Raw genomic sequence first — 72,089 nt, 5'->3', positions numbered from 1 at the left:
ATGTACCTTCTTGGCCGAAAATTAATCCTCTCATGGACCCATGGTAAGGTCGGAGCTCCAAATGTCGGTAAGATAGATGCCCGCTCTCATTCAAAATGGTTGTCCAGACAGGGTATTTATAATCGACAAATACATATTCTTTTAGCGAAAATTGTTGATTTATAATGCGGATCGAATGATTGAACTTTTATTTTATTTGGTCCGTCTTTTATCTAATATTATACGATTTGCAAATCCGTATAAAGCACGTATATATTTAAAGAAATACGCATATTAACATATTGTGGCTAAAAAAGTAACCGGCAATAAAAACACCAGTATCCTTGTATAAACGTTTGGCACGAAATGACTTCAAAACTTCTATTTCCACTACCTGGAAGTCACAGGGCAAAGTTGAATTTATGTCGCAATTCTGTGCAGGGATTTCGGTTTAGCGGCTAAAACATTTGACCGGGTCACTCTAATTGTCACTTGTTGCGGTTTAGGTTATAATCGGACTGGGCGCGCTATTTTTAAATTGCCAAATACATAGGCTTACCCAAAAGTCGAAGCTCGAATATTTAGCTCCTCAAATGGCTCTTAATTAACCTTAAAGCCACTTCAGCGGGACAGAACAGAAGAGTCCTAAAAATATAATTGCCGGTTTTTTTCGACGTTCTACGAACTGTCAAAAGACTCAAAACGAAGAGATGAAAATAGCACACGCAATTGTAACGACTTCGACATTTGAATGCACGTTTAAACTAGCACCGCACATTCGTGGTAATATAAACAGATTTTAGCACACACGGAAAACATAACGTGTTCTGAACGTTTTCTAAAAATAGCAATTCAGTCATTACTACTAGAAAGTTTGAAAATTAGCTTGGCGTTACCACGGCTTTAAGCAAGCTTGTTCATGCGTCAAAATATTATAGTTACGTCAAAAATATGTAATCTTTCCTTGAAAAACGTAGCGGTATAAAGATTTTATATCGTTGAAATTTCACCGAAAGTTATCGAAGTAGTGTATGATTTTGGTATGTCTTTTTTCGTGGCACAAATAATTATAAAGTCGATTCCAGCCAATACTTATTAGAGAGCGCAAACTTCAAGTCAAGCAACTGACTTATAAAACTGAAACGTTAAAATATATAAAATTGTAATCTTGTCCGTGTACGAGCAATACCAAAACCCAACATATAGCAAGAAAATTTATTTTTTTAAATTAGAATAACTCAACTTTATCTAATAAACTCTTACCAAAACACTTAATTTCAAACCAAGTTATTTGACATTTGAGTGACTCAAGTCCAAGGTAAGTCATTTATCATTTTGTTGGCCCGGAAGACTAAAATCAAGTCAAGGCATTCAAAAACAGTGACCGAATATGCTATCTTGTTAATACGCTATTTCTTTGACTTTTAAATCGTTTATTGTTATTTTTATCAAAGTAAGATCGATAAAACTTTCTATTAAAGTTAAAAAACACAACACCATTATTTAAGAAAGGTAAAAACACTACACCATAACAGATAACGGTGCAGGGTTATTAAGCTCTACTTGATAGTTACAAACACTCATGCTAAAATATTTCAGTAGCCTGAATGAAATACTTTTTTAGGCAATCCCCATACCGCTTAACTTTTGCCGCGTGAAAGTATATGTGTCTGGAAACTCAGCAAAATCCTTTCTGTAACGACTACGTGATAGGACCTAAAATATTGCTTAATTCAAATCATCTTCTTAATCGAGCGATTTACATCAACTGACATAGCACCACCAACGATGAGGCTTTTTATCCCAATCCGTGTTCCCCGTACTATTATTATAACATCGACAAAAACACAAAAACCTTCTACGCCATTTAGAGGCCGTATTTCGTGGCCGCTTTTTTATCTAGCTGGCTCTATTGCCAAATCCTTGTCTTTCCTTTTTTTTGCTACTTTTAAAGTCTATAATAGCAAAACTGTTTGTAAACGGTGTAAAAAAACAAGTAAGGTGACAATTTGAAACGATAGCAGCAACAAAAAGGAAACAGGCCATATTTTGTTTGGCCTCATAAACAGGCCACGCATAGGTAGGAAGAAGAGTTCTAACGCCTACGAAAAGAAAGAGTTGTCCCGATTAGAGCACGTGTTGAACATGTCAGACGCGTGGCAAAGTCGGATTATCCGTGATGTTGAATAAGATTTTAGGTCATGGAGAGGTTCCCCTTGTTGATTCTCGCGCGATCGAAAACTTCACTGCTGTCGCTCGTTGGGTCGCGTGACAACACAAGCGCGTTTGACGGCGATATAGAAAATAGGGGAGTGTCTTTTAATGCGCGTCGAACATCTGACCGCTGTAAGAAATCTGCGGCATTACGCCGGATTAAAGTTTTTGTGCGCGGATGCAATCGTCCTGTTGGGCAATTCTTGTTGGGCGGGCGATCTTAAAAGCACACTTTTAAATTACGAACGCCTGAATATTAAATAACCATGCTTGATTTGACTTTTACCGGTGATTCTGCACTTCTGGCTGTCCAGCAAAGATCAATCTAAATTTTAACAAAAACAAAAAGCAAATTTTAAAAACATTTTGCACATTTTTTTCTGGTGACATAGTCTATGATCTACAACATATCAATTTCAGATTAATAGAAAAGAGAAGAAGTTCTATACTCACACGCATTTTAAGGTTGTAAATTAAAAGACCTTTTCCAAAAAAGGTAATAATTCATTTTGAGAAATGCTGACATGTTGTTAATGAAAGACACACACGTATATGCCTACAACCGATGTGACCTAGCCCTCCTGGGGCTCCAGTTTCACGATGTTATAATAAAATAAAACATCGTGTCAGCAGCAAACGTTCACTACAAATTAAACTTTTTTAAACAGCAATTTCATTTTACCATTTTGATAGAATTCTTTTAAAATTTTAACAAGAAGGATAATTTTAACAAATTATCTAATATGTTTCTTTTGAAAGCCTATAACGGCTCGAGGTTGTGAAAGATAGGAATGAATATCGAAGGCAATACAGAAGAAGTTAAGCGTTTATTATGTTTTTCTTCATTTGTTGTTTCTCTCTGTTGATTTAGTGTAATAAAACTTGCCCTTAAAGCAAACCCAACTTTTTTGGTTCAAATATACACACATCTAACGAGAACAAAACTTCCTGGACGAAAAACAACAATACTTTGATAGAAGTTATTAGGATAATCGAGGCGGAGCTACGTCTATATTTTAATTGCTTCTTTTTTTACCGTGAATTAATGAGTCACTGTTCTCCGAAAATTTGGCAATTAGGTATTATTCTGTCTTTGAGAAGTAATATGTTCCGTGTTCAAAACTAAGTTTATGTTCGAACGTTGCTATATTCGTTTGCTGTCGATATATTAGCCAAAACTTGCAACAAATCATATCAACTTGCAACAAATTAAATAACTACAAATCATACAAACTTTTGATTTGCGAACAACATTTTTTGTTTTATTTTATATGTTGTGCAATTCGTAATTTCGTTTGAGCGGGTTTTATGTTTTGGATCTTTAATCCCAATTTAATTCTAAAAGGTCAAATCGAAAATCCGTCGAACTTGTAATAAAGTTTGCCGTTGTCGACGGAATGACGTCGCAAATTCTGGCTGTCCATCATTTGAAGTGATGATATGTTAAAGCACAGAACGGATCAAGTTTTGATTAATACGACAAAGATGGAATCGCGTGACATATAATCCAAAAAAGTTTGAATCCTTGACCGCAAAAATTTCAATATATACTGTAATCATTGGCAACATAACCGTATCCGTCACTGACCTTTATTTAAGATTAATTCTATCAAACTGGGAGTGTTTTAAGCAGGATAAAAGTCAAAGATTTTATTTTAGCTAGTCGGACTTTATATGAACTGCTTATTTACCAACCTGACTAGCGGTAGGATGAATTGTTGCGAAGGTAGAAACATTGCACAACCCTGTATACCTGCGCTGTAGAAGTACAGAGTTTCCGTGACAATGAAACATAATAGGTGAATAGGGAGATCATTTACTGACCTAAAATTGAAAAATTTTGACCTATAAGAGACAAAATGTTGACCTTATTTGGAAAACATTAATTTAAACAACGCATTTTTGTTTGAAGTACTGCTTTTGGCGTCGTCGGTCAGTTGTTTTTAATCTTTTACTGACGAACGGTGGAACACAAATCAGTTAAGTGCTAGCTTAACCTAATGTTATAAACCAATATTGTGGGCTTAACTCTGTTGGCTCGCGTATAACGTATATTGCTTAAATGAAATATATATTTCAGTCAAAATGTTTGGATCTAATTGAAAACTTAATTTGAAATAATAAACTAAACGACAATTTCACAACCCTCACTACAGTTTTAGTTAATTTTCTAAACGATTTTGACTTGAAATATAGTTTTATCTTTTTGTCAAGTAAAAAAAATCGTCCTAATAATAAAAGCATAAAAACCACTACGCCACCTTCTAACTAATCTAAATAGTTGTCTTTTTTGTTTGATATACGACCTTTCCATATACATTTTATTTATTGTACAGAAAACCTAATTAAACAAGCATATCACCTATTGATATGATGGAAAATTTTGTTCAATATAAAAAGTTTAATAAGTCAATCCATATACATAAGAGACACATTTTAGAAAGCGCGAAAAGGTGATAACGTTTAGATATTGTTAATTTTAATGTTTAAATCTTCTTTGTAATTCACTGACTATTTATAACTTGTAGTTTCACTAGAAGTGGACTTTCTGCACAAAAAAATGTATACAATTCCGTGCAGCAAACCAACAAGTTGAATAGAAACAACCAAAAATCGAAAATATTTAATAGCTTTTGGGAATAAACATATTTTAATATGTACTACTAAAATATTTAGGTTTCCCATGAAAAGTATATTGCGCACATTGAGTAAAAAGTATTTTTTTTAGGCTTTGCCATGGCCTTGTAAAAAAGTCTTTTTTTGGGATTGTAAAAAAGTTGCTCTTTCTGTCATTATTTGGCCCTTCGTGTGTAGTAGTTTTCACCGCAGAATTGTGCAGGTTGACCCTTAATTTCCTAATTGAACGGTGTGTTGTACCTGATAATAGGCGGCCTCGTATTAGGTACGGTATGTGGAATATCAAATTTTAACGCCAACGGAACAGGTCCAGACGACCGCACTCTTGTTTACGTAACAACTAAACGGCACGTTCCGGCTTTTACCGCTACTAATCCGCCTTGTTTTTCTGCGCGCCCTCTTAAACTCCGCTTGCCTTATTGTTTGACAATACTGAAGTTATTCGAAAATGTTAACCAAGTTTGTTTTTGACCCAACGGTTTGCTAACATGTTTGTCTATTTGACTTTTTATATCCTGTAGTACAGTTCTTGCTACATAAACTCCTACTAACATTTAACTTATAAAAGGTGGGTACTTTTCCTGTTTTTTTATAAACAGGACTTTTCTTGTTATCTACACGCTTTTGTAGAATTGATTAGCAACTAAGACAAGGATTATATCAGTTTTGGCATCAGCACATCACAATTGTATATTTAAATGCAAGCTTTGCTAGTAGAGTCAAGGTTACGATCCCCAGATTACATTCTAACAATTATTTTTCCATAAATTTATGGCGTCTACATTTTGGAATAAATGATCCGCAAAACCACCAGCAACTCCTAACGTTTAGCTTTCTAGCGATTCGGCTCATTTTTCGTTTGTTTGTGTAGAAATTACCCTAATAGCATTTAAAAAGTTCTAAGCTCGATTTGATTATGATCACTACTTTTAATTATTGCTGGCTTATGCTTCCTTAAAAGTTTCTTTTTTTGGTCACTGTTATACTAAAATGCCCGATTTTGAGAAGGGCGTCATCACCCGTGAATAATTTTTATATTAATATGTCAAATGGGGGGTTTATTAGTGAGCCATATACGGAAAGGTAATCTAAACACAAATATAAAATTTAATTGTGTCTCTTCCACTTTCGTCCGGATTGCGTTTATTTAAATATTAGGCTACCCTTTTAAGTATCGTGAAAAAACGAATCGCCTTGTTTCTAGAAAATAGATACGTAGTTCGAAGGACAGACATCGATCCGATATCATCGGTAATTCCAAGTCTAAGTCATCCATGGCATTTAGCTTAACTTGAATCAAATTGATCGCATGTCCAGGCTGCTTTATGCATGTGAAAATAAAAAAAAAACAATTCGCAACTTATGACTCATAAAATAAATCTGTTTATCTATGCAAATTTGGAAAGCTTTTTGAGGTTGCCTAACAGTAGGCTTGCCATTATTTAGAAACGTAAATCCGGGACGCATATTGAAAACTGCAAATCAACTTAATGTAGACCTAATACAAACAAATTTAATGCAAATAATTTAATTAACGGGGTTGCGGTTGTTTTATATTTTGTCAGGGGGTATTTTCAAGCGCCCTATTTTTATGGGTGGTTTGTCTAAGTAATTCAAATTGTAACCGAAAGTAATGTTTTGTTTCTGTATTGTGAATAAAATGAGTCGGGTAAATACTTTCTACAATTAAAGTAGGGTGCGGCCCTCGTGAAAGCTGCAACAATATTAGGCCGTACATTGACAAAGGCGCTGTGTCCGTAACAAATTCGTATTCCCCGGACCAAATCATTCTCAAGCATAAGAACAAGCTGGCCTCTTAAAACTATTACATATTATGTTGCACTCTGCGTCATCTGCTTGAGCCGCGTGTTATTGCCGATGATTTAAAAAGGTAATTTAAAACTGAAGATTGGTTACGATTAAAACCGCCGGGTTAAATGCGATGTTTTGCGAACTCCACCTAAATTTTGCGCGGTAACATACTTCAAGAAGTTCTTAAACCTAAAAGTAATGAATTTTAATTAGGGCAATATACCTAATTTGATTTTTATTTCCACGCAGGTAATTGTTATTAAAGGTTTTTATACAATGCAACAAAGTATGTAACCAAATATCAATTTTGGAAGAAACAAATTCAATTCTTCGTCTTATGCAGAGATTAAATTACTATCTTTACACAGTTTTTTTTTTCATACAATGCAACAACGTGGTAACCAAAAGGCAATTTTGGAACCACTCACAAACGTAAAACCTTTAAGCAGATGCGTAATGCTTGTACCATATTGCGTCCAAAGTAAGTAAAATCTCGATGGAAACTGAAAATTAGTTACTATTAAAACCGCCACATTAAATGCGAAATTTTGCGAACTCTAACTAAATTTTGCGCGGTAACAGACATCAATAAGTTTAAGTCTTAAGTTGGAAACATTAAAACTTATTTGTATTAAGGCAATCAGTATGTTATGACTTCAATTTAATTTGTAATGCTGAAACCCGCGACATTTATCGGTCCAGAATTACTAACAAACGTTAAACTTTAAGTTGTAACAGCAATTGTTTAGACTTGCGTAATATTGAAGCAAATAATACCGGCATCAAACTGCGTCATACGTGAATAAAATGAAAATAAAAACTGCTTAACGGTGACCGGTTTGGGACGGCGATAGCTTACCTTCCTCAAAAAGACATCTCCCAGCACTCGCCGGATAATATCCATTTACATTTCTTTACTCACCACAAACAAGAAAGGAACTAGCCCCAGGAAGGGCACCCCAGAAAAATATTTCTTAATACCCGCTGGAAAATAATTAATATGTTAAAAAAATTTGCTTGACAGCCTTACCAACCAAAAAAAAAAAGAAAGAAGTGCTAAATGGCTAACTCAAAATTTTTTACATTTATTTTTAATTTCGTAAATCTTAAATGGAAAAATTCGGGACAAATTGGTTAACCGGGCGGGACACCGGGACTGTCCCGGCTAAACTGGGACGTATGGCAAGCCTACCTAACCGCCTCATGGTCGAAAAGGGCCAGCGGATGTCTGACTGTTTCTTGCTGCGTGGTAGCAAATACCGAGAAGATTATCCGACATGTCGGCGTGTTGAGTGTGTCCAACTGACCTTTATCAAAGCTCTTGCAATGGCGATCTTATTCTCGCTCTAATAGATCGGCATCGCCTTAACTTTCGATTTTAATTTATTGCTGAGCGGATCACAGCTTGTACCCATAACAACATTCCTTTTCGATGACAGAAAACTAATCCCCGAAATAAATTACAAAAAGAGTCCCAACATCGCGATGACCGAAATTCCGTCTTGCAGGCTGACCAAGATATATTTCTATGCGTCATCTGTTGCAAATACAACTAGTTTGATTGGACGTTGAGATTTAATCTCAGGACGCGCCCTTTGCAAGGTCGTTGTTCATTCGCAGAGAGCACGGTGGCAAACGATTCTTGACATTTGTAACGTGAGTAACGTTTCTGTCGGCAAAATAGTGAGCCACGTCGCTGACATTCATCGCAGTATGTTTGGATAGCACTTTTCTCAAAAAATAAAATATTTTAGGGAACACACAGTAACACCCAAAAATCGACAATACCTGAAGCAGAACAATCTATAAAACCATAGTAATAAGACCAATTACATAATTAAACCAAATACGTAATAATATCCAGCAGAGAATAAGAACTGAATCGTCTGAATAATACATAAACCTGTTTTAACAGTTGGACAAAATATATAAAACGTACTTTAATGTATTACAATTTTGCTCATTCGGCTCTCATACGTGACAAAAAGGATTTCTAAAGCGGAATTATTAAGAGCAACGACAATAAAGTCAAGTGCGCATTCCCCCTTGTACGCTATGTAGTTATGAATTAAACCGAGCTGTACTTTCTTTCCGCATAGCTCATTGCAGACTTGGACAACTAGATTTATTTTAGCTTTTTAAGATTAGATTAGAATTAAAATTAGAGCATTTTAGTTTTTACAAATTAGATTAGAATTAGAATTAGATCGTTTTCAGTTTTCAGTTTTCTCAAATTAGAGTAGAATTAGAATTAGCGAATTCCTAAAAAATCAAATTTCAACTGGAATTTGAACTAGAATCACATTTATTTTTTTACGGCCAATTTAATTTAATCGCAATTTCTTCTTATATGAACGTGAATGGTAAAAATGTGTGTGTTATTTTTTATACGTTTTTATGCATTTTAGACTGTAAAAATTACATACAAGTCGTTCCAACCAAAGAGTTTTAATTGAAATTCTGTTTTTTAACTGAGAGACTAAAAATGCCGTTGGACAAAGTAGCATTTTTTTGTAAAATCTAAATTAGATTAGAATTAGAATTAGAATTAGAGCACACAAGTAATTCACAAATTAGAGTAGAATTAGAATTAGCCGCATAATTCAATGAATTAGAAAACTAGAATTATCTAGTTGTCCAAGTCTGGCTCATTGGGCGTTTATTGGAAACATGTATGACTTCAAATATTCTCAACGCATTTAATCTTATCCCATATAAATTTAAATTTCTAAAATATTCGATTAGTAAAAAGACTAAAGTTTTTAGATCAGTGGTTCCCAACATCAGGGTTGTCTGAGGGGTCGCTATTTGCTATTTGTTAAACGAAAATTGACAAGAAAAATCAACATTGGAATTGCAAATTTAGCAGTAGAAAGGGTAACCTAACAATGGGAACACAGCATAAGACCTAAAAAGTAACAATACCAAAAGCTGAAAAATCGATCATAACATAAAAGACCAACACATAGTAAAGCCAAAACCGGAGTAATATCGACAACAAAATAAGATCTAAATCGTTTAAATAAGTCATAAAACCGCTGGAATAAGTGGTAAACTCATCGGAATAATACTGGACAAAATAACGCCTGAAACTGTAGGGAGGGGATATGGGACTGTCAGGGGCCATCGGTTTGGTATAGGCCGTTTTCGTGTCGACGTTTGGGCGCCCAATAGTTTGAATAGCGCCGTTAGGGCGCTGCTGTTTCAGCATTAGATATTTTGACTATGGTTGAGGTTATTGGTGGGGTTAGAAATTGGGTTAGGGTTTAAATTATTAGGGGAGTTAGTGATGTACTTAGGGATGGATTTGGGGCAGAAATGTGTTGCTTAAAGGCCTGATTCGGGCCATTTAGTTGTTATTCCGTCGGTTTTTTGGATTTATTCCGATTTATACGTCTATTGGGTGTTAGTCCTATGTTGGTCTTATTCCGAACCGTGTTTTATTCCGACGTTGATGTTGTTCTATTTCGGTCTTATGACTTGAGTCCCTAACAATTGTGTTAATGACATTTGCTAAAGAACCTGTCGTGTTTATGACGTTACCATTACCCTTGTTTTAGTTCAGGGAACAACCTTTTAGCCGAATGGGCCGCATTGCGAATTTAAAAATTTCGATGGGCTGCAAATTCCACATAAGTTACGTCATATCGTGACGTCATAAAACAACTTATCTAATAAACACCCGCACTTCCAGAGTGAACTCGTGCGCAAATATACAAGTGAATCTCGGCCTAATCGCGCGAAACGCGAAAAATTAAGTTTACATGCCATATCATGCCAAAAGATATTGAATTAGGTCTACATCAAATACTGCGCGTTTTACACATTTTGATGATAGTCGAAACAATTGTTTTAAAAAAAGGCTACTGAAAGTAAGAATAAGTGGTGGGCCGCACGTAAACATCCGGCGAGCCGCATTGCGGCCCGCGGTGACATACCTGTTTTCGTTATTGGGCGATGCTTAACTCTAGCCAGACTTTTCTAATATTGCAATTTAAAGTATATAAGACCTGTTTTCTATAAATCTTTAAAACCAAGTGTAAAATCATTCATAGACATTTAAATTCTCGGTAACAACATTTCGTACACTTAGAACTTAGAGAACTTAGAGAAAACGAGATAACAGTCTATAAAACTATTGCCTGGGTTGCGGTTGTTGTATATTTTGTCAAGGGGTGGTTTTCAGGGCCTTAATCTTAACGGTGGTTTGTCAAAGTAATTGGGTAATTATAAATAGGGTTATTTACCCGGCTAATTCGTGTAAAATTATATATTACACTTTGGTTTGTTGGTTTTAGGAGATTAAGTTGTACTTTCATTTGACTTGTTTGTGCAAGCAAAAACAGATAGGCCTATATAACTTTACAAATGCAAATGGAGTAGTTAGGGATACATTTTCGCTATGTTTTTTGTTTTTGTTTCTGTTTAACCAACCCCACCCCGTGAAAATCTCCTTTAATAGAAAAATACATAATCGAAAACTTTTCCTTGGCTTGTTTCTGCTAGCAAAAACAGATTGAGCAGAAAATTTCCATACTTTTTAGTAGCATGAATTTGCTGATAAGAAGGGGCAGTTTGCTAACGAATACAATTTGAGTAACGGTCTTTAAAAAAATATTTTTATCCCATTTAAAAAAAATAATAAAAAATTGCACCTCTTTTAAAAATATATCTCCCAGCACCCGCCGGATAATAGCCTCAATGTTTGGTATGAACAGTACTGAATTGCAATAGGCTTTAGGGAAAAGCAAATCCGATTACACTGCGGCACACCGGTTGCGTCTAGGGCGTTGGTTTAAAACTTTTTTAGAACCGAGAACAAAACTTAATCGTGTATTTCTAATCTGCTTATCTACCTTGTTGTCTTTACAAAACACATCAAAAGCTTCTGGTAAACGCCAGGCTTGCACAACTAAAAATGAAAAAAGGGGCCGTAAAAGCGAAAGAAAAATTTAGCGGACTGCACACTGATGTATGACGTTACAAAATTACGTCTATACCTTGACGATATAAAACAACAAATCTTTAAAACGGCTGCTGTTGCTCTCGAGCAAACTCGTGCGCAAGCAAATATGCGCAGCAGTTGAAACCCAGCCGCCGCAACATGCCATCGTACGCATACCGCTTTTGAGCAATATGTTTCCTTAAAACCCCAAAAAACATTTGAAAACGATACAAATCTTTAAAAAAAATAATAAACATAGTGAAAATTGGTACACGATATAGTTTGAGGTCATGTTTTTACAACCTTATTGTGTTGTGTCCCCTACAACCGCATATTCCGTGTATAAGCGTGACAAAAACACTCCATAAGGTAATCCACTCAATGCGACTCATTGCTAATCATTACAGTTTCCGCGTGCCACAAGCAGTTTACCCCTTATTATGCGGATCAAAGGGTGAATTTACAACAACTGCATTCAGAAAATCAACCCTAATAATGTTTCGTATTTAATGTCTAAATTGTCTTTCGAGACACCAATCAGGATAATTAACTTATACAGTGCGAAAAGTTGTTGAGGGAAATAATGCTTGTATATTTTCAAGGTTTTTTATGCATTTCGTGCATACGGATTATCCTCCAGGATTACGATTTAGTTGGCCTGTCTCAGGGTTGAGACCAGTAGTAAAGTGGTTAAAGCTACTCATCTTGGAATAGGGTTTTCTGAAATTATTTTAAAACTATAACACTTTAGGCTATTGCATATAACGTAAGTTTAAAAAATAAAAAGAGTGTTAGGCTACATCAGGGGTCGGCAACCTTTCGTATGTAGTGTGCCAGTTTATGAATAATGTCAAAATATCAATGACTCGCGTGCCAATAATATTTCTATGTTTTAGTTTTGCACTGGCAGGTTACGTCACAATGCTGCAAGTATTGTGCCCAACTGTTTAAAAATGGGCTACAACTCATTTAATTCTTAAACTATAAGACCAGTTGTATGTGAAAAAAACAACTTCAATAGAACCACGTATAACACGTATTATAATCAAAAAGAAAGCATCAAATTGCTCATTTAATTGAAGTTTCCTTTTTTGCTTTTAATTTGCATACTTTTGTCGTAATTTCATTTTAGGTTGATTTTGATTTTTGAAGGTCGACCGGTCCGTAAAATTTGTTTTGAAATTTTAGCCGCCCGTAAGCTAAAACGGTTGAGAACCACTGCTCTACAGTTCAATTTGTATTACTTTAGACTACAAATGCCGTTATTAGCATCGTATTCCTTTGAAATTTTACCAATTTAAAACAAATTAACGCAATTTGTTACGCGTTGCTCGCAATTCCACTGGGCTTTAGCAACATATTGCGCACTTGTTCGCTCGAAAACAACAGATATTTTTTAGAATAAGTGTATTCTAGCGTAACGTTGTAACGTGGTCCTAAAAATACCCAACCTGAACAAAAATCCTTGACCCCCCTGTTTTCGTAGTGGTTTTATGTAATGGGCCGTTAATAGCTCAGGAAAGATTACTTTGAGCCGCGACAAATAAGTTTGAGACCACTGCAATATGATGTTGTTTCTTCATCGCTATTGCCTATTACGTTATTGCCGGGTAGGTTTAATAAAAGAGGCAGTGACGCATACGGCCTCCAACGTATTTCGCCGTTGTTACACTGCGTGGCGATACACTTTTGGTAAGTCGAAATTTTATATAATCCCAGAGTGATTTTGCCAAAGCCATGTACTATAAGCCAATATGCAGCATTTAAATGTGCCGGAAATATGAATTTCTCTTGAAAACCAACCAATAACAAACCAACCCGCAAATTCTCTAATTACGCTTTATCATTTCGCCATCTTTTTAAAACACCGAGCATAAAAGTCGTACCCTTACGAAGGCGATGACTTTAATTTGATTTTTACGATCGCGCAAAAGCTGCGTTCAACGTCAGACAAACCCTTAACCCAATTATGCTTACTGTTAAAACCGTTGTAATAAACGCGATATTTTGCGAAATCAGCCTAAATTTTGCGTGATTAAAACCATACTGCCAGAACATAGGCGCCCCCAGGGGCCCTTGCCAAATTACTTAATTTGCTATTCAGCCAATTGTAAAAAAAAACTAATTTTTTATACAGTAAATTGCCATTGTTTATTCACAATATAAAACAATCACTGCAATCACGACAACTAACAATTACTTCTAATACTATAACACTATATTGTAGTGGCAGACTTGGACAACTAGATAATTCTAGTTTTCTAATTCTTTGAATTAAAGCAAAATACGGCTAATTCTAATTCTAATCTAATTTGCGAATTGCTTGTTTGCTCTAATTCTAGTTCTAATCTAATTCGGATTTTTACCAAAATTGGTACTTTGTCCAACGGCATTTTCAGTCAGTTAAAACACAGAATTTCAATTTAGATTCTTTGGTTTGAACGACTATGTAATTTTTACTGTCTAAAAAGCCTAAAAAGGCATAAAAATTAGCACACACATTTTTACCATTCACATTCTTATAAAAATAAATTGCGATTAAATCAAATTGATTGTAAATAATTAAATGTGATTCTAGTTCAAATTCTAGTTGAAATTTGATTTTTTAGGAATTGGGTAATTCTAATTCTAATCTAATTTGAGAAAACTCAAAACGGTCTAATTCTAATTCTAATCTAATTTGGAAAAACTATAATGCTCTAATTTTAATTCTAATCTAATTTTCAAAAACCAAAATAAATCTAGTTGTCCAAGTCTGTGTAGTGGAGGCTAGCATTCACATAACTATAAACTTGGGTGTGAAGAAACAAAAAGCAAAAGTCAGCTCACCGACGGACATTTAGATGCAGTATTGCGCACTGCTAACTACACGTTTTATTTTTTGTAAAAAAACGCTTTTATTATTAGAAAGAATTATATTACTAAACTTTGGCACGGGAAGAAGTTATAGGATAAAAATTGGCACGCCGGCATGTTATGAGTTGGACACCCCTGGTCTACGTTAACGCCGGATAGTTTTCGTTATTCGCTTAGGTCAGGGGTCGGCAATCTTTCGTATGCAGTGTGGCATTTTATGAATAATGTCAAATATCGACAACTCGCGTGCCAAACATTTTTCTATGTTTGTTTTGCACTGGCAACCAGGACTGCGGAGTCGGTGAAAAACAGCCCGAGTTCGGCCAAATGTGCGATTTTGTCGGGTCCCGAATCTGTGTCCGACTCTACAGCCTGTATTTTACCCATTTACGTAATAAAATATGATGAATATTCGGCAATCCACTTATAGGGGTCATTAGAAATACAAGGAACTGTCACGAACACAATACTGTGAACGCTATTTTCGATTATACTTCGATACCTAGAAGTGTTAACTATCAGTTTCGCTTTTAGCTTGGTACTCAGTCGCACAAAAACACACGTGCTTACTTTTAACTTTGATTACCCTGATTTAACGCAGTAACCATAACTCCACTTTTGGGGCACGGTTAGTCGTGAACAACAGATTTGACGCCCACAAAGAATTATGTTAAATACAACAGTTGAGAAACTAATTTGTCACCCGAACACTGCAGATCGAACTAGGCGCAGTTAATGTTCCTCGCTAATATTCGATGTTGGTGGAACATAGGCATTTGTTTAACTGAAGCAGATTATTAAAAGGATGTATAATGGTGACTGTCGTGCGCATTTTAAAGTCTTTATTTTTATAGTTAACGCAAAACTATGCTCATTAAGCATATTCTAAGACCACGTGTGAAGTGTGCAACGGACACAACTTATTTTTCCTCAACCGCAGCTTGTAATTTAGCTGAGTTGGCACACAGCTCGGCGCAGATGTTGCGCTAATCGTGGCATAATAACAACCGGAAAAAACTTTCTTTGTTTAGTATTGCAGGTGGCGAAATGCGTGCTTGTAATTTATGCTAGTTCCGTTCATGGAATTTAGTAAACTGCGCTGCTGATAGTCGAATTATGTACAATTCTATCACAATTTTTTACACATATTTCACGGTCTTGGTTTATTTTTTCGCCTGAAGTTAACGATTGCACACTGTGGTTTTGCAGCTGGTGCCTTGCAGGATTGTCCACGATGTACGTGTTCGTTTGCGTCTATAAACATTCGCTTTTGCTGGTCGTCATTTGGCTGTTTCTGATTAATTTTTTCATGACGTCTTGCAATTACCATTCTATGACGTCATACCGTCGCTGTGTTATGACGTCATTATTCATTAACGTCAGACTGAAATTAGGAGAATTCCCTAAGTTAAAAATTCAGGACCCCTTCATTTTGATTTTCTGGATATGCCCCTTATTGCCCCCCCTGGAAAATTTTCTGCGGGCGCCCCAGTGTCAGAAGCCTTTGGCCTAAATCGCTTCTAAATCGAAATATCCGTATCGTATTAAACAGTGAAACTTGCTGACTGGTAAACCTCTGCAATAAACGCGATATTTTGCAAACTCTATCAAATTTTTGCGTGGGATAAGCATACTGTAAGAAAGAAATAAATTTTCACCCCGTGACTGTTTAAAAGTGAAAACGGATATGACGATTTACTGTTGCGACGACGCGCGTTGTTTATCCGTCTTTCTCTCGTAGAAAGAAACTATTATTTTAAACTAATTCTTAAATTCACACACACTGTTTTAAAAACACTGAGCATAAAAGTCTTAACTTCGCAAAAGTGATGACAGTATAATTTGATATTTACGGTTAGGAAAAAACTGCGTCCAACGTCAGACAAACCCGTAACCTGTTTGAAATATTATTAGCTCACTGTGGTCGACCCTTGACGGTTTGCCGCTGATTGTGTCTGAAATGGGTTATACCGATACGGCCTGTGTGGAAGCGGCATCTAACCGACTGGCGTGGTATAAAAATCTGCTGGAAACCTCATATAAGAGTCAATGGTTTAAAAAATATTGTGACCATTTTAACATGCAATCTAAGTGCAATGATGTGTGTTGTTTCGGTAATCTGTAATGATATTTATCAATCCAGAATTACTAACAAACGCAAAACTTGTAACAGCAATTGTTTAGTCATCGTAAGAAAAACCTAAAAAATAAAATTTGCTTACCCGTCACCGGTTAGCGACGACGCTCGCTTGAGATGGGCGCTCATTGGTCACGACTTTCTTTCATAGACAGAGTCTAATTTTTCTGTCTGTGAGCCAGGACTGCGGAGTAGGACTTATTGGGACTCAAGGAGTCGGTTTGTTTTGCTGCAGTCGAACTCGGGACTCGGGACTCGACTAAGATTACGTAAAACTATCCGAGTCCGAGTCCCGAGTCCAACATGCGCATATGCGCAGTACCAAATTTTAAGACTGATATCGCCGTCAACTGGAAATTGTAAAGGTGAAAAGCATTTTCCAATCATGTATTGAGAGTGAATAAATTGTACGACACCCCTGTAAGTAAATAGCTGAGTATCCACGTTATTTTAGTTACGTAAATTAGCCGAATGCAGGCTGCAGAGTCAGTGCCGCAGAGTCGGACAACAAAATTGTCAAATAACACTTATTACAGCCAGGTGAAGTTTGATTTGGCGCGCCTATAATAGCATAAGTGTTCATGGTCTCTCCCGGAAAAATTTTTGCGGCCACGCCAGGTCTAGATTGCCTTAAAATGGTTAAAATGGCTTAAAATGGAAAAGAACAATAGATTCTTTTGTTCTATTGTTCTCTTACAGACTTAAACAATAGAAAATTTAAAAAACTTTTAGTACTCGGCTTGAGCAAAGTGTCTTATAAAAAACAATGCGTGTACAACACTGCTTTATGATTTCCGTCGCATAATATTTAACGTTGTGAAAGCAATATATCATTTTTCATAAAAAGTTATTTACGACTGGACAAAAAAAAATACACGCAACTTTCAAAGAGATTGGTAAAAAAGGAGTGGATGTGTGGCTGTCACAGGCGTAGCCAGGGTGGCTATGGCAACCCCAAAATTTATAAATAATGTACTCTTAATAATAATTTGTTTTGTAGCTTTTATGAGCAGTACCACAACAGTCCATCACAGGCATGCTATGCCATCAAATGGCATGCACTGTTACGTCATAAAAGACGTAGTCATTATTACGTTTGCTATATTAATATGGTTTTACTACTCTACTTTTTAAGGATTTTGTGTTTGCTCTCTGAATAATTTTTTGAGTATTCCGCTAAAACTCAGTCAGTTGCTGCTCGAAACGGTTTGCCAACATATTTATTTGTGTTCGATACGCAGTATATACAATGGCAAAAGCTAAAAAAAAAAGAGTTTAAACTTTGTTTTTATTTTTATTATTACGATACCGTTTTTGTGGTTGTTAAAGAAAAACGTGACTCGAAAAAAATTGTGCCTCACCATTTAGAACCTCACCGCAGGTCACTGGATAGAACTACAATCTATTAAATATATACAGAGTGGAATAGCAGCTATTTTATGCTCGGCGTATATTCCAGTTTGCTGGAAATTTTAATCTTCCTTTACAAAAAAAGATTTTAACCAAGCTAACCATTCAATCGTGTCAGATCGACTGCTTCGGTTTCAAAGTTTAGCATTGTTACGTCACTTATATCTTCTCATGCATAACCGATATTTGATGACATGAAAATGCTGTTTTTGAGCCATGATTTGATTCATCAGCATCTATATGGCATATAGATAAAAAGGCTCTGCCTTATGCAAAGTCTTCTATTTATTGTGAAAGCTTTTAAAATATGAATTGCGTGACTTGGCTTGTATATTTGTTATTTGCGAAATACAAAGTTTACTCCAAGTCAACTATCGCAATTGACATCCAACTAAAATAGTATACTATAGATCAGTAGAACAGCAGGCTTCTTGTCTGGGCAATATTTTAAATATTGTTATCAGGCATAAATAAAACATTAATAGTTTAATACTGGGACGCTAGTCTAGAATCCTACCACAATTATTAAATCAACGCAAAATGTTTGGGTTAGGCTGCGGGTTAGTGTTTGGGCGAGGGTGGGTCAGGTATTATTATATTAAATATTTAATAATAACACTTGACCCACCCTAGCCCAAAACGCTAACCCAAATAATGTGCTTTGTGGTAGGATTCTAGACCAGCGCCCAGTCTTGATAAAAGTCTGATTGCTGGATAAGATATGTCGCAATCACAATAATAATGTGTGAAAATTTTACTGAAAATCTTCATTATTACTCATGGGACTTTTGCTTGTTAGCCTACTTTGAAATATTTAAAATTTTTTAATTCTTAAATGAATATTATTACCCTATTTGGTCTGCAGAAGCAAAGCTTCCGGCGCTGGTCTAAAGTACTACAACATTTTTGTCAGGGGGGTTATATTGCTAACAATATTTGAGTTAGGATGAGAGTTGGCATTTGGGTTTGGTTGGGCCACGTATTTTTACTATATTCACTTACATATTTATGATTTCCTTGAAAAGTTAAGTTTGACAACTCATTTTGTTACTGTCAAAAGAAATGTGGTAAGATTCTAGACCAGCGTCCAAGACTGTGGACAATGTTCAAATAGTAAGCTATATAGCTTTTTTTTTAAATTGCAGCTTAATTATTATTTATATATGTTTTATTTAACTAAAGTATTTTGTGCAATTTAAAAGTTCAAAACATTATTTCATACCAGAGGGATCAGCAACATAAAGCTTGCGGGCTGTATCAATAAATATTATCAGGAGTAGGGATGTTCAAAGTAGAATCCCAAGGTATTCTAGAATAATAGGTTTCGAATCTAGAATAACGAATCCAGAATAGCGAATCCTAGTATATTTTTATTAAATTATTTAACCTCGATTTTGTTTGGGGAAGGGATTAATCTTAATCTACCCTACAGGGCCCACAATCACAGCAATAAATCGCCCAAACAATTTTCTAACATGTGTACATTATAATTAAAAAACTCTCTCATATGTTTAACATTCTTAACAACTGTCATCTGAAGCCGTTCTGTAAACTGTAATATGTCAACTGTCCAGGTTGTGTCCAAAACTTATATTTTTGCCAATAGTGAGAAAATGCAACACTCCACACAGAAGTCTTAAGCAATTCGGTCCTGATTTTGAAAGCATTGTTAAGTCTTATTGCTTCTTTTTTGACTAACATGATCTGTTATGCAGTCAAATGATGTACTGCAAAGAATACAAAGTTATTATTGACATAACGAATTCTTGACAATTACGATGTGCATAACTGCATAACTTCCCTGAATATTGGCCTAAAGTTGACCTGAAGTAACCCCATAGCGCATTTTGTGGACGGCCAGCACGTTTTGCAACGCTATGTTACTTTTGCAACTTAACGCATTTAGGGAAATTGCGAACTCCACACCTGACATTACACGTTAGCCGCTCGCCCAATAACGCTTGATTGACACTTAATTATTAGACGAACGTTATCGCGAGACGCGGTAATTGGTCGCCCGAAAAAACGCTGACACTGCACTACGAGGTTACATTTAAAACAAGCACTAAAAATTGGTCGCCGCGGCGAAAGGCCAACTTACCACACGCGTTTGTGCAATTAGGCGCAACAATCCGCGGCAAAACATTAAATTATATCGGTTCCAATTACCCGAAATAAATGGCAGAATTGGATTCGAATCCCATCTGGATTCGAATCCAAGGATTCGATATTCTACTTTGAGCATCCCTAATCAGGAGTCCACCTTATTTGCAACTATAGGCATGAGATTCTTTCTATATTTTTAGCTATTTTTAAACTTTTTAAAACAACACAATGTTAGCGCTTTGTGCGAGTATTTCTTTCAGAAAATCTATTCATCTGAAATAAAGATATGCTTACCCTGGAACTATCAACAAATATGTTAAAACTACAGTTTCATGTTTTCTCAAGGGTTTTATAAAACATTATTCTTAAAAGACGCCGTTTGAACCCTTCCTTTGTCTCCTTCTTAAATACAATTAAAATCAAGGACAGACAAATACTTTGAGTTAAAGCATTGAAAAGATGGTATTAATCAGTGTGCACTAGCCATCACTAGAGGTGAGAAGTATAGACAAAACCTGCAAAACATTTTATCATAAAAATAGCGAATACAAAATATACAAAAACATATTAATGCCTCAATGAGTCGGATGGTAGTCTTACAACTTGTTTTTTTTATCTGCTGTTTGTTTCTTTTTTACTATGTTGATGTAAATTGTAGACTGGAAATTTTCATATATGTTTATTTGCCAGCCAGGTTGATCAATCTTATTTGGCTAGGTGGCGTAATAAAATGTTAATGGCACAAATTGAGCCATAAACAGTTTTATATTAAAATTTAAGCCTCAGAATAAAAAGAGTTTGGGATCCAGTGTCCTATGTTTAGGCAGCTTAAAATTCTGTGGCAGTAAACAATTTTTTTACAGGGCAAACTTTTTAGGCTTGTGGAATTACTGCTAACATTTATGGCGGTTATTGTAACCATGTTACTTTTGAAATGTGCTAGCTGTTGTAAATCAGGGGTGGCCAACCAGTGAGATGCCAAAAGCCATTTCTTACTTGGTTTACCACAAAGAGCCACACCTTACACACGTGGAGAGACAAGAATAGCCCATCACTCCAATTCTTGGTCACTCCCACAAAGCCGTCTCACGAAGCGCGTAAAAGAGTGCCTTCATTTGGTAAAATAGACAAAATTTTAATTTAGGAGATGCGTAACTGGTTTATATGGTGTTTTAGGCCCCACCTTCCAAAAATTGGCTGTATGTTTGAAGTGTTCTATCAACTCTAGACATATTTGGTTTTACAATTTAGACGAGTGCTAGATAATCAGTAACATCAAGTTTTTCTTCTGTACATTATTGTCTTATTTTTTCCTTTCTGTTTTTTATTGGTTTTATTTTTGAAATTGTGATGACTGATGACATATTGCTAAACGGCAAAATATCTTTTTTTATCAAACAGTTTGGCTTTAAAATTTTACCAAGAAATTCTTAGGAACAAAATATATCGTAACCCAGACACATTAATTACCACATTACAAGTGGCATGAAAGTTAATGTTCAGAAAACACAATTTATTACATGTTTTTGTGGACTTAAGCCATAAGACCGAAATAAGAACAAAATCAATGTAGGAACAAAATACAGTTCAGGATTAGACCAAAATATGACTAATACCTAATAGTCATCCCCTAAGTACATCACTAACTCCCCTAATAATTTTTATTCCAGCTGAATTTCTAATCCCAAACGTTGACACCAAAATAGCCAATGCCAGAACAATGGCCCCCGTTTGTCCCCCTTTTCCTACAGTTTCAGGCGTTATTTAGGCCTTATTATGATGAATTTAGGATGTATTTTGACAAGATTTAAATATTCTCTTGTGGATATTACTATGTATTTGGCTTTTTATGGCATTGTTCTTGTTATGGTATTATATATTCTTCTGCATTGGGTGAAACATTAAATATTTTTTTATGAACTTTTGTGTAGAACAGCTTTAGTAAATCTATAAATAAAGTTTCTTGTTGCTGTCTAACACATTCAAGTTATTTATCATGAGTTTGTCCAACGATTCAACTATTCATGCAATTCCAGCAAGTTCTGTTCAATCAAATCTTCCAAAGTCAACTATCGCAAAACGAAACACTAAACAAAAGAAAGGGGTAAACTTGCTGTATTTTTACTATTTTTTTTTAAATGTTTGTTTAAAATTTAGTTTAGTATTTGGCAGAAACTCCAAAAACTGAGGTTTTTATCTGTAAAACTGTGCTCAGACTAACCGAACAAAAATAAAGTTAAAAAATAAATTTCGGGGAATTGATAAAAAATGAACTATATATGTGATATTTACTTCTGAGGACTTTAGAAAGAGTTGGATTCAAGAAACAATTTGGTGCATACACTATAACTTACAGATTTGCAGTGAAATGTTAAGTTTTTTTATGTTTGTAACTCTTTTGGGATATATGTATGTGCTTTGTATTAATTCTACAATAAAATAGAAATTAAAATACCATTATCTTCAAAAAAATTATTACAACTCCTTCATAGAGTTGGTTGTCTATTGCAGGGGTCCGCAAATACTATTTGGCGCGACCCAAAATTAGCTCTACCGAGGTCTTGCGACCCAAATACTTTGAGTTGTTTTTATTAAAATAGGTTTGCTAAAAAAAAACACAGTAACTTATTGTGTTTCTATTTATTAGTATGGCGTTTTGTTCATTCAAAAGGGTTCTGTAACACAACTGAAAAGAAGCCTTGAGTTTTACTATTTGTGATGTCTCATTCGGATGACAAATATGATTTAGCAGCCAATATGTGTTCCTGGGGTTGCAGCCCCATTAACTCCTTGTCATAACCCCTTTAACCCCCGTCCGCCACTTATCTTAGTACAATAATTACTGGCAAGGTGTGTAATGATTTTTTGACGCAACTAGGGATGTTCAAAGTAGAATCCCAAGGTATTCTAGAATAATAGGTTTCGAATCTAGAATAACGAATCCAGAATAGCGAATCCTATTATATTTTTATTAAATTATTTAAACTCGATTTTGTTTGGGGAAGGGATTGATCTTAATCTACCCTACAGGGCCCACAATCACAGCAATAAATCGCCCAAACAATTTTCTAACATGTGTACATTATAATAAAAAAAATCTCCCATATGTTTAAAATTCTTAACAACCGTCATTTGAAGCAGTTGTGTAAACTGTAATATGTCAACTTTCCAAGTTGTTGACAAAACTTATATTTTTGCCAATAGTGAGTACAATGCAACACTGCACACAGAAGTCTTAAGCAATTCGGTCCTGTTTTTTCAAGCGTTGTTTGGTCTTAGGGCTTATTTTTTTACTAACGTGATCTGTTATGCAGTCAAATAGTGTACTGCAGAGAATACAAAGTTACTATTGACCTAACAAATTCTTGACAATTACACTGCGCATAACTGCATAACCTCGCTGAATATTGGCCTAAAGTTGACCTTAAGTAACCCTATAGCGCATTTTGTGGACGGCCAGCACGTTTTACAACGTAATGTTACTTTTGCAACTTAACACATTTAGGGAAATTGCGAACTCCACACATTACACGTTAGTCGCTCGCCCAATAATGCTTGATTGACACTTAATTATTAGACGAACGTTATCGCGAGACGCGGTAATTGGTCGCCCGAAAAAACGCTGACACTGCACTACCAGGTTATTTTAAAGCAAGCACTGTAAATTGGTCGCCGCAGCAACAGGCCAACTTACCAAACGCGTTTGTGCAATTAGGTGCAACAATCCGCGGTAAAACATTAAATTATATTCTACTTTGAACATCCCTAGACGCGACTAACTAAAAATGCCCGACTTCTCGCAATCGCTTTAGGAAACTCAACATTATAAGCTTAACATTATAATGCGTGGATCTAAGGATTGTTCAGGGGGCAATATACATTTTAAGACAAAGGTTGGCAACCTTTACCAAGTCGCGGGCCAAACCAAACTCAGCAAGTTCTCGGCGGGCCGTAATAAATTTCCACTAACAATTTTGTTATAAAAACATGTTGCCTTTAAGCACCGTAATATAATAACTTTTAATCAGGGACAGACCTAAATGTTTGATTCAGTGAAAATGAGTCTAAAACTACAACAGAAATCAACGCACACACAAAATAAAAAAATCAACATAATTATACTCTTTTTTAATTATCATAAAAGAATAGGTCTACATCAGCGAACTATATAATTTGTAGAAAATTGGATTTTAGAGGGTTTCATGCTACAAAAAATTTTCTACCTTTAGTTGTAATGCGCACGTCACCTTTGGTCTAAGAAGACTCGGTCAAAACGCAAATATAATTTAAAGTCAAATTAGATACACGTAGGGCACGAATATTTTGTGCATTTTTGCATAGTTAAAACAGGAAAAAATATAGGGCAGAGCCTTGCGTAAACGTTATAACAGAGTTTGCGGGCCGGATGATTTTTACTGGAGGGCCTTTAAGAACGATGTAACAAAGTTAAACCAAAACGCGACATCTTAACACATTGACGTTAAACACCCTGGCTTGTCCAGTCTAACTCAAAGCGCCAATCGCAACCAGATTGCCTGCATCTGGTTTTAGTTAGCAAAACTTTTTATTCGAAAAGATGGATGACGCTTGACCACACAAAAAAATATTTCTCCAAACAAAAAGATTCGCATAAACCGTAAAGCGTCTAATAATAGCTTGTTTATATTGTTAAAGTTCATGAATTTTAATATTAATTGAGACAAAAATGCTTATTTCATATTGCATTAAGACAAAAATTCATTATCTGATTTAAGTTTGCATATTTTAACTTAGGAGAACAACGTGCTCACGACGCTTTGGTTACAGAAAATGGGCTAAAAAATTGTGAAAGAGAGTTTTGTAAAAACACATACTAGGAAGTAAACCAAGATTCCGGCTCAGCAGATCAGTTGTGTGTTTCAGTAATTGGATTGCAAGCGGCTTTTCCATCACCTGGATCGAACAAAGGTCTCTTTCACAACATTTTACGGGTCGTAGTGTATACATTTTAATTGACAATTCTAGTCGCGCTCAAAGTAAGACATCTCTCTTGTATATAATTCTGTGTACTAATGGACACACTTGAAAAAACTTACCAAATATAGGCCGTTAATCAAATATATCAAGGCCTTCAAGACCCAAACTGAATGGTCCTGCGACTCAAATTTGGGTCACAACCCCCTATTTGCGGACCTCTGGTCTAGTGCAATCAAAAGACTGCTATTTGAATCTAATACTTACATTGTAAGTTGGATGTTGCCCGTAACTTTAAATGTAAATGAGCCTCTGATATACATGCTTCTACTAAAAAAGCTGTGTTTTGCAGTGTGTCACTTTTACTTCATATGTTTTAAAATGTAAAAATGTGCAACAATTTTATTCAGCTTGGAGCTAAAAAACTTGGGGGACTTGGAGCTCAAAAGGTTACAAAGATCGATTTTGAAACCCTTGAAAAGAATGCTGAGGCAGCTGACAGAACACAACATCGACTGTCTGAATCATCAGCACAATCTGATGACAAGGCATATAATGACAAAACAAGGTATTTCTAATTTGTAAATGTTTCCATGATTATATTTGAATATCTTGGGATTTGTAGCTTGACAGCTGTGTTAAGTTAACAATTTAAGTTTACCTTGATTGTGATTATTATGTACCTTGTATAAATCACATACACATTTTTTTTCTCGATTTTTGATTTTTTGATTGTTCTGTAGTGTGTTTAGGTGGTTTAATAAAACAATATCTTGTTGACTTGTACCACACATATAGTTGGCAGATTTAGGTGCTTTAAAGTTGATAGCTTATGATTGTTACTATAGATCAGGGGTAGCCAACACGTTGTCCGACCAGTCAAACACCATCTGTCACCTGGTCAATTACTGCTCAAAATGTTTAATAAGTGTTCTTGTGACTTTTTTACCAAGCCAGTCGATCAAGAGTCTCTAAAAAATATTTTGGTCTACAACAATCAAAAATAAATTGACTACATCTGCTATAGAACTTTTTATCGGTAAAATATTATTAGTAATAGACTAGGATACAAATAAATCATAGAGACAATTTCTCGAAAAATATTGATAAATATATTATATTTTTATAAACATAGAATACTAAAAGCATGGCAACCAGTAAACACTATAATCAATTACTTCACAGTACTCAGTCACGGAGATTGGCATACCAAGATATTAATGTCAAAGAAAAGCAAGACAATGCAAAACTCAGCAGGATGAATGAACAGAAAAAACAACAAGCTGAAAGACTTGGAATGGGAATGGGCCGAACAGAGTTAGTTTAAAACTATCATATTAACAATTATAAAATTATAAAAACTAAAACGGTTATCTTCATACTTTTGGTTTTGTTAATACTTTTTGGTTTTATGTTGTTTACTGTTAACAAGAGTACAAAGTGACAACAGGCAGCTTATTATATTTTTTTTGAAATATAATGTGTCAATACTATCACATGAAATCCACCTTTTAAATAAGATAAATACACCTATCAACATAATTCAATATATATATATATAGGACTAGTCAGGCTGGCAGAATCTTGACAGCCTTTTGGTGACAAGCATTTTGGGTCTAAATTCTTTCGGTTTTAAATGATGCATTTGCATAAGGAAAGTATCAACCTTGCTATGTTTAAGCGATAAACAAGGCTATTACTAAGTTAATTAGTTAACAAAAAATTTTAACTTAGCGAATTCCACTATTTTCTATCAATCGTTATTGAAAAATGACGTCATAAACTAGTGACGGGTATGACGTCATAAAAAAATAATCAGACACAACCAATTAATGTTCAGAAAAAGCAAACTTTTATGTTGCAAAGTGAACACCTGCGTCAAAACTCAGGCGAAAAACTAAACCAAGACGGTAAATATGTGTGATTGATTTTGTTAGAACCATGTTTAGACTATCAGTAGCGCATTTTCCTAAGTTCCGTGTAGACCACGTTAAACTACAATCACATCTTTCGCCACTTGCAATACTAAACCAAGATCGTTTTTTCCGGGTGTTATTATGCCACGATTATCACAACTGCGGTTGAGGAAAAATAAGTTGTGTCAATTACTAAACATGTGGTCCTAGCCTAGCATATGCTTTTAGAGAATAATTTTGCGGTAACAATTAATTCATAAAAAGCCACTTTGAAAGTTACAGTTATCGCCTCTCAAGAGAATCTGCTTCTGTTATAAAAATGCCATTGCTATACCAACATCAGGAATTAGCGCGAACAGCGAGGGACATTAGCTACGCCTAACTCCACATTTTTAACCATAAAAAGTAAGAAGGCTTGACTTTGCATTGTCAATTGTCAAATACACGCTTGCTAATCAGCCAACCTGAACGAGTAACAAAAGGCGAAAGAGAAAAACTATCTTGCGTTTACGGTTGACCAAACTAAAGACGAAAAATGGAGTTTTGCCTTTGATTTCGCATTAGCTGAAGACACATGACCTAATTACATTAAAAAGTGTGCCGCTTAGGACAATAAATAAAACCCTGACAAAAATGAACAAAAATCATTAATATCACAAAGGCAAAGGAGAGGTCCGGACACCGACGACTATAGAATAAACGCAGTTACCATATCAATATTGAGTATGAAATTCAGTATCGAGTTTTTCTTATTTTTGTAGAAAAATCCTTGCAACACAGCGTGCTTGGTATCCTTGACTCATACATGGTTTCACTGGTTTTAACCATTTAATAACTTCATGAAACTTATTATCCACCCGATCCATTAGAAATCCGTGCATTAAATCCGTGCATTTCTAACCCAAAAGGTCTACGACAATCAGGGCATCCAATGGCAGAAAAGTCTAGACTTTTAGACATTGAGGTCCTGGCAATGCACTGATTTGAACCTTTAGGTAAACTCCCGGCGAAGATAAATTGACCCACCTAAACCCTAACGCTAACCCGTCCTTAAGCATATTTGTTAATGCAAATTAGTGCATTGTCCAAGACCTCAAAGTCTAAAAGTCGGACTTTTTGATCCTTTGAATGCACTGATTGTCGTAGACCTTTTTGCGTAGAACTGCACTGATTTCTGACGGATCGGGTGTATTATCGGTCCTAATTTAGAAATTCCTGATCTTGTACATTGCAATATGATCATACTTAAAAAGTATTTTGTTTGTAGTGATGTTGCACACTCTATGTCAATGGTTACCATCAGTCAAGACAATCCAAAGAAATCAAGAAGGGGAAAATATCACGACAAAGGAGAAACGTTTTATGATGCATATTCATCAAAGTAAATACCAAATAGATTTACAAAGAATCATTGTTATAATTTTTGAAAAAAGTTTTACTCTTTCTGTTTTTTTTTTTTTGAGATTTCAAAGACATTAAAGATATATTGCAGTCTGCTGTTAATGCACAGTATACCTAATAAGTTTAAGGAATTCTTTTTTGTGGTCAACTTAAGTTTGTGGTTCTTAAACTTTTTTCTTTGTGATAGTAGTTTCCTTTTTTCATTCTTTTTAATCTAATTTGTAAATGGCGTGTGTACTCTTTTAGCTCTGATGTAATTCAGATTTAACAAAAAGCAATACTTTTATCTGACTGCATTTTCAGAACGACCTGCAGGGGATTATTAGGTTATGATGGTACATAACTTTTTATGAGTAAACGTTTTTATGGAATATAATTTTATGGCGCAAATTTTTTTTATTTTCTATGGAATGTTATTAGTGAAAGTGCATCTTTTGTTATACATCTGCCATCGGTATAAAACTGCGCTTCAGAAAGGGTTAGATCCAAAAAAATATATATTTTCAGCCCTAAACCCCAATATACACCTTAGCTCCCTTTGAATTAACTTAGTTTAATGAAATTACATATTAATGATTTTTACTTATAGTTTTTATTTTTTATTTTTAAACTTCTTAAGTTTTATCAAGCTAATGTCAATATAAAATTACATTTTAAATAACCTAAACAAGTCAAACATAATAGTAAACTTTTTTCCAAGTCTGAACAAAGTATCTTTATTACATCTTTCCAATACAACCCATGCTAGCACTGTGTGAACATAATATAGGGTTTTCTAAATGCTATACACATTACAAAAGGGTGACCAGTGCAATGTTGCAAAACAAAAATATATAACCTGCGCAAACTTTTTGGTACTTGTGCACCTTTTTTTATGGAAGTGTGCAATCTCTAAAAAATTTTTTGGTAATAGATTTCAAGTGCCAAAAACGAAAATGTTATTTGTCTGACATTTCAAGTGCCAAAAACGTATTTTATTTGTCTGACCACATTCATACAAGTTATCTGTTAAGTAAATTTGCATCTCATGGGGTCAAAGCAAAGACAGATGTTATATCTATTTTTCTTTCTGTCTCGCTTTGTTCCTATCGATTGTCATGTTCGCCTTGTCTGCGCGGCACTGAAAAAAGCCATACTTTTCTCCTCTCAGGGTCATTCCATGCTTAATTTAAAGGGCCGGAACCCATGTTCTTAGATTTTCTTTGTATGTATTTTAAACAGTCAAAGATCTCAAAGAAAAAATAAGATTGCAACAATATTGAGTGTTCTGTGATGAGCGGTTGCAAAGATATGACGTTTTGAAATATTTGACCACAAGGTGGAAGTAGGTCGTTTTTTGGTTATGCTTGAGTGCTTTTATCTCTCTGGAGGCTTTATTTTGCAACAGAAGCCTGTAGTAAAATGCTATTCCCCCATTTGTTAGGGTGCTGGTTTCAAAAATGATGCTTAAAACACTATGTAGTTATTTCTTCTATATAAAAATTGTATTTGAAGTTTTATGATTTCGGAAGACTTTTTCGAAGCTCTCTGCAGTTTTATTTTTCAATTTTTATGTTGGCAAAATAATCTTTAAACAACATGGTATTTGGACTTTCTAAAGTGGTTTTTGGTAGTAATTGTAAACTGAAGTTTCAAATTTGAGCACTTTATAATACAATAAAAAGTGACCAAACTTTAAAATGTGTTAATACACTGACTTTTGCAAATTTACATACATCTATTGTACAGAAAAACCATAACACATTGTCTGAAATATTTCTATTCAACATATTGTATAAAATTCTAGAAAAACAAATACATACAAGTAATAAGACAAAGTATGAAACTTCGCAGATATTTTGTTAACTATGTTTGATGATAGTGTGTAGGTCATACCACTGCCTGTTACTTGCAAGGTTTCAATTCACACAGTATGTCATAAAATTGATTATAGCAAATACCATTGTATCAAAGCTAATAAAACCAGGGAGATGGATCAGATGGCCGCATAAATTTGACCACAGCACATTTTTTGGATTATTATCATCTAGATTTAAATGTTTTGGTACAATTGTAGATGTCATATTCTACAATTTACAAGATAAATATTTGTTTTAGAGTACTATTATTTTAGTTTTCGATGATTAGAATTGCCTTAATTTTGCATAAATATGACAACTGGATACATTTTTTTTATTATTTTTATAAATTTCAAATTTTCACTAATTGAAAATTTATAAAGTAGGTATAAAAAAATTTCAAATAAATGGTTTTGTTTCATGTAATAAAAAAACATAATATTAAAGGCAAATTTTTTCAACCGTGTCCTGCCCCAGGGGGCAACTGGTATGTCGTATTTTAATTTTTAGCCAGTTAAACCATTTTGTTTTGGTTTGCGTTATGTCCAGAGATGTTTTCGAATTCATTAACAAAGAGAGCACAAAGTGTTTATTGCTAATGAAAGGTAGCCACAACACTTATAAGGTTGAGAACCACTGGTCTTTAAGGCATCAAGCAAGACCCTTTAAGCAACTTTATCTGGCAATATGCCTAATAATATTTATAAATTGTCAAATATATTGATTTATTACTTTCTAGATATCCTGTAAACTATCCAGTTATTTCTAAATATAATTTCTTTAAATTCAAGATATTAAGTGTTAAAAAATTATTACTATATAACTTCGTTCTCATCCAGTGAAATCATACCTATCCAACATAGAGAGTCATATTGACATGTCACGGAACCCATTAATTTACTTTGTCAAAGCTAGACAAGCCATAAAAATTAAAAGTGCCACTATAGCTGGAGTCTGAAATTATGTACTGTCATCTGGTTTGAGAGGGGCCTAAGCGATATACTTATGATAGGATCTTGTTTCAGGAATAGTTTTTCCATGGTTAAACCTTTTTGCTTACTCCTTTCATGTTGCTGTAAGTATTATTCTGGAGTCTTGGTATTTGGCTAATTCCACCAATGCTAATCTTACAGTAATAAAAAAACATTGTAACATACAGTATTTGATTGAAATGTGAGCATTTTTGAATAAGTCTTTAACAGGGCCACCTACTCAATCACTACGAGATATTTGTAGCTAAGAAGATATATTCAGCTTTGATGTCAAAGCGCACTGAGCGACTGCATAGATTCATGAAGTTTTATAATTTTTTTAATTGCTGGGAACATCCATCTGAATAATAGCTGACTTGTAGCAAGAGGTATTCGGATTTTATTAGGTTCACTATTTATCTCTTTTATTTTATTGGCCTTGATATGATGATATTTGCTATATTCCATGACATACTGTGTAAATTCAAAAGCTTAAATTCAACAGATCTACACATTCAATGAAACATGCACACATATGTCTGTATAATAGTTGTATAAGAGGTTGCAAAAGGCAGCATAGCAATACATTTTCAAGTTTGGTCACTTTTTATTTTATTATGAGAGGCTTAAATTTGAAAATGAATAACCAATTACTAATTGTAAAATACCAAGAACCACTTTATAAAGTCCAAATACTATGTTGTCTAAAGATTATTTTGCCAACATAAAAATTGAAAAAAAAAAACTGCAGAGAGCTTCAGAAAAGTCTTTGGAAGTCATAAAACTTCTAATGCAATTTCCGAAAAAATAACCACATATTGTTTTAAAGCATCATTTTGAAACCAGCACCTCAATAAATGGGGGAATAGCATTTTACTACAGGCTTCTGTTGCAAAATAAATCCTCCAGAGAGATAAAAGCACTCAAGCGAAACCAAAAAACGACCTATTTCAACCTAGTGGTCAAATATTTTACAACGTCATATCTTTGCAACCGCTCATCACAGAACACTCAAATTTGTTGCAATCTTATTTTTTCTTTGAGGTCTTTAATTGTTTAAAATATAAAGAAAATTTAAGAACATGGATGGACAAATTTTGAAAAACTTTAAATTAAAGATGGAATGACCCCTCAACCAGATGTTTTGTTTTTAAAGTTTTATTTAATCTAAACTGCTTTTAAATGTTTTGACCTTTTTATTAATTTTATTATAACTTTGCAGTGTATATTTATTGTACTTATAGGAACTGACGATGCCAGTATAGAGAAATATATATTCATTTGACAAAATATCAAATCCTTGTTTTAATCAGATTGTTATTAAAATGGCCTGAAAGAGTTGTGCTGATGAATCTGCCATGTGTCTTGTAATTGCCTTGCAACTTGTAATATGGGCTCTTTGGACTTTTTTTTATATTAAACGCCCCTTATTGATCATTACTGACGAATTAACACTTGGAGAATGAACTCTGTGTGGGCGTCAATATATTATATGATAAACAAAAGCTTGAGAACCACTGATTTTTTTGTGTGTCACAAGGTTTTAGATTGGCACTTCCTGCTGCTTGACTCATAAACTTCTACCTTTCAGGCCTCGTCGCTATAAATGGGACGAAACAGACTCCGATGATGAGGAGGAAGACAGTGATAACTTTTCTCACTTTTCAAAACATTCGTTTTCTTATTCTTCTAAAAAGAGTTCAAGTGTGGACAAAGCTCCTGAAACTTTGACCATAACTCCAATAGGAAATGACAGGCATATGGGCACCAGTATGCTAGCGGCCCAAGCAACTACAACTGAACCAAAGAACAATCGCCAGCGAAAATCTGGGTATTAAACATGTTTAATTTGCTTAATAGAAATGAAAACTTCCTAGAATCAAAAAAATTCCAAAAGTATGCCTTACAAACAGTTCCGTTAATTATTTCGGTAGAAATGTGTGGAATAAGTGGTTTTGTTGCAATTTAGATGAACCAATATTTACAGCAAACAGGCAATAAAAAATGTATTTCTATGTTGTTGCTAAAGAATGTTTTTTTTGAAATTGCATGTATTGTACATCTTTTATTTTTACAGAATATTAACAATGCTATTATTTTTTTTTTTTATGTTTATAAAAAAGTCATTTAAATACATTTTCAGGAGGATAAACTTATTAAATTATAAACTGTTGATGTTGACTGATGGTTCTACTGTTTTTTTGTTTTCATTTCATTGTTTATACTCTCTATGGTTGAACATTATCCTAATGATTCACTAAATTAATTTGTATTGTGTTTGTTATATTAAAAAACATATTTTTCATGTTCCTTTTTCCTCTTTTCTTTTTAAAGACTTGTCGCCAGTCAAATTTATTTTTTTTAATTTGTCATATAATGTGTTTTACTTGTAGGAACACAATTTGTTTATGTTTCTCTTAAGTTTTAAAGCAAAATGAATTACTTATGTATCAAACTGAATGATCGTTTATTTGAAACTTTAGCGAAGTGTAAAAGCCCATTTAAAGGTTGGGACCCATTTAAGTTTGAGAACCACTGAATTACTAAATAAAACATTTCATTTTTAATGTCTCTTATATTTAACCTTGCTTAAAGAAAAAAGTATTGATTGTGAAAAACTAAATATATATCTTAGATTTAACAAATAGGTCTTGCGAAGCAAAATGGTATGCAAGTAACAGTACAACTTAAATTATCTTTGTAGGTTTTATTTTGTTTCACAACAAAACCGAAAAAAATCTAACTTGTAAAGTTTTTTGGATAATGTTTGGAAATAAAATAAAGTAAACAATCATTGGGGTAATTAGGACAAATACTTGATAAAAATTAGGCCATTTTGTACATATTATTAGATGTGTTTGTTTTGTTTTGTTATACCTTTTAGGGTGAAAGCTGAAACGAACATTGGCTCGGTATCTATGGATAAATTTGCAGGTTCAAAAGCCATTTCGTCTGATATGCTCTATGGATCCAATCATGCCGAGGTATCTAGATTTTGTTCATGGCTGTTTCACTGTGTGACTTTAGTAATTTGCTTCGTGTTTTTGAACAGCAATATGAGCAACAGCAGCGAATTCAAAACCTGCAAGGTCGCACATCAATTTCAAGCGATGATTATTACGGGACTTCAACGCAAAGAAATTCCGGGTCCCACATCCCGGATGTCGGTGATATCAAAGATGGGGTGAAAGAAGGTGTACGAAGTGTGGCGGGTAAACTCTCGTCTATGGCATCTGGATTGGCAAGCTCCATACAGGTCAGTTATTAAAAAACTCAACCTCTGTGTTTGCTTAACTGATACAAGTGGCCTTTTCCACTTAACGATGTGTGCTTATAATGGTCACACCTGTGGAAATGAATGCACAATAAGCATCAAAGCTCAAACTATGTTATTGCTAGAAACATCATTTGTTTTTTAATTGCCTGCTACTAAGGTACCATTCTAAGCCTGTGAAAGTGCAAAGCTTTAAAAACTCCTACAAATAAGGGAATGATATGTTAAAGAAGATAAACATATATAATTTTGTTTAAAAGGCCTGCAAATACCGTACGTACAAGTTATTACACCCTACACGCGTAATAATAATTTATTGTTTGCCCGTTGGTCACAAATATTAGCTTTTCGGTAGATATTGAATTAAAATTTGCACTCGCCAGTCAGGCGAATTTCCGTCATTTTGGTTACCATTCGCCGTTTTGATTACCCAAATAACACTCGCAAAAAATGTCGACTTGCCGTCATAAAATTTCCGTCCAAGCTCTTGTCATTTCGCATTTTAATAAACAAGTCAAGTGCTTGGCTAAATAAACTTTTTCTTACTTGGGCTTGTAAGGGTGTTCCACAATTTGTATTTTATGTCCCGAATCCAATATTTTGTCTAAAGTTCGGTCGTCCATACCTATTCCAAATGACATTGATACTAAAGTCTAAAATAAAATGTGTTTTTCTGGTTACTAGGCAGAAGCGTTTGGAAGCGTTGTTATCTTTTTTTTTGTTTGTTAATTACCATTTTCTGATGAATTGTTTTACCGACGTCGAAGACACTGTGTTCGTCTGCCTAACCGAAAGTCAACCGGCGCATTGTCCATAGCGCTCTTCTAATATTGAACACGCACCGATACCACCCACCTCTATGTATCAGATAAGATCAGACATCACTTTTGGCTTGAACACTGTTCGAATACCCGTTTATATTTTATGTATTCCATTCTAAAGCTACTTGAATCTACTGTATAGCGTACTTAAATATACTTTTTCTTTAACAGGATAGGTACGGATAAAATAGTGAGGATATAATCAACAGCATCGACGCAAATAATTTCATGTTCTCGAAACCTGCGATTTTGCTGCGTATCAAAGATATGAGTCTCACCAGGCATCAAGCAACATAACAACCTTGATATTCCTTTAAAATATTTTCCAGGAAATCTAGAATACACTTATGATAGTACTTTGGTTTTCGTAGGAACTGCTTAGTGTGTTGCGTAGAAAGTTGCTTAACCGGCCTATGACCTGCTAGTGTTTGTTGAACTATGCATACGATATTTTTCGAAAAATAGCATACTAGAATTTAACCACTTCCAGATTTGTCGTATATTTTCAAAAGTTAACCTTTTTTATTGTTATTTTAGTTTCTAAAACAGAACGACAAATCATTTGACATTATGTTAACTATATTGTTTGTTGTCTGCTGTTTTAAGTATGTTTTCCCGCGTTAGAGTTCAGCTTTATGTTTTCGGGGAACTTTATGGGATTGTAATGCAGCTGTGGAAAATTCGTTGGGGCAGTTTGTTTTGTGTTTGTTCAGTTTTTGAAAATTATTGTGCAATAACTCTTCGCGTTCAATCGATGTCTGTTACATCGAGTGTCGGCTATTTATTACGTTTTCTACAGAGTTTGCCTTAAATTTATTGTTCGTGGTGCCATGGGTGGCTGAAATATATCCGCATTGTTTTATTTTAGATTAGCATATAAGTGAAAAATGTTTTCACCCTAGACCGACGCTTAAAGCCACTTTTTGTTATGTTATACGGATAAGACGGGTTTACTTTATGTCGCATGTTTTTTCTGCGTTGTAGCAAAATTTTGAACAAAGTGTGCCACCGAAATGAAACACACTTTCGTCATTTATAATTTGTGTTTTAAATAGACCCTAGTTTTCCTATTTACCCTTATAAGGTGATGTTCCGTGGCTTGTAAGATAAGACATTATGCTTTTGTCGGTTTAAGTGTTTACGGAAATAGTCAGTAATGTGAGTTCCGTATCGCTGATTAGAAAAACGTTATAAGTTTTTGTGTTGGTGAACTCTTAAACTACCAATTTTATTTCTTCATAAAAGTCGATTAGATTAAGTGTGTACAAAGATTGCACTTGATATGGTGTATACTGGACTTAAAACTGGAAAAGTAGTTTGTCAACACCTATTTGCAATCTACTTATGGCTGATAAAACTACAATGACTTGGATAATTTATATTCTTATAAACATTAGAAATTCTAGCATTCAAGACGGCAAAACTTTACTTTTGTAGCGGTTAAGAATATTCTACACAAATCACTCTTTAGGGGTCAAGAAACTGACAAAGCAAACTAAAGGTTTCTAATTAGCTGCAAGCTAAAAGCGTTCATAAAAGTTACAACGTAAAGCAATAAAAGTAAACGCCCAATTATTTACAAAATCATTTCAATTTTAATCGCCGTTTTAGTGTCGTAGTTTAAAAGGTGGTGTCATTTCCTACATTGGAACTCTCGTATTGCATATTAGTTTACCTAACCCGTTTTCAAATACAAAATATACTGTTGGAGATATTTAAGGTCATGTTTTCTGGATTTCGAACGTGAAAATGAAATTTTCGAGAGTCTTAATTAGGCATTAGCCTATGGTCATATGAAGGCTTGCAGTTGAAAATTTTTGTTTAGATTTAAATTATAAAAATTGGTAAAAAAAATAGCTTGGTGTGGCATGACCTGGTGCTTCCCTGGAAACTTCTCCTTAAAAAAACTTTTAGTCCAACAAATTCGGTTTAAATTTCTCAAAAGAACCTTTTAGTCCAAAGGCGTTGTGCATTGATCTATGTTTTACAAACCTTTAAATATAAATATAACGTACCGAGAATTTAAAGGTCTAATTTAAGTCACAAATTTTCCTAACTTAATAGAATATACTATACAAGCGTTAAAGGTTATCGCGCTACTGAAAGCTAGTCGCGTAGACTAAAACTGGGAATTCCGCTGAATTAATCTAGTTAAGGCAATTTTTTGACGTTTTTGTTAATTTTAATGCCTGCCTCCATGTTCCTTCAATATATTTTGATTTGATTTCTTTTGCACACATTTGCGCGCACGATTTTGACCGAGAAAAGCGTGTTCGTAAAGTTACTTCTCTCTCCATGCCTTTCCATCAAACAGACATCCCGAATCCGCCCTTGTCGTTGTGCATTGCTATTTGTGAGGTATACGAAGGTATGAATATTGAATAAGCTGTTAAATGTGTACAAAAATAGTTGATGAGCAATGTGGTTATACCAATTCTATTTTTCGGGTAGCCTACCGGTAGCAAATTTAAACCAAATAACGGCAATTTGTTTTGCGCTTTGTTCGGTTAGACTGCATTTCAGCTGAGTTTTCGGCACGATGTCACTTGTGTTGTAGAAATTCTATGCCCTCGTAGGTAAATCACAAGAATGTACTCACTATAAACGGAACTGGAACAACACACATCAATCTGTATAACGTAGAAAGTTTTAATTGGAATCATTCCACTGTAATCTCACACAAAAGTCGAGCTAAAATCAGATTCTTGAAGATTCTCAAATATCTCTCGGCACCCTTGGGCATTAGAAATGGCACCCCGGTGGAGAAGAGAACCACTGCCATAAAGCTTTTTGCCAGGTATAAAGCGTACTTTTACACAAAGTAGGTAGAAAGTTTTTTTTTCTCCAACATATACACATTGTACACGCTAGCATAACTGTCAAAGGCCTCAGGTTGTGCACCCCTAAACTAGCCGAAGTCATTATAGGCTAATTCTAATTCTACTTTTCAACTCTTGCACTTTATCTTAGACAAAAAATGGCGATCAATTATATACATGACCCGAGAAAAAAAGCACGTTAGCACGTGCATTGGATGGCTTGTTATTTACTAACATTTTAACGAAGTAAGGCAGCAACTGTGAACTTTGAATCATAATTACTTATTTTAATACGTATGCAAAGACAAACCGAAAGTCAGTATTTGACATGTTGCGTACAAAAACGACCACTCACATGAAGGGTCGACGAGCCGCGCCCAAGACATTAACAAACTTAGAGATACTCAACAATTGTAACAGACGTAGACCAAAGGGAAGCATGCTAGCTTTATAAGACACAATATTGAAATAAGGCGTAATGCAATAATGTATTTATAAGTGGGATTTAATTCTATAGCTATGTATACAACTTCAAATGTTGTAGTTCGGTTCCTGGTTCATTCTTCCATATATGGATATAATTGATGTGTACCAAAGTAAACCTGGGCGAAGTTGGCGCGCTGGATTGGTTTTGGGCAATATCTCCAAAAGTTGTGACGATACAAAGTTAAAATTTCTACACAATCCTTATATTGCTTACATCTTTCCAGCAATCACACTTTTAGCTAAAAAATATTAATATTCATTTTTATGAATATTAATATTCAGCTATGTTAACACCTAATTTTTCGCTAATTTTTTCACGAAATAAACTACAGGTCATACTCTTCAAAATGAGCCATCGCTTGTAGTCAATATCAATCGGGCCTTGCTTTAATGTGCGATCAAAAATTTCATAACTGCTTAAGTCAAGTTCGACATATGGCCTTTCGATTTCAAATGCCCCAAATAGCATCTAATATTCACATTAGAGATCTGAAATTTTCACACACGCCTTAGTCGCCCAGGTCCAAAGTATCAGGGGCATAGGCTGGTAACCCCCTCTGAATCTGTCCTTGATCTACTTCCAGGATGACTATTCACAGCAAAGAAATATACTCTAGCGGGGCAAATGCAGTGATGATCAATTTGATCGCCAGCCTTAAAAACTAAATTCTGATCGTTAATTCTTTTATCCCAATGTGTTCAACAGACCATAAAAATAACATTGCAGGCCAATAAAAGTTTTTCATAAATAATTCTTGATAAAATAAAGTAACTAACTAGTGATTTCACTAAAGTGATTTTTTCATAATGAGTGATGCTAAAGTTAATCTTAATGATTCTTCGTCATCATCTGGTTCCAAGGAAAGTAGTGACAAGACTTCAAAATACACCAGCAGTGAAGAGTTGGATAAGCACTTAATGCCTTCACCAAATGAAAACACACCACAAAGTTCAGAAACAAAGTCGTCAGGAAACAACACCTCTTCCAATCCAACTAGTGGAACAACATCAAGTGCAGATACCGTTCCAACACAAGAGGTTGGCGACAGTTTGGAGGATGGACCTTTAGGAGGAAAACTTGTATGGGGAGTGCTACTTGCTTTGCAACCTGAGTTTGTCCACCTTAACCTTACTGAAAAGAGATACACATTTGGCCGTGGTCAACATTGTGACTATTCACTTCATTTGCCATCACTGAAACATACAAAGTATTTTAAACACTATAGTAAAAATCACTTTGCTATTAGTCGCACAACCAAAGAAGATGGATCAACTGACCAGGTATTTGTTGAAGATCTTGGTGGTGTAAATGGAACCTATATCAATGGTGAAAGAATTCCATCACATAACAAGAGGGCAATAAAAGTGTCTGATAAAATTGCTATGTCTGTTGTGTCAAATGAAGTCTTCGTGTTCGTGCACAACACAAATGCAACAGATGAAAGATTTCACACTGATTTTACAGAAAAGTACATTGTTCATCGGCAGTTAGGCAAAGGTGCTTGTGGTGAGGTTTACGAGACTTGGAGCAAGGTTGGAGATGGAAGATTTGCTGCAAAGGCGATTCACAAAAGCCAACTGTCTGTGTACTCTGAGCTCAATGTGGTACAAAAAGATCTTAAAATTGAAGCAGAAATTCTTCGAAAATTGGAACATCCCTGTATAATAAGTGTCCATGATGTTATTGACACACCAAAAGATCTGTACATTGTCCTGGAATATGCTGGAGGTGGTGAATTGTTTAACAGAGTAGCAAACCAGGGCCGGCTCTCTGAAAACATTGCCAAACTTTACTTCTATCAAATGCTGTGTGCTGTTACTTACCTGCATGAAAATGGCATTACTCACAGGGATCTAAAGCCTGAAAACATCCTTCTTATGTCATCTAAACTGGAACCGTGTCTCATAAAAATAACTGACTTTGGAATGTCCCGATTAGTTGAAGAGCAAAGTTTAATGATGACCTTGGCTGGAACTCCATCCTACCTTGCCCCAGAAATTGTTAAGAACCTACAATCTCCTGAGAAACAAGGCTATACCAAGCTGGTGGACTTGTGGAGCTTAGGTGTGATCCTTTATGTTTGCTTGGTAGCTTATCCTCCATTTGGTAAGGGCCGCAGTGATACAAAGCAAACTGTAAATGAGCAAATTATGAGTGCAAACTTCAACTTTCCAGTAAATCAGTGGGGTGGCATTTCAAGAGATGCCAAAGACCTTGTTTCTCAATTGTTGCAACTAAATGTAAAAAAGCGACTTACAACCTCACAGTCATTGAAGCATCCCTGGCTCACTGATTCCAAAATGCTTGCACAAGCATCTGCGCTCATGTATCCAAATGGTTTGCCTGTGACAAGCGAAATGATTGAAAAAAATTTTAGAACTGATTCTACAGACACTCGTAAGATCTCAACAGACAATGATGAGGAGTCCTCTGGTACGGCAAGTCGGACTTCATCAGACAACTCTACAAAAGAGTTGGTAGAAAACTTAGAACCTACTCCCTATGTTAACAAGTGTGCTGTGAAACGGCATATCGATCCCCCCACTACATCCGCTGCAACAAATAAGCAAGATTCAGATGACTTTCTTGAAAGTAAATTAGCCAAATTAACGTAAACTTTGTATACTTCATTTTTTAGGTTAGTCAAGTTTTCTGGTGTACACTTTTACTGCTTATAAATTACTGTTGTGGGTTTTATTAGTTACTATCATGTTACATTCTACAGTAATTTACTTTCTAATTTTGTATTTTGTTGAAGCTCCCTTGGGCAATATTTATCAATATTGAGTAAACCAACACACATTCAATAATGCAATAAGTTATCAACTGCCTTTTAGCAATTATCATTTTGAAATAATGTCGCATAATTTTTGTTTTTTTAATTTTATTTCTTTCAGTTTTATATTTTATCACCTACAAACATATTTCAAATATGTTGAAATAGTGTCGGTGCATATTAGTTTGTTTAATATTGATTTTATGCTTTCATATGGTTTCTCCTTGACCCTTGTTATTGTTTATCATTTCAAGGTTTGTTTCACTTATATAAGTTTTTTACTTTTTTCTATTCAACATTCGTTTTTGCATGTGTTCAATCTCTTTATGCAAATAAAAGTGTCAAAGCAATTTTTTTTTGTTTTGAAACACACACATACATTCGTGGTAAAGTACTGCAAAATATATGTAAAAAACATTTTGGTACGTAGCTGTGGGGAGTGTGGGGTTCATGGATTTTTTACTCGATTTTACTTTTTTTACATTTTTTTGTAGATTTTTTGACAAAACAGTTAACATGGGGAAAGGAGAGAAGGAGAGCTGTTTTGTTAATACTGTAGTTTTTCGTAATGTCTGAATAATCATTTAGTTCAGGTGTAGCCAAACTAGACTTTTACTGAGGACCGAGATTAATTTAAGTACTTGAGCGGGTCGAACCAACAGGATTATGAATTTAAAACGTTTTTTATAATAATTAAAACGTATTGCACTAGACGTATTCAGCAACATTCGTTCAATTATTGAAGCGCCGGAAGACAAAAGTGGCGCACACGCTGTAAAAACCTTTGTTCGGACTACATCTGTGTGTGTGTGTTACTATATTTAGGAAAGTATGCCTTCTTCAAGCACAATGTTTAACACATCCGGTTTAGCTCGATTTTCTCAATTTTTAACAGTAAATCTCACCAAGTTATTATAAAATATTTGGGTTTACCTTAATGACAGTTAATCGACACATGACAATAGTGTTAAAAATACACAAAATTCGAATTTATTGCTGTAAAAAATTCGTTAGCTTTTCGTAGAAATAAACAGAAACCTTTAACAGGTACAACTTCATTGGCACAGGAGATGAATTTTGTTTTTAAAAAGGTATCGAGGGCCGCATTTGTTAATGGAAACGGAGTCGTGAAGAATACGACAATCAAAAGCAGCTCCTCTGGTAATTGTTTAACCAACGTATCGGCAACCTATTTAAATCGCCTTCTTCAGGGTGAATGACACCGAAAAAACACAAAGGAAAAAATGCTCGAAAAAGCACTTTTTAACAAATACAATTACCAGAGGAGCTGCTTTTGATTATTATTTCTATGCTTGGTAGCAAAAGTTTATATATTGGGAAGGATATGTCTCTTATTTACCTCTCCTAATAATTAAAACACATGAGATAAAAATAATCGTATGATATTGTTTTTCGAAGTTCTTTTCGAGGTTGTTGAAGTTGTTGTCCAAATCAAATTTGTCCAAGTTTTATTGACAAGGCAAGATTGTTGCAACTTAAGAATTTCAGATCGAACGCATTGTGCTGTGATCCTTGACCTATATGGACCTCCATACAAAATGACTTTGCTTAAAACAGGTTGTTTTCCATTTGGAAATGGGGTGTCCTGTAAGAATCGAGCATAATACCAGTGTTGTAATGACTTAAATCGTTGACTTGACTTAAGTGCACTAAAGTCACTGTTTTCAAATGATTTGACTTGACTTAAGTCTTTTGACCAAAATGACTTGACTTGACTTAAGTCTTTTGGACAAATGACTTGACTTGGACTTAAGTCATTATGTCAAATAACATGGGATTAAATTAAGTGTTTTTCATTAAAATTTATTTTAAGTTTTGTACATTAAACACTTAAGTGCTGTATATTGCGTTTGTGTTAGTTTTTTAGTTAAATTATTGCTTATGATCGGACAATTTTACCAATTTCAATAGTTTAACAATTTACTTTTATGTCAATGACATGACTTGAAATTGACTTGCTCTCATAATGACTTGACTGGGACTTGACTTGGGCAACCAATGGCTTGGACTGGGACTTGACTTGTTATTTTCGCAAAAGACTTGACTTGGACTTAAGTTATTTTCCAAATGACTTGACTGGGACTTAAGTTATTTCAAAATGACTTGTTTACAACACTGCATAATACACACTTCTTGTAGGCTACTTGAAACCAGCGTTTATTTCTACTGTTGGAAACCATGTCGAACAATACATAAAACTAACATAAAGTAAAAAAATCGAATTTATCAAATTAAAAAACTTTAATATTTTTAAAAATTTTAAGAAACACTACAATTTTGGTTAAATCGCTACATCCACCGCGCGAATCAACATATTTCGATTTGAAAACAAAACAAACAAACTTACTGAAGTACGTAACATACAAGCGTAAGCTACACAATCAAATAATAAACCCTATTTTTGACCAATTAAAAGTTTAGCATAGTACAAAGATTGTGCCATCGCTATACTGACATGCGTTGCATAAAATTGTAATTATAATGGCTGTAGATTGCAGTAGGCTACAACATAGAATTAATACCAAAAATATATCAAAACCATTGGTAATTTTACATCACCTACTCGAGCCAAACGTTAAATAAACCACCGGTTTAAAATAAAGCTATTATATATTTTTATTCAACCTGTAGCTTGCAACGCAAATTGTAAAAAAACACTTTATGGCTTTTCTTTCTTTCTTCTTATCCCTTATATGGGCGGTGACGTGCGACGATGTCTGCCCTGCAAAAAATCTTGTCACGGAATTTGTGGTAATCGTGATTTTTGTCTGTTTGTTTGTGCGATTTGCTTTATGAACAGCGTTTAGTCCAGTCGAGCAACAAATGTGATTAAGAATAAAATAAACATAAGTTTGATACTATACCGTATAAAATATAAAATAAAGGTAGCATAGCTTTAGATTGGAGGATATCTCTGATTAAATTTAAAAAATAGAAAACTGTCTGTGGGAATATGTTAAAATATTACTTTCGGGTGTAACCTGTTAACAAAATATTCGTTTACTTTTTTAATCGTAACATAATACTAGAAGATTCAATTTCCTTTTAAAGTAGTACACGCAAGTACGGTTGATTAAACTCAACTGCAATTGCGCTTCAATCGTTTGTCCAAATCGAACTCTTAAGTAGGCTACTTTGCAAAGCATTTGGATTGTGGTAATGTTCTTTTTCCTACTAGTGCTGATTGAATTTGAAATTCTATTCACGCATTGCCACAGTTCCAGGAAGCGTTCAGACGTTCGATGAACGATGTATAGGGCCTGTTCGTTTCCTCGTTGCATTTTCGGTCCGAAAACTCTCTCTTCGTGTACTTTCAGCTGGCAGCATCAGGCTTCGTGTTTATAGCATTTTCGTTGCAAGTTACAAAACGTAAGCACCACGGGTTTAGTTGTGTTTAATTATAAGCCTATACTTCAGAATTTTCTGATCAAGTTTTGCTGGAAAACATTGGATTATGGCCTTTGCTCCTTCGTGGGACAACTGGGGAAGCTTGGTAGTGGACGGTAAATAACATTATTGTTTGTTTCAAATAAAATACTTCAATTTGGCAAAATTTGTTTATTTAATTTAGTGAAACATTTACGGTTATTTCGAGAGTTTAACTTCGGCCTATACACAATTTTAAAATATATAAATAAGCGTATTGAAAAAAAAAAGGTGTACCGGAACTTTGTTTTTTTCAAAAGAGATAATCACCAGCCAACATATCAATAGATACAAATCGCTCAATTCTGGTGCAAACAAAGTATAAACCGACCTTTCGGCAACAGATACCAGCTGACCTCATCAGGTTTAACAAGTAAAACGATAATGCGTTTGCCAGCTTATAGACTAAAAAGTATAAAAATAAAAAGATTTGGCTCTACAACATGTTTTCTTATTATTATGTATCTCCCTTTCGAAAATAACTAACTTGCCAGATTGAGCAGAGTCGAATTCGTCAATTTTAAAAGGCCATAAAGTTACGTCACAATGAAGGTAATGATAATAAATAATTATTAAAAAAACTTTGTATGGCTGGCTCACTTCGTGCGTAAACGTGCAACTGAAATCCACTTTAAAAATACATTTACAGCATATGGCCAATTGCCCACTGGATCCGCCACTGGTAGAGGGCAATGATAGTTAAAGGTTGCCATAAGGAGCAACAGTGTATATAAGTTTGAGAATTACTCTCCTACAGTATATTTTAAAATAACATTTTTGCTTAAAGGCCGAATGGGATTATCGCATCTTCGAAAATAGAAGTAAAACTTTTACACTTTGCACGAATCAATAACGCTCCAATTACACAACAATTTGTAGGCAACATTGTGCATTAAAAGCAGGGAGTCGAACCGCTTGACTTTTCCGGTTCAGGTTCGGTTCGGGTTCAAGGATTTTTTCGGAATCCGGTTCAGTTCCGGTTTCGGTTCGGAGTAATTTAAAAGTTCCGGTTCAGCTCCGGTTCGACCATCGTTATTTCAAAACCGGTTCATAAAGTTCCGGTTCAGATACAATAGGTTCAGGTACTTTTCAGGTAGGCCTACTTTCAAATTCAGGTACTTTCAAATTATTCGGTTCAGTTCCGGTTCGGCTCCTTAAAATCTTATAAAAACCTGTTCCGGTTCGGTTACGTTTCGGAAAAAATTGACCCAAAACTGGTTCATAAAGTTCCGGTTCGGTTCCGGTTCGACTCCCTGATTAAAAGTAGCGTCTCTCCAATCTGAAACTTGAGCAACTAAACGAACTGTGTGATTTTGGTAGGAGTACTTTTTAATGACTTCACGTATTCACGCATATTTGCAACATCACCTTTAAAGTAACTTTGAAAAAAAATCGTGTCCACCTAATAAAAATCCTAGACCGCGCCTGATCATAAGGTATCACTGCTGTCGCACGCATTCTGAAAACAGCTAAAGGATGTATTTGCTAGTTTAAAACTATAGTTTTATGACTTTGCATCTGTAGTACAATTAGGTTAGTTTTAAAACCACAAATACGAATTGTACGAAGATTTAAGCTGCAGAAAAATATAATTAGACTGACTATAAAACACAAAATAGAATATTCTTTATGTTTGGTTGATTTATATTGAAATTTTATTTTATTAAGACGTAGATCTTATTCCAATTTCGGTATTATTGCTGGACACCCCTTTTGAACATCAGAATAGTCAACAAAAACCGTTCTTGTCGATTGATTTTCATATGAGAGCTATATTTATTTACCTTATAAGGTTGGAAATACGTCAAAACTATTAGGAGGTTAATGGAATTTGGTTTAAAATTTATAGTTAAATTGTTAAAGTTAATTTGATTTTAGTCAAATGACCTTGCGGCATTGTTACTAAACCATAAATTGCATTAAAAAAACCTTGAAAATAAAATATATGGGTGTATTAAGGGATTAAGCGGATACGCGATAATGCACGATACAATTGTTAGTTTGTTTTTTTGACGTTATATGTCTTACTTCAGTTTATGGGCATTTACTTTTAGCTTGGGTTCAGCATTCAATAACATTTGTTTTTGTTAACGTTATCCCATATTGTACTCCCACGTATAAAGAATAGCCGTAAAATGTCCGCTTTTCCTAAATCTCCCAAGCCAAACGACAATCACAAAGATGCAGGTTTTTTTGCGTTGACGTTGGGAAGAAAAAAAAAGCAAAAAGAAGGTTTGCCATTAGTTAAAAAACGCATTAAACTGGAAAAGCTAAAATGGAAAGAATGTTTGCTGAAATGTAAAAAAATATAATACATATTGTTTTTGTAAAACTGCTGCAGTTTACTCAACCTATTTGAATTTAGCTTATTTATTCAAGAGAGAATTAAAACAGACCATTTACAGAATACCCAAGTATTGAGCTGCGAAATTTGGCGCTGGTCTAGAATCCTACTGGCGTTCAAATAATTATCAAATCAATGCATATTATTTGGGTTGGCGTGCAAGTTAGCGTTTGGGTTTGGGTAGGCCAAGTATTATTATATTTATTCTTCCAGTATGAATTATCAATTTTGACGACAGGTATTTTTGACTGTACCCCCTCACAAAAAAAGTGGTAAGGTTCTAGACCAGCACCCAAAATTTAAAGTAGGGCACTCCTTGATTTGAAATTTAGGTATTGCTTGGGGGAGATGTTTATGTAGCCTGAAATTGTCCTACTGTTATAAAGTTACTACAAAAATGTGCGCATGCAGCTTTAATACATTTAATTAAAATACTTGCATGACAGTAAAAATATAGAGGCTATTTACCTGGACACTAAAGTAGTTTAAATCAAAGTTTATTCATTAATGGGAGAAAGCGTGCAATAGCCATCCTAGCAAATAGCCTATAGGTACTTCACATGTCAATTTAAAATGATTTAGAAAATTATGCATAACTCTGGAATTCCTATACTTATTACTACCACCACCCAAACCCTAACCCAGGGGTTCTTAAACTGGGGTCCGTGAACTGATATTAGGGGGTTCATGAAGGCCTAATTAAAGAACTAGTGTATACTTAAAAGTAATTAATTTTTAAAAGAAAACACTTTAATTTAAAAATTAAACAATTTTGCACTGAATGTATAGTAGACTCCATTTAACTTTCACAGTTTTTGGACCGAAATAACAGAGTCATAAAGTCTATTTGTATTGTGACGTCAATTTATGACGTCATTTTGGAGCATTTCTTGTCTACCGGAGTCCATGCAAAGCCAAAAAAAATCTTAGGGGTCCGCGGTAAAAAAAGTTTAAGAACCCCTGCCCTAACCTTAATCATTGCATATGACATATGGGTGCAAGCGTGAAAGAGCGATTTGGCAAATAGCGACTTATTAAATAAATTACCACTGAACACAAAAATTGCAGCAAACTTTTGTGGTTTGATTAAATTTTTAAACCTAAACACATATCATTGGATTTTCTGTGTAAATACACTGCTTAATAAAGGTGCAACTGCTATACAATTTTTTCTAAATATAGAAAAATGTTCCAGGGACGGAAGTGCAAGTTCTATTTAACTTGCATTTCAGCCTATGTACTCTTTTTTTGTATAAATAAAACACAGATTTTTTTAGATGTTTCAGACAAGCACAAACAATTAACATATTTTGTTTTCGTAGAAGCATTACATATAAATTACTTGTTCAGGTATGCCTTTAACAAAATTCTGCATTTTTAGTGAGTGATTTGGAGCAGGAAGGCAGAGAAGCGATTGATGGGGGAGCAGCTCCTGTTGATTATGATCCAAACAGCTTTCTCCTTGAAGAGAATGAAGAAAGATCCATGATTGACAAAACCTCTCTTGAAGAACCTAAAGTGAAAGAATTAATTAAGGTTAATAAAGTTCATTACAATTATTATATCAGGCCCGGAACTCTTTAGTTTGTTAAAACGTTAACAATCAGCAAATATTATGAACCACAGAATATTTTTCCTTTGATGCCTTATAAAGCAGTGTATATATGAAGTGAAATAAAAAGTAATTAAGAACAGTACTTATTTATCCATAATATCAAAATGCAGTTTATTTCATTTTATTCAGGTAATAAATTGTTATTTTGTAGGGAGAGGGAAACAATATACCCAAAGGTTTAACAACAGCAATTAATTGCAAAACAATTTGCTAATGTTATATATTGAAAAACATATTAACTTACAAAATTTAAAATAATGGCTGTTTAACACCATTACACATTGAATTTCACATTCATAACTGTATAAGTGTATATTACCAAAAGGCTGCATTTAAACCAAGCAAAAAACGTTTTACCTAAACAGTAGGGGCTTTTCATCTTTGGCCACATGCATGTATAAATTAGGAGCAACAGGTTTAATTACCGAATATCAGCAACAGTCTTGGATTTAAATTCTGGGATAAAATATTTATCTTGAACATCCTTATTCAAAAATTATGGGATGTTCAAAGTAGTTCTTTGTATTTGTTAGTCGTCTGGCAACATCCTTTACAAGGTCTTTTTTGAGTTTATTTTATTAAAACAAGCAGAATTCAAATATCATAACATGTATGCCATCCATTAAAATATTTGTCTATTGATTTATGTGGTATATATAATATATATATGCTAAAAATAGTAGAATATTATACGACAAATAATCTCTTCCCTTGTTGAAGCAAGCATACCAATATGCTATTGCAATTCAAAAGAAGCACACAAGAAGATTAAACATGGAAAACTGTTCCTAAATCTTTTACTTCTGTGTTATCCAATGATTTGTGTTTTTGCTTAACAACTTTTTATTTAGACTCTTACTGACTGGGCAAACAATTCTTTGGTTGAACAGCGTATAATTGTCAAAGATATTCAAGAAGATTTGTTTGATGGACAGGTCCTTCAAAAATTGTTGGAAAAACTTGGCGGAATCAAATTACAGGTAAACATTGGGAAATAGTTAGTTTAACACTTATTTTTATTTATGTTTTAAAAAGTTATTAAAGGTACACTTCACAGTATTAGTTTATTTATTTGGTTTGTGGTTACTGTGTGCCTAAAAACGTTAAAAAATCCTTTAGATCCACAAAGTTGTACATGCTGGCCATGACCTTCCTAAATTGTTGCATTTGTTTTAAACATCTAACCGTAAAAAACAGGTTCCGGAAGTAACTCAGACTGAACAAGGACAGAAAGAGAAACTTTGTGCAGTTCTCAATAAAGTCAATGAAGAGCTAGAGTTGCCAAACTGGGATGACTCAAAATGGAGTGTAGACAGTAGGTTTTTTATTGTGTCCCTTTTTTGTTTTTTTTATTAATTTGTATAGTTGTATACAGACATAATGGTAAATTACATTGTTAATATACAAAACATCGATTCTGGTAAGGTACACTATGTAAAACAATTTATGTGGTCACCAATAGAGAGTTGTATAACTAGAGCAGGTTTGTTATACCCAAATTGATATCAAATATTTAAATAACCCCAGTTAAAGTAATTTGGCCTAACAAGTTTCCATATTTTTATACCTTTTCAGTATATTTGAGTGATTTCATGTTAATTTTTAATCTGCAATCTTCCAGGTATTCACTCTAAAAACCTGATAGCCATTTTGCATCTGCTAGTTGCACTGGCCACTCATTATCGAGCACCAATACGATTGCCTGAAAAAGTGGTCCTAAAGGTAGGATACCTGTATCATTTTTCTTAGTATAACAAAATTTAAGCACTATAACATATATTCATGTTGCTATTATCAACTTACTTACTAAGGGTGCTTTGAAATATGAATTTATACAACATTTGTACAAAAAACATTTTGTCAAATGTTAACCCTTAACGGATTTGATAAAAATTCAACATTTTCAATATGTAAAAGCCAATGTTTGTTATTTTATTAGGGCTGTCCAATGGTCTATCAAGTTTTATTAGGGTTTTTCACTAATTTATATAAAATATATTTTTGTTTTCTTAAACAACGGTTAGCGTTTCCATTAAAATATGCAAATGTGAGTATCTTCGACCTGGCAAAGTAGTGTACCAAAATCAAAAATACAATTAAAGAAAATCTCATCATACTTTGTAGGTTGTTGTAGTTACGAAGCGTGAAGGCAAATTGGAGCACAAGCTGATAAGTGAAGAAGTAACTTCTACAATGGAGTATGTTTTTGTTCTACTTTGTCAACTTTTGTCCAACATGTTTAATTGCCACAAACTAGCAAAGATTTGTTTGTTTGATAATTGCTGCAATACTTTTTTAACACGGCATGGAGACTAATTTTATTTAGAAATATCTGAGAGTTAGACAGGTGGATAGTATGGTAGACATATTACAACCAACACACATTTTTTTCAGTAGTTTTTAAACCATCACTAGTGATTAATACCATCTAGCCACAAGTAAAATTTCTAAAATTTAGATTGATATGCGTTTGGTTCTACTTATGTTGTGATATTGTCAGATAACTACATTACTGTATTTTAACGATGCCTTTGTATTTTATAGGGAAATGACTGGCGGGAAGTTTGGTAAGATATATTTTTTATTTGTACAAAGCTCTACCCTAATCACGGGCGCTTAGATTTATTATGGAATGAGGTACATGACTTTATCAAAATGTGGTATGCAGTATTGGACTAATAAAATTATTTTAAACAAAAACAACTTGTATGGTAATTAGAATTGTCAACGTTTCGGCAACCTATTCAAGTCACCTTATTCAGGGTGAATGACCAATAAAAATGTCTTGTTTACATATATTGAAATCTTTTTTTTTTTATTAGAACGTGATGCATTTGATACTTTGTTTGATCATGCCCCGGACAAGCTCAGTATTGTTAAAAGATCCCTGATAGAATTTGCAAATCGACATTTGGAAAAAGTCAACCTCACTGTTACAGATTTGGACACGCAGGTAGGGCTGTGGCATTCCCCTTTAAGTTGTATAAATTTTTACTGTTATCGGTTTCACGTTACCTTATGGGCCAATTTAATTATTGATATATTAGTATTTTTATGGAAGAAATAAATCACTGTGTTTTTATTGTTATATTTACTCTTTTGAAGTATAACAAATAGTGAAATGGTCAAAGGACACTTTTCTGTGCCCCGTTGTTTTAAAGTGTTTGCATGAACAACGCCTAATCATTTTTTTAATTGATCTGATTAGTTGTTTTTAAAAATGAAGGCAAAAATGTATGTTTTTTTACCAACAGTTTGCTGATGGCGTTTACTTGATTTTGTTGATGGGCTTACTTGAGGGGTATTTTGTTCCCTTGTATGGATTCAGTCTTACTCCGGAAACTTTTGAGGATAAAGTGCACAACATCCGGTTTGCATTTGAGCTCATGCAAGATGCAGGCCTTCCCAAGCCAAAAGCAAGGCCCGAAGGTTAGTCGAGATTGTGAAACATAGAATATTTTTTAATGTTAATGCGTTAGTTAAGATATATTAACATAGATTGACCTGCATCTTTTATTCTCGTATTGTTTATTGTGATTGTTTGTTCCTGCCCTACTAAACAAAGTCCCTAAAATGAAGGTACTTTTAATTTTGTAAATATTAGTCCTATTAATATTACTTTCTCAAAGAAACGTCGCTGTGTTTATTCATTATTTTTAAATAATTTATTGTTTTTGTGTGCAGTCCTCTTGTTTCCTTTCGTTGTTTTTTTGGCTATTTATCAAGTTTCGTGGTTAAAGTTGTCACAACATAATTTATATCTGAAAAATGTTTCCGCAGTCAATTTTGTGACAGAAGAATATCTATGGCAATTATATATAAAACGTAAATTTATGCAAAAAATTGGTTGTATAGCAAATATTGACAAAAAAATCCGCTTTATATTAAAAAACATCCCATGATTTTTTTTGGTATAAGTATTGGCGGGTAAGTAGCAAGACTTGTCCAGTAAAAATATAAGATTTAGGGACAGTATAATATTTTTGTCACAGACGTTGCCAACTGCGAACTTAAGTCGACTCTCCGGGTTCTCTATAACCTATTCACGAAATACAAGCGGTTGTGATGATCATAAACAAAACATTATTTGGTACCGGCTATGAATTGCCAGCAGCTGACGATTTACCGAGCCAAAATACGCTGTACGATTTTTTACTACCAAACATTACATAGATTGCGCTTACATTTTTATTCTGGAAAGGTTTGCGGTCGTTGTTTAAATGGTCGTGAATCTGCTGCTATAAATTGTGTTTAAATTGTTACCATTTTTATTTTACTGATTTTGTGTTTGTATTGTTAACGAAGTCTGTATTGTGTTACTAACGCAGGGCTCTTCATCTCCTACAAATAATTGTGGTTTATCTAAAATTATCCAAAAAAATAGCAATAAGCATTTGAACCAATCCACTTCTGTATTAACTTTATTATTCAACTTGTTTGTTAAATTATATATCTGCTGTTTAATACTGCCCGTTCCAACTTTAATTTTGTTAATCTATTCCTTCAATGTCAATGCGAAACCGCTGAGTTTTTACTTTTTTATTTCATGCTATTAATAAATATTGCTATATTGTTGTGTATATAAATATAATATAACCAAAGTTGCCTGTTATTTTGTTTCCTTATAAGGCAATAAAAATATATAAGGTTTTGTGACGTAACAACAAGAGTAAAGTTAAGACAGAAATTTAATTTTGGACTACCCTTTGATAATGTGAAGCCATACAAGTATACTTATCATAAATGAGTTTAAAGATACATGTGCTGGCTACAATCTGTTTGTAAAAGGAACTTAACATTGAAGCGGATCTATTTTGTACATGCAAAGCAACTCGTCTCCCTCCAATAGTCTAGAATATACGAAAACATTGCCAATTTTAAACGAAAAACGCTTGTTTGCCCTTTGTGCAAACACTTGCCACCCACTCGTTGTATGTAGGCTAAATTTAGACTCGATTTCTGTTTTAAATTTGCGCACGAGTTTAACCCTAAGCAGTTTTCGTAACGTTACCTTTTTAGCGAAGTATGACTTTGTGACGTCATCTCTAAATTTGTAATGCCACTCCTCCGACCCTAAAACAAAAATCCTGGATACACCACGATCTCAGTATGTTTTCGCAAAACAGCGATCTGTAAAAACAGGGGTTTCTTCATAAACTTGCGTTTTGTCTAATTTACCAAAAGATATACTTACCTTTAAAATGCCACACATTTCTATATATATTAGTTTAAGTATATAGGCAGCGGTCTGTAAGATTCAGTAATCTACACACTGTGTAATTATGTTATATTAATTTTTTGCATGCTAAATGTTTGTTGGGTTACGTTACGACTTTTTGCGTGCCACGAAATTAACAAATATTTTAAAAAACGAATACATTTTAAGTTTATCTGTTTTTGTTCAAAACGATTTCAATGGTCGACCATGTTTAGTTCGTTAGCTTTATGTCTTAGAACCGAAAATTGCAAAACCGAACTACTGTCTTTGAGTTAATTATTTGATCGATTGTAATCAAACTGGTCATGTAAACGACAAGGTCACCCTAATATATTGATCGGCATAATTTTCTTGTAATAGAAAAAATGCCTTCCTACGACCAACGAGAAATACATAAGAAGCTTTTTCTAATTGAACTCGACATTATTTCAGAGCCATACTTGTATCTATAGCTATTCTAAGCAGAGGTTTATATGCTACGTGCGCCTCAAAGATGTTAAGTGTGTCGCGCAACTTTTTGTTATTTTGCTCTTGAAGTTAAAAACAAGTGAAGTTAAATGATAAAATTTATAACTTGTCGGTAATTAGGGTTATATTCATGTTGTTTATTGATACACTTAGATATAGTTAGCGACGTTCTTTAAACTTCTTTAAATACCGGCGTTCTGTTTAGTGTTGCACCATGTCAGACGCGCAGTTTAGCGAGTCGCATTCTTTCGGGCGAATTCAAGTTTCGGAAAGCAAGATGAAGCGGCGGCAATTAAAACGACAGATGTCGATGAACAAATCGGTCAGAAGATCCAGTTTGTCAAACACTTTCGTGGCAGCACTTCAAGAAAAGTACGTTTATGGTATTTCAAAGAATAGTGTACCTTATAAGGCTTATATGGTTACTAGTTAATCTTGAAAATTGCATGTACGCCTTGTGTGTAACTATTAATTTGGGTGACCTTAAAGAGAACGTCACGGAATTAACTAGCTTACATAAAAATAAAATATCTAAGTCGACTATTCAGCACTACACTTCGCTATGTTTTAATTTTTCTTTAAAATCTTTCCGTTACTAAATTTACCGAATTAATTTGACGTCTACTTTGCCAGGGGCAATCACGGAACTTAAACAATATTTACACACCATGTATTATTGAAGATTTCCCTTTATACGCAATACATATATGGATGCTTGCTTGTTTAAAAAAAATAGAATCGATAACACCGATGAGCCTTTTGTTTAAAATAGATCAAAAGCTTCTGGTTTAAAATGACGTTGTTGGAGTTTTCGCTCGTTTGTTTTAATGCCATGCGTAATTCAATTTAATCCAAGAAAAGTAAAAATGCAACTGTTCTATATAGCAATGATTCTAACCTTTTTCTTTATCACGCCTCCTTTTGTAGTTGTGTCAACTCACTGGACATTTTAAGCAGCATACCAAGATCTATAATGATTTACCCATTATACACATTATAGTTAGTGTAGGATTTCAAAACAACTAGATTTTTGAAGCCAGGATTGATTTCTTGGAGTGCACAATTAGGGACGAATCTAGGATTGTTGTGTGGGGGGGACTATAATAATATTAAAGATGACGTCATACGGTTAAGCCGCTACGTGGTGCCATGAAACAATTAATCATAAGAAATCTGCTGCTCTCGAACGATCCCGTGAGCAAGTAGGCCTATGCAACCAAAGTTAACTTAAACATTCTGCGACGGTCGTTGATTGGGCAAGCTGCACAGAGAACACGCAAAATACATATCATTTATCTTGTTTTAAATGGCATTAGGCTTTTCACGATCGGAAAGAATACCAAAACCCTTTTGACCAACAACGTTCAGCAACTATAATTTGTTTTGAAAGGCAACTCAAGTTGTTTTTGTAACGATTCGTGACATTTACACTTATTTAGCGACACTGACAACGATTTGATTGATGATGAAGATCTCACCGAACAAAGTCCAGAGGAAATTCTAGAGATGATTCAGCAACAGAAAGAAATCATCGCTAATGTTAGAAGTAGACCCTGGCCAATGAGCAAGAAACTTCGAGTACTTAAGTAAGTGGTTTATTAATGCATTTTTCATGGAGTAATACTACTAGGACCACACAGACCTGACAAGAATATCCCACAACGCGTTTGGGAGCCCCAATAATGTATTTGAACAGAGTTTTCGTAAATAAAGAATTTATACAATGCATTTTTGGCATTATTATTAATTGGAACACTTCCAAAGTTGGAGGTTTTAATTGTCAAGAAACTGCTATTAAAAAAGTATTACTATTAGTAAATGTAGATTTGTATTTAACTTAGTATAGCATATACCAGATTCATCTTATCTCCGCTTTCCAAAACGTTCCGGGCACACTTACTATACTTGCTTAGGTTACCACTAGCTTTGCACTTCATAAATGCAAACATATTAATGCACATAACCGCGTTTGCCTGTAATCTCAGTGCAGCCCGAAAGTTTGTTGAAAAGCATGAAGGCCGGCTGTCGAAGACAAATAGTTACAGCGAAGCTGGAAAAGAGGTAAAATAGACCATTTACTTTAACAGAAAAATAAACTAAAGCGGTGACACTGATTAGTTTTGCTTGATGTTTACGCCAACTCATAGCTTTGCATATAATCAAGTTCTTAGTTATATCTTCTTGGTCTAGATTTGGAGGAAACTTGTTGGACTAAACAACTACTTGTGTGTTCTGTTTACGCCATGGAACCAACGAATCAAAACCATTGAAAGTAGGAAAACAATTTTAAACCTAAACCTTTTACTGGTCACTAAGGCTATCAAATTTTTATCAGAACAAGTGACGGCATTTGTCAAATGGTAATTTTTTATTCACAATAAAAAGAGAATTTCTTACTAAAATATCGTACATTGCGATTTACAGATGTGTTTACCTTAATTAAAAGTTTTTAATTAACTGAAAAAAACATTTATACTGTATGGAAGTCTTCAAATTTGTTCTACGAATATTGCAGGTTACTTTGGTTCTAGTGTGGCCTCTTACTTTATATTTCTTCGATGGCTAGTACAAATTAATGTGATTATGGGTACAATCACTATCGCATTTCTCGTGGTACCAGAGGTAGGATATTTTGTTTTTTGTAATATAATTTTGTATGGAAAGAAATCTTTTCTAACTTGGGCTTCGATCGTTAGTAATTTGAATGCTAATGAACAGGCTTCAAACTTTTTAGATTTTAGTGGGAAATCCCAATAAGCAGTACAAGGAGGTACCAGTAACTGAGAGAGCTTCAGCATGGGACCTCGGCACCATTTGGTCATTGGGTACGCCACACGAAACGTAAACCAAGAAACTAGGTTTAAAGGCAGACAAAATATTCATTAGGTTGTCAACAAACAATAATTAAAAAAACTGACATGTCCTACAGTCCGAAATTTTTTGAATTAGGATAGAAAATATTTTTCACTTTTTGGTACAATAGGTAATGCATTTATTACTTTTGACCAGGGATGCGGAGTTGGTTAAATAACCCGAGTTCGACTCCCTAGTCCTAATCCGGCCAAAGTAATAATTCCGAGTACCGAGTCCAACTCTGGCCAAATGGTGGGTGTGAGATTTCGCCGAGTCCCGAGTCCGGCTCCAAATCTACAGCCTGTATTTTACCCATTTACATAACAATAATAAGGTTAATATTCAGCAATTCACTCAATGGGCGTCATACATCTCACCAACACACAATACAAAGTGGGGAAATATTCAACCATATATGACATTCCACCTTTACAATTTATAGTTTGCGGCCTTATAAATTTAGAAATTTGGTACTGCGCATGCGCACGTCAGACGCGGTACTCGCGTACTTTTACGCAGTCGTACTCGAGTCTCAAATCCAAATCCAGCAAAACATACCGCATTTGTCGAGTCCCGAGTCCCGACTCCGCAGCCCTGCCTTTGACTCATGTTGTTTAAAATGGTAATTTCTTATACTAAAATTGAAGAAGTTTACACAACCCCTAAACAACATTAATTGAGAATCTATTTCAACTGACTTGCAGGTGGTTATATAAAGCGTTCGGTGTTGTTTTACGGTTACTATACAAACGACCGGGTTATTGGAAATGGATATCGACTTCCTCTTGCTTACTTTCTTGTGGGAATTTCCCTGTTTGCATACAGCTTTGCAGCCCTTTTGCGAAAGTATGTGGATAATGTTTTACAAAAACGAGCACACATATACCAAAATGTAGAGTAATGCTACATCTATGAAGATGGTTCAAATAAATATAGTAGTCGGATGTAGATAAATAAATATAAATTAATAACAAGAATAACAGAAGAATGTTAACTAATTTTGTTTCTATATAGCATTTAGTTATTATTCGATCTTTATAGTGGTAATGTTATATTAATTTGGTCAATATGACAAAACGTTTAAATCATTTCTTATATACATATGTTACTTTTACTTTTATTAGGATGGCCAAAAACTCAAGACTAACCAGGAGTGCATCATCGGAAGACGATTTCACCTTTTCTTGGCGTCTGTTTAGCTCATGGGATTATATGATAGGCAACCCCGAGACAGCTGAAAATAAAGCTGCGGCCATTGCAACTGCCATGCGGGTCTGTTTCTAGTTTTACAATGGCATGCAAAAACATTTTTCAGGAATTCTACAAAATAGTTTAATTTGTTTTTCGCAGGAGGCCATTGTAGAAGAACAGGAAAAAGAAAAGCAACAAAGCAGGTAGAGCCGAGATAAGTGTGACAAAAAATATATAAAAAAGACATACCCAATTACTATTCGTTATTTACTGTATTGACGATTTAGCCAAAAAGCTTTGCGAATATTTCTTCGTATTGTTGCCAACATCCTAGTGCTGTTACTCCTTGCTGGAAGTTTATATAGTATTCAATTTTCTGTTGATCGTGCTCAAAAACTCGAATTGGTTGAAAGAGAAACAAATTTTTGGGAACAAAACGAGGTATTGGCTAAATAATTAATATAGTACCATTCTAGGCGTGTACCAATTTAAAACTGTTGACATGTAGGTTAGTATTATCGTAACACTTGTTACAATGATCACTCCGTCGTTGTTTGAGGTCATTGGTTCAATGGAAAGTTATCACCCGAGAAACGCGCTCAGGTTACAGGTAACTAATCGTTCTTCCTAAAATCTTAACAACTTCGCCATACACTAAACATTGCGTTTCGGCCTTTTTTAGTTGGGTCGCATTCTCATGCTTTACCTCGCCAACCTCTACTCTCTTATGATTGGTTTGCTTGGTGCTGTTGCGGAGGCCACAGCACAACAGGACGTTGGTAACTTTTCCCAGTTTAAAGGTACATTATCTCGTACAACATACTATAACTTTAAAGTTTAAAAAGATTACACGTTACAGTATTGAGTGGCTATGTAACATTATGTTGTGGTGAACCTACTGGTATGCATGCTTGTGCATCGAATCGTGCAGATCGCTTTTTTATTTCGCCACTGTATGTTTATAAACGTGCCTTTGTGTTGCGAGATCTCTTTACTTCACCATGTGGCGGCTGTGCAATAAAGTATCCATTAACCGCTGTAAAGTGAACAATACAAAATAATGTGAATAAACACCAAGTTAAATGATGCATAGAGTTGCTGTAAAAATATGATTATGCTTTAATAAACAAGTACTTATTTCCCTCTTTTAATCTTTCTGTATTACACAAATATCTAAAAGCTGAATAACCCCTTTATTCTCAAAAAGTTCGAGAACCGCGTGGTTAAATAACGGTAGCATTTACAAATTTGGGCATTATTTTTAATGTACATTTATATAGTGGTATGAATTTATCATAGCCCCATGGCTTACAAGCTATACTATGCAGACATACGACCTCCAATATAAAGATGACCTATTTTAAGGTGATATTTTGCCTCCGCCATCAATCGATCAAGAAGCATGGAACACGACGGATCGGTTCATAGTTCCGGATTATGTATCGCGGAATCGGTCGCAGTTTCCAATCGGACGAAAAACGGAATGTTGGGAAACGCAAGTCGGCCAGGTAAGTTATTGCTAAAAACAAGCTAAGTTGGATACATTGTAACTTACCGCAGTCATTTTAGCATCAGAGGTATGGATAAAAAAAAATCTTTCTCAGGGTATTGTCACCAGTGCTGGCATTGGTTAAAACTGAAAAACGTTGTAAATCTACAGCCTGTGAAAAGATGAATGCTTCTAATAAAGTTATACAACATAATCCATTTTGCTCATAACGGGCGTTTTACTTGGTTTCATCAATGCTAATGGTATCTCACTGTTTATAATTCGATTTGATACCGAATTAACTTTTTAGGAACTTATGAAGCTGTCCGTGATCGACTTTATATCGACTGTCCTGACCATTTTGATAGTTGACTTCATTCGAGCTTTGGTTGTACGATATATGAACAGCTGTTGTTGTTGGGACCTCGAAAAAAACTTTGTAGGTATTGAGAGTTTGAACGGTTCTTTATTGTAACTAAGCTACTATCGTAATTTACTCAGTTCTTGTTCATAACCCATATGCTTGGTTTACAAAGAAAATGCTGACGTGGTTTACTTGTGTTTTTGTTGAAAAAGTTATTATATTTTTTATAGCGGCCAATTTGTTTGATTTTCAGCCCGAATACGGCGAATTTAAAATTGCCGAAAACGTCCTACATCTGATCTACAACCAGGGAATTACGTGGGTGGGATCATTTTTCTGCCCCCTTCTTCCAATGTTAAACGTTGTAAAGCTTATCACTATGATGTACATACGGTACGTAAAATAAGACAATTATCAAAAATGCGACATATAAGAATGCATTATTCTTTAGGGGTTTTAGAATGTAGTAATTTCGTACACCGAGACATTTTCAATCATTGTTTTCTTTACTTTAATCAAATGCTTCAAAAAATTTCGAAAATATTTTACAATGTAAAAACGCTTTGGTCTAAAATATAAAGTACAATCAAGATTCTGACTACACTAACTGGTCATGGTTGAAATTTTAATCGTTTTATAGATGTCTTTATTTCGTGAGTAGATGGTAGCCGATGTCGCATATACGGTCGGCGATGTCGCATATTATGCGGGTGTCCGCATAATGTCTCATACGAGGTAATTGGTCTATCAAATATCCTACTGTGACAATTTTCTTTTATGCATGGAAGTTTGCCTTGTTTGTTTAAGTTCCGTAAATCAACACGTACCCATGGGACCGGTTGTTCAAATTCTAAAGGAATGAATAAAGGAATATTTGCCATCTTAAGCTGTATACCTGATGCATATTTGCATTATGACTGCTTGTTACGATCACACGTATGACGATTATTGTAATCTCTGTAGTCGCCATCCCACAATTGTGACCTTTGACCTAAACAGAAAAATTGGGTTTCCTTGTCCACTTACCTTATAAACAATTGAAGTTGTGTATATCTTTATCCGCTAGGTATCTTTAGCAAACTCCACAATTGCTGCTTATCCTATAATATGTTTTTATACGACTTCGAACGCGATTAGTAGAGGGGCATTTGCAGATATTAACTTTGACCTTAAAGCTTCATGTTGCACAACGTAAAATGAGTTTCTTCTGGCAACCAATCGTTAGCCAATACAGCAGCAGCCAAATAACACTTTAAAAACATATTTTGTACTGGACAAATAAACGATAGTAGCACGTGTGTCGTGTACGAAAGAAGAAAAACGCCAAAGGTTATTCTGCTGAATCACACATTTGTGTTACTGTATTATGTTTAAAATCTTGTTTAACAGCCTGTTGAATGACTGGCCACTATACAATCCGCTTCAACTATAGTCAGCCGATTATGAGTGATTTGCTACAGCACTTGATTAAGGTGACGTTACGATGGAGGCATGAAAGGACTTCTTAACTGTCAGGCAACACAAACACATTCTACAGATCGACTAAAATTTTTCGAACGCCATTCCGACGCCATACACCGCATAGTACTTGGTAGACCGATTCGCCCCTTTATGCGACATCGGCTCCCAACCAATGTTGTTTTTTTAATTTGACTTTTTTCCGTTTTAGAAGTTGGGCAGTTACCACATGTAATGTTCCGCATCAACGCGTTTTTCGAGCTTCTAGGTAAGTTTTTCATTCAAGTTGAATCGTTCAACCAGAACTAAGACTAAATTGCGTTTCTTAAGAGTAGCTTTATTAAGAGGCGATTACACTTCATACATTTTAAACCTGATATTTCAGTAAACAATCAATCTTTTAACTTATGAGAAACTCATTCTAAACCTGAATCGATAATATTCGCAAACTGTGCATTGTTTGCAATGCCAATGTTAGATAATATTACAATAAATGTGAACGAAGGGTCTTCAAGTAACAATATAAATAAATACAGCATGTGTTAAACAACATATATTATATCGATGCTACGTCCGCTGATTCCTTTTTAGATCAAACAACTTTTATTTGGCGATGCTTCTCTTCATGCTTTTTCTGTCACTCCTCCCAACAGTTTGGGTGATCGTTCGCCACTCTCCATCGGGATGTGGTCCCTTCAGCAATCGACAGTGGATGTATACCATCGTATCAGGTAAGTATTTGTTTTTTTATGAAAACAAATGCAAAAAACAAGTAAAGAGTATAGTATTTATTAAATAATGAGTATTGAGCACAGCACGTATCAATATATAGCTAGCAAAACTTAATATTATAAATTGTAATTGACTTTACTTTCGTCAACCGCAATCGTTAGCCTGTTATACCTCTAAAACTGGTAAAAATAAATTAAAAAATTAGGCTAACGAAATCCTAAATTAATTTAGTAATTAAGGTTATTGGAGAGGCCTACAGTGTAATTAAAGAAAAATTAGCTATAAATTTATTGAAACAACATTTTTTTGTTTTGCAATCACGCAATAGAAAGTGTAAGATTTACTATCTTTCAGAAACCCTTGACAACGATGTGCCATCTTGGTTTCAAAAAGCGGTCAGTTACATTACAACACCCGTTGTGATTCTACCTGCTGTTTTGCTGCTGGTGTAAGTTATTTGGAAACTTTAAGACATAGCCAAAGGTTATTAAGATAAAATACCGCATATGTCCTGGTGCATTGCTCATTTCGTATTGTGTCTAAGATACTGCATGTTTGAGATTCGTTTTAAAGCAACAAGTTTCGTTTGTTTTTCAGGATGATTATTTACTATTTACAAGCAATAGCAAGCTCTACAAAAGATGCAAACAGCAGGTTAAAGCTTCAGCTGCATTACGAAAGAAAAGAAGGAAAAAAGAGCATGTTAAAATTCGGGGCAGCAGGTTTTCAATTCTAAAATATATTTTTTGTTCATCATAATGCAGACACGTTTGTCCAACCGCGGTTTAGACGCATGTTTTATATTTAGTATAGAAATGTCCAAATAAACTGTTGCATTAGAACAAAATAAAACTAAAAAATACCATCAAAATTTCCAAATATTATTCAACAAACAAGATAGTATTAAAATAAAACATATTTACGCTTGACAATTTATTCTGTTGTATACTTGTATCTATAGGTTTCAATTTACATTTTCTTTTGGCCTTGTAGGAAAGCTGCCTCCATTTCAAGAGGAAAAGTTCACGAAAGCTCCATGTCTTTCGACTAACAGCAGTAACGCATTGACCCCTATACTTGAAGCCTCTACTCCACAAGTTTGCGATGATTGGGAATTTTTTGGCAAGAAGCCAAGTCCAAGGCGCCGGGAAAATGTAAACACTTTGCTTTAGTATAAGTTTAAGCGTCAAAAAATACCTTCTTTCTTTCAACACAAAGATGACTTAAAATAGTAAAAACCCTTCTACAGTATATTATTTTTATAATACTACTAAATCACGACCTGAGTTTACTTTATACTTTTACTACAAACCCTTATATAAATATTGTGTTATATAAGGATATAATGTTTCACCGATTTGTGCCAACTAAAAGTGTTTAAACATATCTGGCTCTTCAGTCATTCAAAAATTTCTATCCATTCCGAATACTAAGTTTAAAATTTTCTAGCAATAAAATATAAAAAAAAAACGCTTTTTGTACAATGTGCATTTAAACTTATAAACATATTGGGTGCACTTTTTAAACTTTGTTCAACTGCATTTAGAAAGCGATGCCACCAACAAACTGTACAAATTTTCCCGGACGTCGGTCATCGCTGCACGCTAATCGTGTGCCCCACGCGGATAGAAATAGAGATACAAGGCGTTCACTTGCTGTTGCTGTGGAGAGGAATAACCACACCGAGGTTTTTTATTAGTTAGCATTTACATAAATATAATTCGAGATGAGCTATAGTCTACAGGTTTTTTAACGACCAGAAAAGAGGGTATATATTTATAATATGTTTTACTTTTCGACACACCTTCCAGCAGTTTTCTGCTTGTCATAAGAATAAACACGTCCTTAGCAAATTACTGGCAAACAGTGTACATCCTTGCGTGAAAATGTACTGGAACGGTGAATATCATACCAAAACAACATTTATTTATATTGAGTGACAGTTTTGTAAACAGGTCATTTAAAAAAGCCCCGTACCAGGTCAAGTTATCAATTGCCCAAGTGAGGTCCAAGTCAAGTCATTATGAGAGCAAGTGAATTTAAAATCAAGTTATTGACATGTTAATTAAACGAAATTCTATGCCTAGTCCGTTAATGAGCTCGCAACAGCTCAACTAAAAATAACAAAAACGCAATACACAGCAACAAAATTGTTTTATGTGATACTTTTATTTTATTTTTATTTTATCTATGGAGGGGGGAGTGAATCGTCAATATAATAAATAAGAAGTAATTAATAAATAGAGACTTAAATGTAAGGCAGTGACTTAACTTACTACAATGTGATGCTTTCTAAATCAAACAAGCTTTTACAGGCTGTAAATGAGTTTAAAACATTTCAAACTTTTCTTATGTGTACCTCTACAAGTTAGCGTGAAATGTTTATTTATTGTGCTTGAATATCATCTGTAGGACAGTAAAAGCGACAAAGATATCAACTTAGATTGCAGAACTCCGATCGAAGGTTCGAAAATGGGACATCAAGAAAAAAGGTATTTTGTTTAACCAAAGGCGGTTGATTGGAGTAATGTTTTAGACAAAACAAAAGAAGCGGTTGATTGGAGTAGGCTACTGTTTTTAGACAAACAAGAAAAGTATTTTCGCCTTAACATAGAATTATTGAATGCTTGATTTTTTTGTTGATTCCTTATTATTAAAATTGGACATGTAATTACTTATTTAAAAATCATTTACCTGTTTTGCAAGGCATTTTAGATAACTTGACTACACCTCGAGAAAACATGAAATAGCCGCTGGGCCTGGATTATTAGCTTGTTTTTCTGCGTAGGTCATGCTGACTGTTAAAAGCTTCGTTAAACAAAAATGAACAGCTAATACGACAAACGCAATGTGTTTACAGAAGGATATCGAAAGAACGAGTCAACGTTCAAAGAGAAATTAACTATTGTGATGTGGAAGATAAAGATGACGTCACAACAGGAGAAGGTGACTTTTTCCAAAAAATGTAGAAAAAACAGAAGGAAACACATCACAGTATCTCATCCAATAACATGGTTTATAACATTGCGAGTAAATGTGTTAAGACGAATGCTAGAGCTACGTTCCCAGCGAATTAATGTTTTCGAATGCTTTTTTTTATAATTTTATGGGGACAAGGCAATTACATTTTTAGCCAATCTGTGCGATTCGTTTTCTGAGTACATCTGTTGCTGATTTACAGATTCGGCGAACTGGCCGATGCCTGCTCCCAGGCGCAGCAAATATTATGACAACGCTGTCAACAAGAACTTAGCCAACAATTCTCACTTCAACGACTTAAACGTTCGATACGGGCATTCCCCAGAGGGGAACTTTCCGATTCGACAACCAAGATATGCGTATGTAAACCAGTTGGTTTTAACTTTTTAAAATCTTTGTGTTCGAATTTTGTGGTGTAACACATATGGCCACAGCACACTAGTTGTTTTGAACCTCATGATAGCTTATACTAATTGCGATTTTTGTTTATACCAATGAACCATGGAGTATATTTAAACGGAAGTAAACGTCTTTTGACTATAAAAGTACATTTAACTGTTTTTGACTTTTTTCCGGGTTTTTAAGTATTAGGGCTGAATCCAAATTTTAATCTGGCGACCCTGCTACGGACCGGTAGCAAACTCCTCGCGGACCGGCACCGGTCCTCGGACCGGCGATTGCCGACCACTGTCTTAGAGGTCCTAAAATCTTGCTTGCCAAAGTCGCACTTATAACAACATTTCGACAATAATGTGAACTATTCAGGGTAAAATGCTGTTTAAATAGCCAACTACCCCTCCCTACAAACTCCCACACGCACATATTTGTTACGTCCAGGTTGCATATTCTACTTTTTCAATTTTTACCTTCTGGCTATACGTGTCATCAAGCATATTAAGAATTACCTCGAAAGTCTTCATGAAGAATTATAGCACCTGGCAAAAATGCAAGTTGTTTTGCCTAATTGAACCAACTCAGTACTACAGCTTATTTTACAATAGGTCCGACGAGAACAATGCGGAATCAACTGCACCTCGCCCTAGTCGATTGGGTTGTCGTAAGGCTTATGGGACGGCGCATAGAAAAATCAGGGGTAGGTTGAAAATGCTAAACAACATTCTTTGTTTCACAGTCACAATTTATCTAAGTCCCGAACCAGTTTAACACAAAACGTTATGTATTCTAGTCTAGTTCACTCGACCGATTGCTATGTGCTTTGTATACGGACAATCGGACATAGATCTTTAATCTTCATACGTATGACAATTACTGCCTGAGACGGTTCCAATTACCATGATAGAAATATCATCTGAAACAGTAATATTTAGTAGGCAGTCGTGGTTTTTAATAAATGTTTTTTATATAAAATTTTAATAGTTTTCGAATTAAAGGTTATAGTTTTCATTCAAATTTGTTGCTGATTAAGTTGTGTAATTTAGTGTTCGTTACTTTGTACGTGTCATTAGGGTTACAGAGACCTAACCAAAATTGTGCTTTAATTTTCGGCCGTTTTAATGTTTTTCGTTGTTCGACTAATGTATAGGTGAAGACGGATGCATATATTTAAACACCGGTGAGCATCATGATGACCGAAGACTTCGAAAAAATGTTCCGACTTCTTTTGCGGAAGATTCGAGCGGTAAAAATTGTCGTAACGAACTGACAGAAAATCTTGCCAAGAATGTAATTTATTTGAAATCAAAACTTTTAGAGTAACGTTTACCATATGTGCCTTTTACCAAAACCACTCCACCAATAGCAAGCATTTCCGGATTAACCTTGACTAAAATCGTGATTAGGCATACCATTCGTGCCGGTTGGTACAGTTCGCGATTAATAGCACGTAAACCTGTTGTTGGTATTAGACAGTATTGCGCCACGGCTGGTTAATGTTTAACTTCCATAACGCATTTGCTGATGTCGTCGTTTTAAAAGTTAAACATGTTCGACGTGACTTAAAATCAAGCAATGGCAAATGATTTGTTGTTTCTCTCTCAAATCGATTTGTTGTTCTCCGGCAATACTGTTTCCATTGTTGATTCCATTAGTTCGAAGTGCCTTCGGGTTTACATTTACTGTAGTGAATTTAATGTATTTTAATAAAATGCAACTCATTAGGTAAATTTTAATTGATAAGGTATCGACCTATTTATTTGTTGGTATTTCATTTTGTCTGAATTCAGCGTGGTTAGACTATATCGACAGCATTTTCTACATCTAAAGATTGGGAATTATTTTGCGTTTTATGTGATTTTTATTTTGGTTGAAATTTAGCAAAATTACTAAAACTGTTTTTCAAGTAGGATTGGAGTCTCACACACTTAAATAATTTGTTTGTTTTATTTGTTGACCTTAGGTCCCACGTCACCCACACTTGTTCGGATTCCTCAAAATGAAGAGGAAGGACATCGTACAGACTCCAAGGAATATTTACATACGACTGACGGGTACATGATTATCGAGAGGTAAAATGCTACAACTCACAGCGGTGGCTAGTATAATTCATTAATTGGCTCATTCTTGTGACAGTGCATACATGTGTATACAAACGGTTCAAATACTACCTGGACACTTTAGTTAAGCGATTAATTTAAATATTGCAATAAGCCTAAACTATTGTGAGTAAACAAAGATACTTATAGCATAAACAAAATATTTCGATTGTTTGATGCAGAAATATCGAAACAGATCAAAATGAGGTTTTTGTTGAAGTTAAACAATTTCGTGATCAACCAGTCGGACGTCAACCTGCTGTCCTTCGTTCACCTTTCACCAAACCACGCCATCCCTTATACGACACATCATCCTTTGAAACCCAAGTAAATGCTTTAAATATTTCTGTTAGACTATATTTTTTAATCCATTTCGTTGTTTAAGGACCCATCAGACGGTGAAAGCATGACGTCAAGAAGTTACATGCCCCCAACAGGGTTGCGCAAGTATCGCACAATGCACAGTGCGCTGGAGATTGCGCAAGAGGGGGATTTTGTCTACGTCGTCGAGCCACGTCACAGCTACGTCAGAATGTCGTCACCACTTAGAACAAACAAGCGTCAAGCGCGTCATCTGGTAACAACACCAAGGAAAGATCGATACGTTTTGGTTTCAGAAACCCCATCTGGGTCATCGTCACGTCGTAGTTCGTTTACTGACGCCAGAAAACGGGGTCCACCCTCAAAGATAGGTTTGGGGCGCGAAGTTGGATCGCCTTGTTTCCTCCCAAGTTTATTCGACAAGAATGAGGAGCAGGTGATAAATGCGATGCCAAAAGACCTTGTTGAGGAAGACGAACTTATGACCAACGGACAAAACGAAGAAATGTAATATTAATGGCTATTGCCTTAGAGAGGTGATTTTCAACCTGGGGGTCGCGAGCCCCGGGCGAGTCATTTGCCTTTTCGGGTCGCGAAGATGACAATTAAAAACGTTTACTGAAGTACTTGTACACACCAGTCCTCGCAATTTGTCAAACAACTAAGTGAAAACTCTAACCTGTAATTCAGTTATTTATATTGCACTATGTCTATCCGTAGATTCAATAAACAATGAAATCACAAGCTAAACAAGTGTTTACTGTACTGCAAAAAAGCTATAACCGTGAGAAGAAAGTTATTTTTTAACAGAGTGGTATAATAGTTTGTGTTATTTTTGTGTGGTATTGCGCTTACAAAAATGTACTACATATGCCTGAATCAATTTTTTTTTAAGGGTGTGGTTAGTTACATTGGGTTGTTAAAATGGTTCGCGGTATGTGAAAAAGGTTTAAAACCATTGCCTTAGAGAGTAGTAAAAACAAAACGCCAGACAAACATAATAAATATTTTTTAGTTAATTTTGGAATAAAGCACAACAATTCTTACAAACCAAATGTAGCATTTACAATTATTTGCCGGCGTTTGGTAAGTCTTGGTGAAAAGTTCATCTTGAAAGAACCAAAACAGGACCACGTTCAAAGTGTCAAAGATATTGGTTCAAGGTGTAAAGCAACTAATGAGAAGAACATATTCATTGAATTCTGGTAGCACAGTGCAAACAAAGGTATTTGACGTATTTCGCCTTGAGCACTTGCAAATTAATTCATTGCGATGCCTGTTACTATAAACCCGCCTATATTTCCTCGATACTGCCAAGCCGTCACACAATCCAAGTATTTGCTTATCACCAACAATATTGACATTGTAGGGCCTTGGACTATTTAATGGACTTTCTAACCTTCAAACCGTTGCAAACTGCAAGTCAGCCTTGCGAGGCAAAACAGCGATTGATATTGATAAACGTGCCAATCGATTGCTGTACAAATAAAGGATTGCATTGGAGATTGAATCTAGGTTGGCGACGGATGGTATCAACCTGATTGGCATAACAAATCAAATTTGATGCACATCACTGCCTTTAGAGATAAAAACGGGTAAATACGCGTGCAAAAATGATTATTATCCAGTCAGAAACTAATTGAAGTCGCTCTGTTAAAAAATGTTTATGTAATTTGACAACAGCAGCTGACCGTAGAAAAAAGAATAAACATTCTTTTCAGAGAAGATGAGGTGCCTTTTCTCGCCAAACAGCGAGTGCGCCACTTTTAGAAAGGAATTAGAGCGCAAAATGATGGAAATCTTTCTTTATCCCGTAATTGTCTGTTTCCCATCACGAAAATGTTTTTCCTTTTTCTAACGTTTTGAACGTAAGTTGACAACATATATGGCGAAATTAGTGTTTTTGTTTAATTAGGACTAAATATTCTGTATAAAATAGGGGTTACGTGTCTACGACACGCGGGTAATCTTTCAGCACGCTGGCATTCTATGGAACAACGATTATTACAGGGAAATATTCCGAAACTAATATGCAACACGCCTACTCTAATATACAAACAGTTTAAGCATTTTGCGTATCTGACTCAACAGAGTCAATGACACTGCGAGTCTTTACTTGGTCATTTGTATGGTTTCGTTACTTATAATGAATTTAATTACCCATTGTGTTACCAAGCCGGATAATTGTTATACAACAGTTACGAAAGCTGGCAACACCTGTGTAGTTTTCGGTTTCATTCAACATTTAGTCGTTTACAACTTCACAAACTTTCTAAGTGAAACTTTTAAATCGCAGGAAACGCGACCTCTGGTATAAAACCAAAAGCATTGTAGAAAGCTAGTCCTTCAAAACGCTGTTTTAATCAAGTCATTCAAAGGCGTATCTGCCTGATAATCTACTGAGTGGAGCCTGTTAAGAGGCGTATTAAGCAAAGCATCATTGATCGACGTCAGCGCTGACGTCATAGATTGCGTGCGCAAATATTTAGAATTATATACACATTTAACTGTGAAAAGCATCGGCTAACTTTTTGCATAAACCGTCACCAAACAAAATTAATAAAAACAAGTGAATTTGTGCCGCGAACTCCGTAGTTTTAGCTTAAAAAGTGTCGACGTGCTGTTGTTTGTCCAAGCGATGGATCATGTCCATTATAATGCCGTTACACGAATTGCCTAAGTTTCCATTTTAAATGAGCAGCAGATTTGACAATTAGAGAGGTTCAATTTGATTTGATTTATTCATTACTTGGGCTTTTTTCTCTTACAACAGTATTATAATAGCCATGCGTCTGTGACATGTTTAAGTCTACGAAAACATTTAGGTTTTTGCAAAGTGATTAGCAAGGTCCCAGTGTTGGTCAATTTAAGTGTAATAAAGTGAATTTTCGATGTTCGCCGTATCGATTCGTTCAACTACCTGAAAATAAAAATAGGAAATAACAAAAGAGAAATAGAGAGAGAATGCGTGAGCCAGGCAGAGAAGTAAAAATGCAGAACGAGAGAGGGAAGAAGTTAGAAGAAAAACAAGTTTCTTGCAAGCTTGCAGGAAATATTGGGGTATCGAAACACTTAGTTTAACAAAATACTGATTTGATTTTCGAAGGCAATCATAAAAAAGCTATTCAATATTTTAAACCGATTTTGTGTCTGTAACTCAACACAAATGAGTGATATTTTGGATAAATTAACAATTAATAAGGTGTCTTAGATAAACTGTGTCTTACTAAAAAGTTCGGGTTTTTCAACAGACGAAAGAAGCTTACACCATATGAACACATTTTCTATTGTTTACATTCATATCATTCTATGGGTAGAAGAGTTACTAGCCAGTGTAGTATCACATTTCAAAGAACACTTTATCAAAAGGATGCCTTCCTACAAACAAGAAATAAGCTTCATACGTGTAGAGTGTGGACATACGGCAGTTACATTCTTTTCAACTAAGTAGAACTATATCAATATAAACGAAGTTATACTGATTGCGTTAAACGTTAGATGTAGGGTAGTCATAAAAAAATTCAGAAAATTTACGAAAAACAAAAGAGCAAACTGTTGACCAAGTTCACGCTTGCGATTAAATACATGTAGGACTAAATACCGGCGCATATTAGGGTTTCAAAATTTTATTAAAAGCAAACAAATATTGATTGTTCGTTACCGCAATTTATTGCGTTAAAACGAAGTCAAATAAACCATTTGTATTAGCAGTGAACAACAGAAAATACCCAACGTCTAAGAAGTAGTTACATTTATACGGCACTCG

At 34.7% G+C, this 72,089-nt stretch overlaps 4 protein-coding genes across 4 annotated transcripts; all 4 read left to right on the top strand.

Moving 5' to 3' along the window:
* The first annotated feature begins 22,033 nt into the window (after positions 1 to 22,033).
* LOC146136620 (ADP-ribosylation factor GTPase-activating protein 3-like) lies at positions 22,034 to 36,948 on the top strand. The gene is made up of 8 exons (XM_083395438.1): positions 22,034 to 22,200; positions 25,460 to 25,617; positions 26,235 to 26,366; positions 28,233 to 28,346; positions 32,767 to 33,006; positions 34,060 to 34,159; positions 34,228 to 34,431; positions 35,442 to 36,948. Exons 1-8 carry the CDS (start codon positions 22,093 to 22,095, stop codon positions 35,454 to 35,456), a joined length of 1,071 nt encoding a protein of 356 aa, XP_083251564.1. The 5' UTR covers positions 22,034 to 22,092; the 3' UTR covers positions 35,457 to 36,948.
* A 2,337-nt stretch (positions 36,949 to 39,285) lies between these two features.
* On the top strand, positions 39,286 to 41,601 carry LOC146136619 (serine/threonine-protein kinase Chk2-like). The gene has a single exon (XM_083395105.1). The coding sequence runs from the start codon at positions 39,383 to 39,385 to the stop codon at positions 41,189 to 41,191; it is 1,809 nt and encodes a 602-aa protein (XP_083251231.1). The 5' UTR covers positions 39,286 to 39,382; the 3' UTR covers positions 41,192 to 41,601.
* Positions 41,602 to 46,677: 5,076 nt separating this feature from the next.
* LOC146136618 (beta-parvin-like) lies at positions 46,678 to 53,364 on the top strand. The gene is made up of 10 exons (XM_083396339.1): positions 46,678 to 47,031; positions 48,525 to 48,679; positions 49,610 to 49,738; positions 49,956 to 50,073; positions 50,380 to 50,480; positions 50,883 to 50,956; positions 51,303 to 51,325; positions 51,581 to 51,711; positions 52,013 to 52,187; positions 52,751 to 53,364. Exons 1-10 carry the CDS (start codon positions 46,935 to 46,937, stop codon positions 52,822 to 52,824), a joined length of 1,077 nt encoding a protein of 358 aa, XP_083252465.1. The 5' UTR covers positions 46,678 to 46,934; the 3' UTR covers positions 52,825 to 53,364.
* A 1,366-nt stretch (positions 53,365 to 54,730) lies between these two features.
* On the top strand, positions 54,731 to 68,834 carry LOC146136617 (transmembrane channel-like protein 3). Its single transcript, XM_083396223.1, has 26 exons — positions 54,731 to 54,816; positions 55,884 to 56,030; positions 56,430 to 56,505; positions 56,635 to 56,716; positions 56,960 to 57,066; positions 57,179 to 57,269; positions 58,002 to 58,143; positions 58,422 to 58,569; positions 58,648 to 58,691; positions 58,776 to 58,929; positions 58,997 to 59,098; positions 59,171 to 59,267; positions 59,854 to 59,996; positions 60,288 to 60,416; positions 60,595 to 60,734; positions 62,011 to 62,067; positions 62,391 to 62,530; positions 62,886 to 62,979; positions 63,129 to 63,253; positions 63,525 to 63,685; positions 64,078 to 64,218; positions 64,944 to 65,023; positions 65,392 to 65,477; positions 67,867 to 67,975; positions 68,185 to 68,329; positions 68,388 to 68,834. The coding sequence occupies exons 1-26, from the start codon at positions 54,749 to 54,751 to the stop codon at positions 68,832 to 68,834; spliced, it is 3,255 nt and encodes a 1,084-aa protein (XP_083252349.1). The 5' UTR covers positions 54,731 to 54,748.
* The last annotated feature ends 3,255 nt before the right edge of the window (positions 68,835 to 72,089 follow it).

Source organism: Ascidiella aspersa, chromosome 8, assembly GCF_963924565.1.
Source record: "Ascidiella aspersa chromosome 8, kaAscAspe10.2, whole genome shotgun sequence".
In the NCBI taxonomy this organism is placed as follows: domain Eukaryota; kingdom Metazoa; phylum Chordata; class Ascidiacea; order Phlebobranchia; family Ascidiidae; genus Ascidiella; species Ascidiella aspersa.
Note: the sequence above shows the minus strand (reverse complement) of the source record. Positions and strands in the feature narration are given on the sequence as shown.

What these genes read in the sequence shown, in the direction of transcription:
- LOC146136620 (XM_083395438.1), top strand. Translation starts at nt 22,093, where the DNA reads ATGAGTTTGTCCAACGATTCAACTATTCATGCAATTCCAGCAAGTTCT. An exon ending in ATGGGAATGGGCCGAACAGA is followed by an intron (nt 26,367 to 28,232) that starts GTTAGTTTAAAA and finishes TTTTGTTTGTAG; the next exon opens with TGATGTTGCACACTCTATGT. An exon ending in ATGGATCCAATCATGCCGAG is followed by an intron (nt 34,160 to 34,227) that starts GTATCTAGATTT and finishes GTTTTTGAACAG; the next exon opens with CAATATGAGCAACAGCAGCG.
- LOC146136619 (XM_083395105.1), top strand. Translation starts at nt 39,383, where the DNA reads ATGAGTGATGCTAAAGTTAATCTTAATGATTCTTCGTCATCATCTGGT.
- LOC146136618 (XM_083396339.1), top strand. Translation starts at nt 46,935, where the DNA reads ATGTCCGCTTTTCCTAAATCTCCCAAGCCAAACGACAATCACAAAGAT. An exon ending in TTGGCGGAATCAAATTACAG is followed by an intron (nt 49,739 to 49,955) that starts GTAAACATTGGG and finishes CGTAAAAAACAG; the next exon opens with GTTCCGGAAGTAACTCAGAC. An exon ending in CTCAAAATGGAGTGTAGACA is followed by an intron (nt 50,074 to 50,379) that starts GTAGGTTTTTTA and finishes GCAATCTTCCAG; the next exon opens with GTATTCACTCTAAAAACCTG.
- LOC146136617 (XM_083396223.1), top strand. Translation starts at nt 54,749, where the DNA reads ATGTCGATGAACAAATCGGTCAGAAGATCCAGTTTGTCAAACACTTTC. An exon ending in AAAGAAAAGCAACAAAGCAG is followed by an intron (nt 58,692 to 58,775) that starts GTAGAGCCGAGA and finishes TTGACGATTTAG; the next exon opens with CCAAAAAGCTTTGCGAATAT. An exon ending in GATGTATACCATCGTATCAG is followed by an intron (nt 62,531 to 62,885) that starts GTAAGTATTTGT and finishes ACTATCTTTCAG; the next exon opens with AAACCCTTGACAACGATGTG.